Source organism: Myotis yumanensis, unplaced genomic scaffold, assembly GCF_028538775.1.
Source record: "Myotis yumanensis isolate MYYU_CA2020_CCGP unplaced genomic scaffold, mMyoYum1.0.hap1 SCAF_1, whole genome shotgun sequence".
NCBI lineage: Eukaryota > Metazoa > Chordata > Mammalia > Chiroptera > Vespertilionidae > Myotis > Myotis yumanensis.
Window position 1 is genome coordinate 51,064,339 of NW_027223752.1, and position 71,403 is coordinate 51,135,741.

The following is a 71,403-nucleotide window of genomic DNA, read 5'->3' on the forward strand; positions in this document are numbered from 1 at the left end:
GGCTGGCCAAGCCCTCTGGCGACAGAAGTTCCCAGCCTTTCCTTTTTTTCTTTTTTATTCTGGGATTTATTTACCTTCTATAATTGAAACTTTGTAGCCTTGAGAGGAGTTCAGAGCCACCGCGGCAGACAGGAAGCTTGGCTTCCTCCATCATTGGGGCAATCAAGCCTCCTGCTTGCTCCAGCTCCATGGCTGCCGGCCGCCATCTTGGTTGGGTTAATTTGCATATAGTCGCTCTGATTGGCTGATGGGCATGGCTTAAGGCATAGTGAAGGTACAGTCAATTTGCATGTTTGTCTTTTATTAGTGTAGATAAATGTGTCATTTTATTGAAACTGCATTTTTTTCCCCTTCAAAATAACTTTAATACAAAGATGTAAATATCTCTAAGTCAAAAAGGTTCTTCTGACCGACTGGGTGTCATGGAAGAGAACACAGAATGGAAGTGATGACGACAGCTTGACTTCAGATGGAACTGGACTGTTTAAAACTGCATATCCAAGAAAAATCGGCACTGATTTCTAGAAGGAAATTCACTCCTTACAGAAGCTATTTATTGAGCCAATATGGCTGGTTAACATTTTCACTAGTATAGTCACCCAGTGCAGGACGCGGCCCTCAGCCGACACCAGCACAGCCGGGCGGCCCAGGCACTGCCGAGGCTGTCCCCACTCCGGGCCTGGAGGACCATTTGATACATCTCCCAGGTCTGGTCCATGTCTTCCCATACTGCAACTGTCCAGCATTATACAAGGTACCCTGCTGCTTCCTCACTTCAACTACCCTTCAAGGTAACTAGAAAAACTTGTTAAAAAAACAAAGGGGGAAAAAAGGCATCAGGTTATCTCATCCAGGCTGCACGCTCCACGCCCCCGACTGGAGGCATGCCCGGTGGGGAGATGGGTGGGGGCACAGTTGGCTGTCCTCCAGGGGGGACAGATGGAAGTGGGTAGCTAGCTGGAGGCAGGCCCAGGCCTGGAGGAGGGTGAGGTGGAACAGCATGGGTGGGGGGCAAGCGTGGGGGTGGGGGCGGGAAGTTGGGGTGGTAGGTGGGTGGAGGTGGAGGGTACCCGGGAGTTGGGGGTGGGATGGCAGGTGGGGGGAAGGAGGCTGGGAGAGGGGGCACCAGTGGTTGGGTTGGGTTGGGGGGGTAGACATGGTGGTAGGGCATGTAGGCTGGAGGCCCGTAGGCAGGGGGCAGGGCGCTGTAGGAGGGGCACTGGGTCTTCATCATGAACTGCAGGCTCTGGTAGCCCTCTCCAGACATGTAGAAGCTGGTGGTGGACATCCCGGTTATGTAGCTGGAGGGTGGCGGTGGCCAGTGTGGCAGCGGTGGTGGCTGGTGCACAGGGTGGGCCGGAGGAGGAACCTGGACTTTGGGGAGATCCCTGGCATCCACAGGGCCTGGTGGCTCAGCCTCACCTAAGGCAGTCGCGAGGGGAGGCTTCCGGTCTGGTGGTGGGTGGGCCGGAGGCAATGGAGGGTGAGTGGTCTCTATTTTGGGAATTTTAGGTGGTGGTGATTCTGCTGCTTTGTTCTCTTCTTTGGGAGAAACAACCGTGGCTCGCTTCACCTGGCGGGGGGGACTAGGCTGTGGGGACGGTTTCTTGGGCTGCTGGACTTGCTGTGGCGGTGGCAGCAGCTGGGTTGATGGCTGCGGGTCCTTCTGTGGGGGCTGCGGTGGTTCAGGGCCTGGAGCCGACTGTGATGGTGGCACTGGTGGCACTTGTGGTGTGGGGTTGAGCGAGGGGGCTGATGCAGCTGATGAGGCATGTGATGAGGCATCTGTTGTTTTCCTTGTGAGTAAAGATCCAGGATTTGGTGGCAGATATCTTCCAGAACATCCACAGGGACATCTTGCACAAACTGCTCCCACCATCTCCGATACATGGGTTTGGAGGTCCATTCTTGTATTTCAAATTTGCACAAATGTCCCGCGAGATACATTACTGCCACTGCTATGATCTCTGGTTCCCACTCTTGTGACAGGGTCGTGCAGAGACTGTCATTTACAAATGTCCATGCCATTTGAACCAACTTTTGAATTTTGTTTTTATCACCTTTGAGTTGCTTTGCATATTTGAGTAGGAACTGGTATGGGTGTTCTACCTGTAAATCAAACTTTATAATCTGTAGTAGGATTCTCTCCAGAACCATTACTTCTTTCTTTGGGTCATCTCCAAACTGGCCAAATTGTACATCATTTAATAAACTACGAGCTGTTTTGATGATATCTTTACATTTTTGGGGTGTTTCTTCTACTTTCCCAGCCAGAAAGAGACAACAAGCTCCTGTTACATATCTTGGAAATTGATTAAAGGAATGAAACATATAGAAGCGATGAAAATAAATTATTCCAGTTGCCAGGGTATCATAGTGTAGTCCCAAACGTGTGCCCACATCAAAGATGAACCGAGCCCCCTCTCGGCGGTACCGGGCCTCAGTGGCTGGGTCAAATCCTTCTAGCTGAGAGGGTGTATGAGCCAAGTCTTTCTTATCCCAGTACCAACATGGTTTTGTGTGGTCCAGGTTTGCTGAGGTTACTGAAGGGCTTGAATTTTCTTTATTCTCCTTCACTTATTGAAGTAGACTTGTTCTTTAGAATCCCCTCGCCTCCGGTAAGCCCCTCAGCGACATCTCTCCTTGCTGACCGCAACAATCTTGGATGTGGGATCCTTTTTGGGGTCCAACCCCAGCAGGTCCAGGGGTCCCCAAAGGTGTGGACGGAGTCGGCGAAGAAGGAATGACACAAAGACAGCGTTCAGTTGATCAGCAGCCTAGCCAGGATCTCTAGCCAGGATCTCCAGCCACGTTCTGTTTTTTATTGTCTTGTTACATCTGTATTTATACCAGTTGATTTTAATCCTGTCAATTTCTATTCCAAAGGTTAGGGCATTTCTTATCTCCATTCCAGGGAGTAAAGATTATATAGTTTAAGGTGATTGTTCATAGTTAAAGTGGTTAACTACCTGCCTGGCATTTAGTTAAGGGGTTTTATTCCCTCCCTAACTTCAGGGAAAAATCCCTACCTGGGGAAACAACCTTTCTGGGAGAGGTGACCTTGGTTAAAACACATAGCGCCAACAAGGTGAGCAAACATATTAAGAACAGTATGCCATATACGCTAGGTCCCTTGAAACATATGCTGTGCAGATGTTTCTTCCCTGCAGTGACTGTGTCAAGCAGCAAGGATGGACCGGCTTCCGGCAAATTCCCCCTTTTTTATTTTTTAAATGATAGCGCATGTAAATCAGCGGCCACCTCTCGGATTGGGTTGTTTAAGACTCGGAAGAAGACTGACAAGCAATGATAGCGAGCATAGCTATAAACATAGTGGATGGAGTGCACACTGAGCCTTTCTCCTGTAGAAGGTTGGTGGCCTCTTCAGTCAAGGATTTCAGCTGTCCTCAAGTCGGTGGTTTGGTTGTCCTTATTGATCTGGCTAGCGGGTGGCGTCATTGGCGTCATTGGCGACAGGCTTCCCGAAGCATCAGCGCGTTGAAGGGCTGCATCAAAGGGTCCATCAGGGCCTCAGGGCCGGGCTTGATGGTGGTGTTGGTGTCTGGGGAGGAGTCAGCTATGCCCTCTGGGTTGTCTGATATGGATGATACTGGGGAGGAGGATGAGGCGGAGGTGGAGGGTAGTAGAGAGAAAAAGAAGAGAAAGCGAAAGAACTACATGGCATGGAAGTGTTTAGAAAAAAGAGGGAGAAGAAAGGGAAGAAGGCAGCATCCTGATGCAGCCCTTTCCTTCAGCTGCCCCTTTCCCTGTGGTCCAAGGTAGAAATGGGAAACAAGCCTTGTTGCAGTGAGAGGGCAGCTGCTGTCAGCCAGTCTCTGTCTTTAGATGGATACATATTACTTATTGCTGGAGGAGTCTGGGTTTAGTCCCAATGCTATTGCCCCCCCCCCCCCATTTTTAAAAAAGATATTTTTATTGATTTCAGAGAGGAAGGGAGAGGGAAAGAGAGATAGAAACATCAATGAGAGAGAATTATTGGTTGGCTGCCTCCTGCATGCCCCCTACTGGGGATTGAGCCCACAACCCGGGCATGTGCTCCTGACTGGAATCAAACCTGGGACCCTTCAGTCCACAGACTGATGCTCTCTCTACTGAGCCAAACCGACTAGGGCTCCCCCCATTTTTATAGCTAACCTGAAAAACCTTGTTTCTATAAATCAATAGAGTCTCAACAATGACAACTGGGTTAAGTCCTGCTTAAATTCTGTTGAAAGAAAAGATTAGGGCATCTTTTAAATTACAAAAGAATTTGTTGTCCATACTCATTCACTTTCTCAAATGACTGCAAAGATTTTAAATTGGCATTTATTGGGAACCCTGAGCATTTTTAGATCCTCTAGCATTGTACATGTGAAAGGTTTAGGATGGATGACAAGAGACCCTTTATTCTGTGAAAGGGAGGCAGGAATGGAATCCTTTATAGATCTCCTAAAGTCAAACACTGGCCCAGCCACCTCTCCTTTATGGCCAGGCCAAGCCCGGCCTCCCTGTGGAGTGAGGTTGTTCAGTGGTTCCTGCCTTGGGTGGGGGTGTTGGGAGCTTCTGGGTCTAGGGTAGCTGTGATAGAAATGATTGTGTTCTGAGCCGTCCAAAATGGCAGCCAGCACTCTCATGGGACAATTGGGCACTTGAAATGTGACTAGTACATCTGAGGAACTAAATTTTTAATTTTATTTAATTTTAAATAATTAAATATAAATAGCCAACATAGCGAGTAGCTACCATATTGGACAGTGCAGAGCAGGGAATCTCAGTAATCCTGGACTGGGTTTTCCACTTGACCAAGGGACAGGGCTGTTGGGTTTTCTCTCAAGGGGAAGAGGAGATGGGACTCTAGTCTTTTCTGAAGTTAGGTCAAAGTATTTCCTCACCCCTAATCCCCAATCTGCATCCCATTACAGAGGACCCAAAGGAAAATCCTGAGGCATCTGAGAGCAAAATCTTAAAGCAACGTGAAGAATTCCTGGGGCGGGAAGGCAGAAATGGGGGCAATCCAGATCCACGCTCTCCTGTGACCTGCACCACTCCGAGCATCCATTTCCCAGGGTTTTAATGAATCCTTTTGGTCCGGCTGTCAGTCTTGGAGGGAAACACCCAAGAAGGAGACCCTGGGCGGGATTTATTGCCTAAGGAGAAACAAGCAAACTGGGCCTGCAGGTCTGGACAAAAGCAGTCCAGGGCGCTCTGGGTCTGTGAATGGTAAAGAGAGCACAGAGTGGCTTCCCACATGGGGTGGTTATGAGGATGAAACTCAGAGATGAAGGGGTCTGTGATGGTTAATTATGTGTCAACCTGGCAGACTAAGTGGTGCTCAGACAGCTGGTAAAACATTGTTTCTGGGTATGTCTGTGGGAGTGTTTCTGGAAGAGATTCTCATTTGAACCCATAGAGTGAGTGAAGCTCACCCTCACCAATGCAATGGGCATCATCCAATCCTCAGAAGGTCCAGACAGAACAGAAAGGTGGAGAAAGGGTAAATTTACTTTCTCTGATTAAGCTGGAACATTTATCTTCTGTCCTAAGACTTCGGCATTCCTGGTTCTTGAGCCTTGGCCTTGAAACCAGACTTAAACCACTGGCTCCCCTTGATCTCAGGTTTTTAGTGTGTCTGATGGCAGCTGACACCACGACATCGAGGTTCCGGTAGGTCCCCCCAGCATTCCTGTGGTAGTGGCCGGAGAACACAGCTTTGATACCTGCTTTGGGGAACTTGTCTGACATCTCCTTCGGCACGGGCTTGGTGAGGTTGAAGTAGTCATCGTCCTCATCGATGCTTTGGAGGAAGAGGGGGATGTGCTGGAAGACGATGGCACGCTGGCACTTCTGCTGCCCCGCCACGCTCAGCTGCTGGTCCAGCCACTGGTCCTGGGCCTGCTTCAGGGCAGGGCACCTGGAGGCATCATACAGAAACTGGGAGTTGAGGACGAGGAACAGGACGTCCCCGACCCAGAAGCTGAAATAGTCGTCTCCCCAAGTCTCCTGGAACTCTGCGATGGTCTTGGGCGTGGGGCCGTTGCCCATGTTGTGGTTGCCACTGACCAGGACCAGGGGGATGTCGCTGTCCACGTTCCTGAGCACCCGCTGCAGGTCCTTCGTCTGCTCCTTCCGCCAGGGCATCCCTGGCATGGCATGAATGCGGTCCCCACACAGAACAAAGAATCTGGGCTTGGGGTTCAGCTTGTTGATGGCCTGAATGGCTTGCTCAGTGAGACGAATCTCCTGTCCCCACTCATCTTCACCAATGTCACAGTCCCCAGTGGACCAGGACTTCATCAGTCCAAATTGTGGGTCTGCGCCCTGGATGAAGTAGAATGGGCTTTTCCGGTCCCTTTCCTGTTCTTTGGGAAACGCGTCCAGGGTCCTGCCCTGGGCTCTGTGGAAAACACCCCCGCCTCCGCTGTGGGCATGGTGAGCGAGTTCCTGGTCCCACCTGAGCACACTGCGTGGGAGCCCATCAAATTTCTTAATAGTATTACTCCTTCAGGAATGCCGTGTCATAAATTCAAATTGAAAGTAGGTGCAATCATCATGCTACTGAGAAATCTTAATAGTAAATAGGGTCTTTGTAATGGTAGGAGATTTATTACCAAAAGATTGCGACCTGCCCTAGCCTGTTTGGCTCACTGGATAGAGCGTCCGCCTGGGGACTGAAGGGTCCTAGGTTTGATTCTGGTCAAGGGCATGTACGTTGGTTGCAGGCACATCCCCAGTAGGGGGTGTGCGGGAGGCAGCTGATCAATGCTTCTCTCTCATCGATGTTTCTAACTCTCTATCCCTCTCCCTTCCTCTCTGTAAAAAAGCAATAATATATATATATACATATATATATATATATTTTTTAAAAAGATTGCAACCTAACATACTCAAAGCTGAAGTATTAACAGGATCTGCAGAAGGAGAGGTTGTTCTGATTCCAAGAATTGATTTGCCCCATCTGACACTGGCCTCCCATTTAAATTAATTCAAAGATAGTTTCCTATGATGCTGGCATTTGTGATGACTATTAATAAATCACAAGGACAAACTCCAGACAGAGTAGCAATATTCCTACCTGAACCCATTTTCAGACATGGTCAGTTACATATTGCTTTCTCTCGAGTTCATGTGACGTTAAAGTTGTAAATAGTTCATCACAAGGGAAATTAGGCACAAATCTGTGCTCCAGTCCACTAATAATAATAATAAAAAAAACTGGCTGGAGATTCAGAATGGTTTACCGATAGAAATCTTAAGAAAGAAAAGAACTGTGCATCTCAAAACAAAGTGCGACTAAATGACTAGTCTGTTACTCATTTTTCAGGAAACTGCAACACTGATGGTGGCTATTAATCTCAAGAGTTGCTGCCAGAAGTTTATTATTAAGCCCTGCGGACTGCAAAAGGCCCTCTTCAGAGGACAGCTGCCCATTTCTTTGAGAAATTAGTTTTTCTGCATCTCTATGATTTTCCAAATATATGCTTTCTTAGAGTTGGGTTTTGGTTCTGAATCATTTCCTAGCCAGAACCCAAGTACAGTGGGGCCTTGACTTATGAGTGTCCCGACTAACGAGTTTTTTGAGATACGAGCCGTCTCTCGGCCGATTTTTTGCTTTGAGTTGCGAGCTAAAATTTGGGTTACGAGCCAGCTTCAGATACCCCACCGCTAGTTGGCGCAGCGAACGTCACAGTGAACGCCACAACATCAGCCCAGCATCACGTGTCTCACTCGTTCACTGTTGATTTGACATACGAGTTATTTGAGTTACGAGCTCCATCACGGAACGAATTAAACTCGTAAGTCAAGACCCCACTGTATGGAGGTTGCTGAACCCAGGTTTGGTCTGCAGTTCCTGCACCATACAACAGATCCATCAGTCCATTATATGAGTCCCCGATGTCCGTGAACCTCATAGGATTTGTGAGTTCTGAGTGCTGCAAGCCAGGAGTCAGGCACAGTAATGTTAGAGGTCTCCTTTGTTGAGGTGTTTTGTTCTTGTTGTTTTGTTTTAAATATATATATATACATATATACTTATTTTTATATATATGTATATATACATATATATGTATATATATATATTTAATTCAGAGAGGAAGGGAGAGAGAGAGAGAGAGAATCATCAATCAGCTGCCTCCTGCACACCTCCCACTGGGGATCTAGCCTGCAACTTGGGCACATGACCAGAATGGAACCCGGGACCCTTCCGTCCACAGGCTGATGCTCTAGCCACTGAGTCAAACCAGCTAGGGTTGTTGAGGCATTTAATAGCCAGAGTTTTGTTCTTGATCTTTTGTTATGCTGCATAATTTGCCTAGAGCTTTTATTGATGTAAATGAAAGTATTTAAAAACAGAAAAAATAAGGGGAGATGTGGGCTACAGTGTTTGCACTGGTCCCACGTGGCTAAGTGATATAAGCTGTGGGAGGTGCGGCACGTAAACAAAGCTCGATCAGGTGCATGTGATAGAGTAGATTGGAAACCCAGGAGAAGGTTGTAACCATCTTGACCACGCCCTTACTTTGCCTCGTGGAATCTGGCTATAAAATAAAGACTTGGCTTCCAGGACGTGGCACTGTCTCTCTCCATCAGAGGGGGCAGCATCCCACCCAGACCCAGCTAACTCTTGTCTTTTCTTAATCCTTCATTGCCCCCTCTCAGGCTCACCAAACCTGGTTGTGCTGGCGCGGCACACATTGGGCCATGGGGAGCCACGTGGTGACTGTTAGTGAGTACTGCCTGTGGCCTGTCTCCCAACAGGAATTTGACAAGCACTTCTTGGAGCCCAGCCAGGTGAGCAAAACTCCCTCTTCAGGGCAACAAAACAGAACAGCCTTGTTGCAGAAGGCCTTCCAGGGTCCGGACAGAACCTTCGCACCCGGCGGAACTGAAAAGAGGAAGCTGAAACACCTTCCAGACCAGGGGTGGGCAAACTTTTTGACTCGAGGGTCACAATGGGTTCTTAAACTGGACCGGAGGGCCGGAACAAAAGCATGGATGGAGTGTTTGTGTGAACTAATATAAATTCAAAGTAAACATCATTACACAAAAGGGTACGGTCTTTTTTTTTTTTTTAGTTTTATTCATTTCAAACGCGCGGAATGCGGCCCGCGGGCCGTAGTTTGCCCACGGCTGTTCCAGACCCACAAGAGGAGCCTCCATCCAAGAGTAAGAAAGCAGCCTCCAGGGGTCAGCACCGGTTGCACAAGGACCTGCGTGTGAGTTTGTGAACAAATGGTACTAGCGCGGTCAGTATTACAGCACCAAGATGATAACTGATGTCCTCAGCCCAGATACTTGTGTATGTTGGACAGATGAAGGCCAGGTCCTGGAAGGCGTCAGGGGGGACATGCTGGAGACCCTCATCCCCAAGATCTATTGGGTTCATGAAGCAATTCATGAGTCGGAAGCATCCCATCTAGCAACTACCCAGGATACTCTCAAGGGGTTGTACAAAATAGATTTTTATTGATTTCAGAGAGAAAGGGAGAGGGAGGGAGAGACGGAAACATTAATGATGAATCATTTATGGGCTACCTCCTGCGCCCCCCCCCCCCCGCCCCCCCCCCCCTGCAATTGAGCCTGCAATCCGGGCACGTGCCCTGAATGGGAATCCAATCATGACCTCCTGGTTCCTAGGTCGACGCTCAACCACTGAGCTATGCCAGCCAGGCCAAAATAGATTTTTATAGGAAGAAAGAGGGCAGAACTGAGAAGAATGGATTATTCTAGTCAGGGATATCTTCCTTAGGGGAAGGCAGGGGGTTTTAGCAGGGAGATTACCTCACTAATGTGGATCAGGAAATTCCAAACTGATCAGTTTAAAATTCCACTTTTGGGAGAGGCTGAAATTGCATTTAGGTTAGATGTTAAAGCTAGGTTTGGTATGATAGGCCTTTAGCAGAAATGACGCCATATTGGGCCTGCGATTTCCTCTTTAACAATGTGGAAAATGACATTCATAGATTTTCTGTGATAAATCATCCCTGTATTTTTAGCCTAAACTCAATTTGGAAATAATGTATTTGAAACATATTTTATTTTTTAGAAAAGTTTTAAATGTATAAAAAAATTGTGAAGCTGGTACAGAGTTCCTCTATACCCCACAACCAGTTGCCCCTATCATTAACATGTTATTATTAGTATGCTTCAGAGAAGAAGTGACTTTCACGAATTTATCCAGCGAACAATCCTTGAGGCTAAGAATGAGGCTCTGTCTAAGGGCCCACAGTTGTGACCGGACAGGGACTGGGCTGGAGCGGGTCTGTCTGGGGCCAGCCTGCAGGCGAGACTTCACAACCAGAGTCCAGGTGGTTTTGAGAGTATGTTTATTAAAGCTTGTAAGAAATAAGGCAAACTCCCCAAATCAGAGGCCCTGGTAGGACACAAAGCATATTCAGAAGCCGGACAGCAAGGCAAAAAGCAAACATCTTTATTCCTGCAGGATGTGCACGCGCACAGGGTCTGGTCTGCTAGGGCTTTGATGTCTGCACCAGGCACGTGATCTGTTCCTCACTCTTGATTGGAAGAGCTTAGGCTCCCAGTCTTGCGTGATTGGCTAATTTAAAGGAAACGGGTTGACCTCTGCCATGGTGGCCCCCAGGGGAGCTGCAAGTCACACTACCCAAAATGGCGTTGCCTAAACTCCCTTCTTTGACAGAAAAGATTGTTTATTCTCACAAGCTGGAGACAGTGACACATGGCAGGGCCTAGCACTGAAGAAGCAACAGGAGAGAGACTGGTGGGCTGCTTTGGCTCTCCAGCCGCTTCTGGGAAAGGAGTGAGCCAGGAGGGGCTGCGGTCAGCGCACTGGAGAGTCAGAGCAAAGGGGGCCCGGGCACAGGTTCAGGGGTTTGGTCCAGGATGAGCTGCCACTGCCCATTGCTCCTCTGTTTGTAAGTCTGGTGGGAGCCCTTAGTGCAGTGGTTCTCAACCTTCTGGCCCTTTACATACAGTTCCTCATGTTGTGACCCAACCATAAAATTATTTTTGTTGCTACTTCATAACTGTAATGTTGCTACTGCTATGAATCGTAATGTAAATATCTGATATGCAGGATGGTCTTAGGCGACCCCTGTGAAAGGGTCGTTCGACTGCCAAAGGGGTCGCGACCCACAGGTTGAGAACCACTGCCTTAGAGTCTAGGACAGTGGTCGGCAAACAGCGGCCCCTTGAGTGTGGCTCTCCCACAAAATACCATGTGCGGGCGTGCACGTACAGTGCGATTGAAACTTCTTGGCCACACTCAAGCGGCCAAAGAGCCACATGTGGCTCGCGAGCCGCAGTTTGCCGACCACTGGTCTAGGAGATTCAGGCCAGTGGGGAAGGAAGAGGGGAAGAGAAAGGCATGGGCATGCTCCTGGGAAGGAGAGAGGGTTTTATTAAAAACAATTTTTAACCCTCACCCAAGGCTATTTTTCTATTGATTGTTACAGAGAGTGGAAGAGAGCGGGAAAGACAGAAAGATGGCTGTGCATCAATTGGTTGCCTCCTGCATGGGCCCCAACCAGGGCCCAGGCGAGCTACCTTCCCTTGACCGGAATCGAACCCGGGACCCTTTGGTCCGTAGGCCGATGCTCTATCCACTGAGCCAAACCAGGGTTATTTACATTTTTATTTATTGATTTTTAGAGAGAAACACTGATTCTTTATGCATTCATTGGCTGCTTCTTGCAGATGATCTGACAAGGGATGGAACCCACAACCTTGGCAAATCTGGACGACACTACAGGCCAGGGCTGTCTGCAGCTTTAAAGGCCGGGAGTGTAGGGGCGTCTTAGGGAAGGACCTCAGGAGAATAATCATCAGCTTCTGCAGGTGCATCCCTCAGAGTCGTGGTCTTATTGCCAGTGGAAGTGGTGTTCTTGCCGTGTTGTGAGGAAAAACAAATTTCCAGAGACCCACCAGAGGGGATGAGGCTTGGTGACAAAATTTATTCGCGAAGTAAAATAAGTTCCCCAATGTCCCATCTCTGTCCGTCTCACCATGGAAAAGCCGGGCCCGAAATGTGCAGAGGTCCCGTGCATTGGGTGAGCATTGGGTGAGCGTTGGGTGAGCTTAGCTCGTGCTCCTGCTGTGGTCTGTGGCTTTGCTGTTGTCCCGCCTGGAGTGTGGAGTCTGCACCGCCATCAGCCACGCAGCTACTAAGGCAACGGAGAGAGAACATGCAGGTCGTGCAGGTCGGTAGCAAGAGAGTTTGTTCACCTAGATTTATAGGATTGGGAGGCACCAGAAGTTTATTCTAAATAACTCCTAGTCAGTTTCCCAAATTTCCCGGGCTTGCATTGGCTCCACCTCCCCCGCCCCCATCTTCCCCGCCCCTCGTTAGACTGACAGGCCTCTCCTGCCCAGCACCGCCCCCTGCGCCATTTTTACTTTATTGCGCATGTCCTTCCCTTCGCCTGCCTCCCCTCCCCCGCATCCAGTACTGGAGGGGAAGGGCGGAGAGCTAATCCCTTTGGAGGGACAAAGCTGCGGTTCCCTGGGGTGTGAACCTGTAGCTTCCAGGTGAAAGTCTCCCCTTGGCTCCCTCCTGGGAGCGCGCCCCTGCCTTCCCCGCCCAGGCAGTTACCATTAGCTTCCTCACTCCAAGCTCCAACTGGCTTCCTTTACCTCTCTAACTTGTTTCCTAAGCCCATTTCTTTTGTACTTATTTATCCCTTTTATTTGACATGGTTTTTATTTTCCACTAACCGCTGGCAAACGCTAGCTGTGTGTCCAGCCTCCCTTCTGGTCTACCCATTGCATGCCCTGCCCCTGTCCCAGGGCTGCACCGCTAGGGCAGGATGGAACAGTGACCTCCCACTCCACAGAGGCCGGCTTCTCACACTGTACAGACTGGTAACTGCCTGGGGAAGGGAATGGGCCCCTGGGTCAGTCTTCGTGTGAGTCAGTGGGGCCCATGGACTCGCAAACAGCATCTTGGCGAAGCTCCACCAGCCCATTCTCTCTCCACAGCTGAACCACAGCCTGGCTCTGCTCTGTCCCAGCCCAGGAGGTGGCCCACCCTTCCAGCCTGTGGCCCCAGCACCACCATCACCCGTTTGCCCTGGACCTTGGGGATGAGGGTCTCCAGCATGTCTCCCCTGACGCCTTCCAGGACCTGGCCTTCATCTGTCCAACATACACAAGTATCTGGGCTGAGGACATGTTCGGTTATCATCTTGGTGCTGTAATACTGACCGCGCTAGTACAGTTTGTCCACAGACCGCACACGCAGGTCCCTGTGCAGCAGGTGCTGACCCCTGGAGGCTGCTTTCTTACTCTTGGGTGGAGGCTCTTGTGGGTCTGGAAGGTGTTTCAGCTTCCTCTCTTCAGCTCCCCACCGGATGGGAGGGTCGGACCCTGGAAGGCCTTCTGCAACAAGGCTGTTCTGTTTTGTGCCCTGATGAGGGAGTTTTGCTCACCTGGCTGGGCCCAAGAAGTACTTGTCCAATTCCTGCTGGGAGACAGGCCATAGGCCAGGGGTGGGCAAACTTTTTGACTCGAGGGCCACAATGGGTTCTTAAACTGGACCGGAGGGCCGGAACAAAAGCATGGATGGAGTGTTTGTGTGAACTAATATAAATTCAAAGTAAACATCATTACATAAAAGGGTACGGTCTTTTTTTTTTTTTAGTTTTATTCAATTCAAACGGGCCGGATCCGGCCCGCGGTCCGTAGTTTGCCCACGGCTGCCATAGGCAGTACTCACTAACAGTCATCACATGGCTCCCCTTGGCCAAATGAATCATGGACCAGACATTGTCGGGGTCCAGGCCTTCCACCTTCCCATAGAGCAGTGATTCTCAACCTTGGCTGCACATAGAATCACCTGGGAATCTTTTAAAAATCCTGATTTCTGGCCTCACCCTCTGGAAATTCTATTTCTTTGTTACTAATGTTGTGGCCTCACCCCATAACAAAGAAACAGAATTTCCGGAGGATGAGGCCCAGAAATCAGGATTTTAAAAAGATTCCCAGCCCTAACCGGTTTGGCTCAGTGGATGGAGCATCGGCCTGCAGACTCAAGGGTCCCAGGTTCGATTCCGGTCAAGGGAAGGTAGCTCGCCTGGGCCCTGGTTGGGGCCCATGCAGGAAGCAACCACTTGTTGCACAGCCATCTTTCTGTCTTTCCCGCTCTCTTCCACTCTCTGTAAAAATCAATAGAAAAATAGCCTTGGATGAGGGTTAAAAATTGTTTTTTAATAAAACCCTCTCTCCTTTCCAGGAGCATGCCCCACGATCTTCACCTACACATTTCCTTTGGCCAATGCCCGTTCCCAGGTGTGACTGAAAAGTAATCACCTTCCCACACCACCCAGACCTTACTGGGCATGCCTCTATTGTCCAGTCCCTTCCACCAGCAATCTATTGGGAACAGACTTGGAAAATGTTAATGTTAGGGTCACCGAAGGAGGTACACAGAAGGCTGGAAGGGGTAAAGAATTATGAACTTATTAGGTCATCTGGAAACCAGATAGGCTGAGCCCCAAAAGGGCATCAGCACCCAGCTATGGGAGTCAGAGATTTTAAAGGACTCCAGGCTGGCTTTTTTCCGCAGGGAATTCTCTGGGCGAGTCCGGATCCTGGGCAAGTCTGGAGGGGGAAAGTTACTGTTCTTACTTAGCAAATGGAATGTGGTCTAAGCAAAAGGGAATGTTGGTTGTGAAATGATCTAAAGATCACTTTCCCAGGAGAGGGGACATTGATTGGATTATTTGATCAGAACTAACAGTTAACTGTAGCTTTCTGGCAAAGCTGTATAAATGGCATGCCTACATTATCTAGACTCCCTTTTATTCCTTTCTGTTAGTTAATAATCATGTTATTGTAACAGTATCAGTTCCCAGGCCTCCTGCCCCATTGCTGTAGGCTCTGCCTTTCTGGGCGTGACCTTCAGCTCTGGGTACATTAGGACACTTTTTAGAGCTCTGGACCAGTCCAGGCGTCAGAGCAACCAGAGGTCTGACTAGCACTCCTGGAGCAGCCAGCACTCAATGCCTGGCCTGGGAAGCCTTGTGGTGTCTGGGGATCCAGTCTTGCTCTTCCTCCCAAAGTCATACAATGCAATGGCCTAGACCCGTGGTTGGCAAACTGCGACTCACGAGCCACATGCGGCTCTTTGGCCCCTTGAGTGTGGCTCTTCCTAAGCCTTAGGAGTACCCTAATTAAGTTAATAACAATGTACCTACCTATATAGTTTAAGTTTAAAAAATTTGGCTCTCAAAAGAAATTTCAATCGTTGTACTGTTGATATTTGGCTCTGTTGACTAATGAGTTTGCTGACCACTGGCCTAGACCACCTTTCCTCAGAGACCAGGCCCAGCTCAGCCTGGATGCAGAAGGAGGGGAAGTTCCTCCCTCAGAAGATGCTGGGTGTGGGGATGTGGGCAGGTTATTGAGGGACTTCTTGATCCAGGAATTAGCAATGGCCTGTGATTAGATTTCCATGCGACCACAAGGCCAAACTTTGGGGTTTTCTCTCTAACAGGGTTGTAAGCTGGGAGAGGGGATGGGACTCAAGTCCCTTCCCTCCTGCAGTTAGGTCCATCTCCCAGGCTCCCTTTCAGAGAGGACTCCAAAGGAGGAACTTAAGCAACCCCGAAAATTCTGGAGGCGGAAAGGCAGAGGGAGGGTGGTTCGGTTTTCAGATCTGGGTGTGAATCCCAGATACACCTGGTCCGGCTGTGGGATCTTGGGCAAGCGCTGCAGCACTCGGAGACTCATGCCCTGGGTGATAAATGGCTCCTTTTGCGTAACCAGTTTTGGAGGGAAATGATTCAACAGGGAGGCAGTAGGTAGTAGCAATTCCCCAGGAGAGACTAGTCACAGCCCACGGAGCCGGGACAAAGGCAAGGCCAAGGGCGGGCCAACAGGGCGCCTGGGTGGGTTGCTGGTCCCGGCTTCGGTGAGAATGGCACGCAGCAGCTTGGGGGTGTCCGCGGGGCCGGCCGAGCAGCCGGGGCCGCTGGGCTGGCGGTGGGCGGGCACACCCGGCACCTGGGCGGGGCGGGCGGGGAAGGGCCGGGCCGGCCAGGCTGGGCGGAGCGCGGAGCGGCTGCGGGAGCGCGGCCCCGGGAGGGGAGGTAGGCCGAGTGCGCGGGGCGCCGAGCCGCTCGGGCGGGCAGGGCTCGGTGAGCGGACGGTACCGCTGGCGGAACGCAGGCGGCGCCCAGGGCAGCCGGGCGAGCGCGGGGCTTCGGCGGGGCCCGGCCGGAGGCGGGACAGGAAGGCACCGGCGGCGCCGCAGCCTCGCGCCGCGCGGGGCGGGGACTCTGCCCGCGGTCCCCCTGGGTGTGCCCCCAGCCCCACGCCCTGCGGAGGACGCGGGTCAGCACGCTCCGCCGTTGTGGGCTCATCCCATGTCTATGACATAGACCCTCTCCCAGGGCCGGGACCCCCCCCACCCCCAAGGCCCCATTACCTCCAGTCCTTCCAGCCCCGCCGCGCTGACCCGCGGGCCCTGACCGGTCCCTCCTCTGCCGGCCCGTCTCCCGGCAGCGAGCGCCCCGGCCAGGACCCCCGGAGGGGACACTCGTTAGCACGTCCTCCCCCTGCCATCCCGCCCAGCTCCCCCCCAGGCCTGCGACCCCAGCCCCCGCTGGCCCTTTGTCCCCGGCCCGGCCCCGCGCTGACCGCAGGCTCCGCCTTCGCTCCTGACCCGCCGCGTCTCCCCGCAGGCCACGCGCCGCCACCGGGATGCAGCCCGCAGGCTGGGCGGCCGTCAGGGAGGCGGCGGCCCGCGACACGCTGGCGGCGGACCTGCGATGCAGCCTGTTCACCTCGGCCCTGCAGAGCTACCGGCGGGACTCGGCGCTGCGGCCTTTCCCCGCGTCCTACGCCCGCCACGACTGCAAGGACTTCGAGGCCCTGGTGAGTGTGCTTCCCCAGCCCCCGGCGCGGCCCGCTGTTTCCCAGGCCACGTGTCCTGTGGCCCCGGTGAGTAAACACGACTCCCCCTAGGCTTCATTTCCAGCAATGAGCTAAGAACACTCCCAAGGCACTTGGGGGCCGCTTCCTCTTGTTCATGACAAGTGGCTTCCAGGAGTGAAGAGGGATTCAGCAGTTAGGCCTCCACACGATTTCCTAGTGTGGCCAGCAAATGGGTATTGATCTGAATCCCCGGACTCGGCCAAATAGGAAGTTACTCATCCCTTTGCAAATACACACACCCCAAAAGTAACCAGAGCGCCCCCATACCTTGATCTTCAGATGAGGTAACATATGGGCAGCGCTCTTATAAAGTGCAACATACAGTACACATGTGAACTGTTGTTTCTTTGATGATTCACAAGGCACTTAATTTCTTGCAGAGTTCACTTTAGGGTCAGCATTCCAGATACCAGTTGTTTTTGTCATTCAAATGTTTGGAATTGCCTAGAAAAATAATAATTTTCCAAAATTGATTCTATAAGAAATAGAAAATTGAAATGGTCTATAAATCATTAAAGACACTGAATTAGTAAATTCACTCAAAGAAAATTCCAGGCCTAGCAGGTTTCCTTGGTGAGTTCTACCAATCACTGAGGTAATAAGTAATTCCAGTAATTTGTGTGCAAATTCTTCCAGAATATTGAAAAAGAGGCTAGTATAACCTTGATCCTACATCTGATAAGAATGATACAAGAAAAGAACATTATAAGCCAGTGTCACTCATGAGTATAATTGTAGAAATCCTCTATAAAATATTAGGATTCTGAATCCAGCAATGTATAAAAAACAATTCCTCATTAACAGGTTGGGTTTATTCCAGGGATGCAAAATGAGTTCAACATTTGAACATCAATTAATGTTATGAACCACATTAACAGATTTAAGGAGGTGTTTAGAATTTTGTCTGATGAGGTGGTCAGGGTTGGGTTCCATCTTTGCTTTCACTTTTGGGATGTAATAGGACACAGGCCCAGCCTCCTGCCTCCCACATGGTCCATTGAAATCTAGGCTAGGGATGTGTTGAGGGCATCGCAGGCCTAGGCCATCGTACACAGATGTTTCAGGTTCAGGGAGGTCAGAGAAAGATAAGCCAACTGACTTTCCCCACAGTTTGTTCTGCAAATTGAGATGTTCAGTTTTGTGAGTCTGTGATATCAGAGCCTTGGGGGTGACATACCTTTATTTTGTCAATAGATTTTAATGGAGCCCTTGCTGTGGGCCAGGTGCCTAGGGTGCAGGTTAACAGTGTGCTCAGCTGTACTGTGGGGAAGCCCTATGCAGGCAGACCTCGGAGATTTTGCAGGTTCAGTTCCAGGGCACTGTAATAAAGTGAGGAAGCCCAGAGCAGGGACCCTAGTCCTTGGCACTGAGCTGGGGTCAGGGGACACCAACAAAGAGCAGTAGCTGAGACCATGCTGGATCCCTAGGGGACATGGAAGATTTCAGGGAGCAGAGAGGAGGAAAGTGCTGTTCTAGGAGGAGTAGCAGGACGGGCAGAATCCAGGAGCTCACCGGGAAGAACAAGTCTGCATTTTAGTGTGGCCGTTGTGGGGAGCAGGAAAAGGTGAGGCCAGCCAGAGCATGCAGGGCTTGGCATGTCCTGCCAAGATGTATAGATTTTATCTTTTTTACTGATTTTTAGAGAGAGGACGGGACAAAGATAGATAGATAGATAGATAGAAACATTGATGAGAGAGAGGAACATCATCAATGGCTGCCTCCTGGACACCCCTACTGGGGATTGAGCCCACAACATGGACATGTGCCCTGACCAGGAATCGAACCCAAGACCTCTTGGTTCCTGGGTCGACACTCAACCACTGAGCCACACCAGCTGGGCCAGGATGCATTTCTGAAAGAGCCTTGTGGTGGTAGGGTGAGAGAGGGATCTGTTCAGGAGAAGAGATAGGAGTCTGAGGGACCACACCCACCGAGATGGTGCCCCACGGTGCACTTCATTAACTTTTACCAAGAAACATCCAAGTTGATTAGCATGCTCAGCACCTTCTCTTCCTGCTGGAAGGGCTTACTGGCAAACAGAATCAGATCTGTTTGATGAATATGGGATACATGCAAAGGGAGCTTTGGAAGTGTTTCGATTTGTTTATGCTTTAAATTTTTTTAATTATGCAAGTAATATATTCTTGTTATAAAACATTCAAATGATATCAATCAAGTAAAAGTGCCCTTGATAGAGCTCACACTATCTCACGTCCCTCCTGATAGGTATCAGTGCTCTCAGTTTGGGGCACACCCTTGCTTCCATACCCATAATTTCTTAGGAGAGTTTCAGAGAGCCCCAAATAGTCACCTCTGGAGGGACAGACTGTCCCATTCATGGGGCTCATTGTGCCGCTGGAGAAACACAGGCAGATTCTTACCAACCCATTCTGTTGCCATATTCCTTATTGCGCACCATTGTTAAGGAAACTGGTCCAGGCCAGACAGAGTCTTGGCCGTCTGTAGGCATGGCTTTGAGGAGCAGTTACCCAAGAGAAGGCCGCTCCCCAGGCAGGACCTGGTACGACCTCTGAGAGCATGCACATGTTCTTAGATAAACACACTTCAGGTTTCCTTTTGCCACAGTTTACATGAGTTACAGAAGAAAATTTGGAGAATTTGGCATCTGGACCTGTATCTGAGTCAGTGATTAACTTTGAAAGAAAAGGGAATGAGGTCTGGATTCGTTCTTCTGGGTCATTTTGTGGTTACCTGAAGAAGGAAGGTGTGGGCTGTTAAAAAATCTTGTATTTTGCTGTAGCGGATTTGGCTCAGTAGATGGAGCATCAGCCTGTGGACTGAAGGTCCAGGGTTTGATTCTGGTCAAGGGCACGTATCTCCAGTTAAGGCTCCACCCCAGGCCCTCTGATCGGGGCACGTGTGGGAGGCAATTAATCGATGTGAGTGACATCAATGTTTCTTTCTCTCTGCTCTCCCCCTCCCTTCCACGCTCTCTCTCTTAAAAACAAACAAACAAACAAACAAAAAAACCATGGAAAAATATCCATTGGAGGATTAAGAACAACAAAATAAAGCATCTCCGTATTTTAAAAAAGTCTATAATTTTTATTTGTTTAACTAAAAGCACTTGGAAGTAATGTGAAACAGTTTGTCATATTTAACCATTTTAAATTAATTTTCTCCATACTACAAGGTGTCATTGCACACCTATAGCACATGTTGCAGTTTCAAAAAATTAGAGCTCTGGCTTGAATTACTTTATTGATTATTGCTTTCCTGAGAATGCTCGCTGCTAAACCAAACTTGCATGGCTCTGGCCCTATCTCTCACACTCCCTAAAGCCCCAAATCATCTCTCAGGTGGCTTGTTTTGATGATATTTTTATTCTGAGGCAGCACTTCAGTTTTACACCGGGAGGTCTTTGTATTCCCAGTGCCTGGCCTGGGAGGTGCTTATCAGATGTTTGAGGAATCAAATTGTGTGTGCGCGATTGCCCAGGTGGAGGGTTTCTGCTCTTGTTCCTTGAACAAGGGTTGGCTGAGCCCTTATTGGTCAGAGAATCGGTAGCATTCTTGGGATGCCCTGTAGCCCTGACCATTGACCCTCAAACTTCATGTTTGTTTTTTTTCCCCTAGGAACTCCATGCCCTGGTTCTCCATTAGCCTGCAGATCCTTTCTGGGGGTGGGAGGTGGGTCGTAATGGTTCCTTTATATATATGAAGGATGTGAGAGAAATACATCGATTGGTTGCCTTCTGCACATGCCCTGACCAGGGCCTGAGCCGGGGAGGAGCCTGTAACCAAGGTACATGCCCTTGGCCAGAATCGAACCCGGGACCTTTTGGTCCACAAGCTGATGCATTATCCACTGAGCCAAACTGGCTAGTGCGGCTCCTTTATATTAATTCCAGGCCCTTCCCACTTGAAAGTGGGGTTGAGGACCAGTAGCAGCATCACCTGGGAGCTTGTTAGAAATGCAGAATGCCAGGTCCCCCTCTCAGACCTACCCAATTAGGATCTGATTTTTTTAATTGGCATTTAAAAAAATCAATTTCTCTAATTGATTTTAGAAAGAGAGAGGAAGAGAGAGCGGGCGAGAGAGGAACATCGCTTTGTTGTTCCATTTATTTATTCATTCACTGGTTGCTTTTTATATATGCCCTGACTGGGGATCGAACCCACAACCTTGGCATAAGGGGGTGACACTCTAACCAACTGGGCTACCTGGCCATGGCAGGATCTGCAGTTTTAACAAGTCTGAGAAGCATTTGCATCTAGCCTGCCCTATTCCCATCCACCATTTGGGGGTGGGTGTGGAAGGCTGTACTGGCTCTCCTGGTTCTGGACTCTGGTTTGCTCTCTCTAGAGAAGCTGACTCCCCAGTGTCTGGGTTAAAGACATGAATAAACTCCACTCTGTCCTAACCTCAGGGCAGGCCTGCCCCCTCTCCCCTCCTTGCCAACCCCTATGTTGTCCAAGTCAAACTCTCCCTTGTTCTTTAAGACACAGCTGGAACCTCATCTTACTCTGTGCCTTTACCCCCAGCAGTTAGGAGTTCTTCCTCTGCTTCCTTCACAATATTATACATTTGCTTTAATAAATAATACTATGATAAACATCCTTCCACATAATCATTATTTATATCTATAGTTATTTCCTTTTTCTTCTTTATATATCTAGTTATTTTCTTGAGGTAAATTCTGAAAGGTGAAGTTGCTGCCTCAAAGGCTAACAGAACTTTCTAAGGAAGGCTTTTGATGCTTATTTCCAGGTTAGAAATGGAATTGACATTGACCGAGGGAGATTATTCTTTACAAGGCTCTCAACCTTGGCTCACATTGGAATCACCTGGAAAGCTTTAACAAATACATTGGGGCCTTGATTTACGAGTTTAATTCGTTCCGTGACGGAGCTCGTAACTCAAATTACTCGTATGTCAAATCAACAGTGAACGAGTGAGACACGTGATGCTGGGCTGATGTTGTGGCGTTCACTGTGACGTTCGCTGCGCCAACTAGCGGTGGGGTATCTGAAGCTGGCTTGTAACCCGAATTTTAGCTCGCAACTCAAAGCAAAAAAATCGGCCAAGAGATGGCTCATATCTCGAAAAACTCATTTGTTGGGACACTCGTAAGTCAAGGCCCCACTGTACTGCTGTCTGGGCCCCACCCTTAGAAATTCTGTTTTAATTGATCTGAGGTGGAGCCTAGGCAGTGGGACTTGTTTATATTTGCAGAAAATGTCTAGTTTAAAATTTTTTCTATTAATTGATTTGATCATTTTCTTTTAAAAAAATATATATTTTATTGATTTTTTATAGAGAGGAAGGGAGAGGGATAGAGAGAACCATCGATGAGAGAGAAACATCGATCAGCTGCCTCCTGCACACTCCCTACTGGGGATGTGCCCGCAACCAAGGTACATGCCCTTGACCAGAATCGAACCTGGGACCCTTGAGTCTACAGGCCGACGCTCTATCCACTGAGCCAAACCGGTTAGGGCGATTTGATCATTTTCATGAGCACCCACCTACTGGTAGTGAGGCAATGATAACAATTAGATTTAGTCCAATCAATAAGTATCAATTTAGGTTCATACTTGGTATTTCAAGTTAAAGTTCTCAGTCTCTCAGGTTAGCTTTTTATTTCCCTGTTCTCCAAAGATGATATCTGAAGAGGGAAGTGGAATATACAGATATGACAAGATATGGATACAGGCATAGGTATGATGTGATGTGACTGGCGGTGAGTGTGTGGCTAGGAATGGTGATGTGGAGGAACCAGGGGTGGGATTTATCTTTCCAGTAGAAACCACCTCCTCCCTTCCCAACCATCCCGGAAATGTATGCCGTTCCTCTGCAGATTGGTGAGCAGTAGAAAGGGACATTTGATTAATAATAATAGTATAGACCCTAACACTTATTCAGTGCTGATAGCTCCTACCACTCGCTGGGCACTGTTCTGAGCGGTTTCTATGTGGAGCTCATTTCATCTTCCTATCAGGTAATCAGTATATGTGCTGGGAGCAGACCACCCTCCAGCTCCCAGGTGTTGCTGGCGTGTAGCCAGGGTGGGGACTCCTCTAAAGGATCCCCATGATGACCTCTTTTGTGAAGAGTTCTCCTGTAAAGTAGACTCTCACCCCAGGCTGTTTTAGTGACTCTGGATTGTCATACCTTAGGTTTGGGCAAAGCCAGGTGCACCTGTATGTAACTGCAGTGTCTGCCTTTCCAGCCTCATCTTGGCATCCTGTCGGCTCCATCTGTCCCTCCCACCCACTGTTACAGTTGTCACTTTGGTCCTGAGGCCAGTGACCTTGGCTGTACCTTTGGTTCATTTGCTTCCAGCACCTCCACCCACATCTAGTAATTATGACCTCCGGCATCTTCCTAGACAAGGATTTTTTTTTTTTTTTTAAATTCTCACCCGAGGACATGAGAGGGAGAGCAAGATATCGGTTGCCTTCTGTATGTGCTCGGACCGGGGACTGAATCCACAACCCAGGTATGTGTTCTGACCGGGAATCAAACCAGCAGCCTTTTGGGGCACAGGACAATGTTCAACCAACTGAACCACAAGAATTTTTTGCAGATGTTCTCTGTTTCCTGCTGCCAGCCGTTCTAGGACAGCAGTGCTTATCATCCAAGCCTGGTGATAAGAAGCACCTGTGGCAGCTTCTGTACACAGATTCCTGGGCCTCCTCCCCAGGAGAATGTGATCTGGGTGGTTGCAAAGTGTCCGCTGGGATGGACTGTCACCACCCAACTCAAAGCCAGGAGGTTGAATTGTCTCCTTCCAGGGTCATCAGTCCTCTCTCTTCTCTGCTTCCCCTGCTGGTTCCTGCCCTTGGTCTCTGTCACGCAAACCACCTCTTTCCTGAGAGACTTCCTTTCTTAAACCTTGGACTGCCCAGCACTGCCCAGCACTCAGGCTCCCTGAGCCACTTCTTCACCGGAATCCTTCCTTGTTCCCCAGAGTAGAGGCTGCAGACAGACATATGTTCTGTGGAATGACAGGTTGTTCTCTAGGCTTTTAGAAATTGGGAAGTTAAAAAAATGCAGCTTGCTCATTTCTTTAAAAAATAAAAAAAATATCTGAGACTCCACTGCCTGGGTGGAGGTCACTCCTGGGCAGACACCAGCTGGAACTGGAGTTCGGTGGCTGGGCCCTGTGCTAGGCCAGGGGTCACTGTTCAACACAGCCCTCACCGCTTTCTTAGACTCTCCCCTTACTCATTTTCATCACCCCTCTGGCTCTGGGGTATTTGAGCCTGGGCCACATTTTGGGACTAGGGCACTGTTCACATCACTGCCTCTCTGCTAAGCTCTTTCCACGGGGAGTGCTCTCTCTCTCTCTGCTTCTCAAAATCCGCCTCTTTACACCACGTCCCAATTCTATCCTACTTGACCCATATACCCTTCCCTCTGCCTTCTTCCCCACCCCCCAGAAATGCCTGCCTTCCTCCTGAACACTTACTCTCTTCAATCCGGTTATTCGTAAATGCCTTCCACTGCCATGAACAGTAGTTTGTAATGCTTGTCTCGTACTTCACCTGACATACATCTTCCTCCTTACCTACAGGGCCTAGGCACAGCTGGCAGCTGTCTTGATTTATTATGTGGGGGTGGGAGACTCCAGAAACATAGGTGATTGGCTTCCCAAGCAGCTTCTTAAAGCTCTGTGGGAATTGCTCCTTTGGGCTAAGATATTTAGTCCATTATAAATGGAATCACAGAGAACAGACCTTAGAGTAGGGCTGCCTGGTTTCATGGCCCTGCCACTGAAGAGCTGCAAGGCCCTAGGCAAGGTGCTTGACCTCTCCAAGCCCCAGGTTCCTCCCCTTTCTGATAGGTTGTTGTGAGGATAAAATGAGATGACGTGTGCACAGCATTTAGCCCAGTGCCTGGCATGTGATAAGGCCTCCATAAATATTAGCTTTCACCATGTTGCTCTGATCTCCGTGCCAGGTTCTAGCTGACTGCTGGGGCTCCAGAATACATACGATGGAGCTGGCCCTCAGGAAGCATTTGGGATAACAAGTGTGGAGAGAGTCAAGTACCAACTTGAGGGCTGTGTTGAACAGTGACCCCTGACCTAGCATAGAGCACAGGGGAGCCTTGAGGTTGGGAGTGGTCAGGGTCAGGGTCAGTGACTTTAGGCTGGCCTTGAAGACTGAGCAGACTCTCATGCTGGGCAGCTGCAGAAGCAAGAGAAGGAAAGACATAGGGCACTTGAGGAATGGTGTAGGGGACAGGTGAGAAGCATGTTTCAGGAGGTACTGTTAGGCAGAGAAGCCAGAACAGATTCCCAAGGGCCCTGTGAAGGACAGAGTTGCTAGACTAGCAAAAAGAAATATAGGCCACCTATTTACATTTGAATTTCAGAGAAGCAACACATAATTTGTAAAGTGTGAAGTATGCTGTAATTATTGCACGGGTTATACTTATAGTAAACGCTTTATTTTGTTATTTATCTGAAATTCACATTCAACTGGGCAGGCTGTATTTTACGGGACAGCCCTATTTGTGTTCCTGGTCCCTAAAAGGCACTGCTAACATGCAGACAGGTTTTGGTCACAAGAAGAAAAAGAGGAGGATAGCCAAGATGGCGGCATAGGTAAACACCGGAGACTGCTGCCGCAAACAACTACTTCAAAAATACAACTAAAAGACGGAACAGACATCACCCAGAACCACAGGAAGGCTGGCTGAGGAGAGACTCTTCAACTAGAAGGAAAGAGAACAGCTTACCGAAGCTCAGAAGAGGCGCAGTGTGGAAAATATAAAGGTACCGAGGTGCGCGCGCAAAGCGGGCTGGTGGCTGAGGGCGCGGTTGTCGTTTTCAATCAGGAGGGACTCTCAGACTCTGGGCTCCAGATCCGGGCAAGTCTCTAGGGACCCAGACTCAGACGGGAGAAGCAGGATTGTCCGGCATCAGTTGGAATCTGAGGGCAGCTTTCTCTCCGAGGTTTGCAGCGGTGGCCGGGGTTCTGAGAAGCAGAGCCTCTGGGAACGGGACTGAGAGCAGCCATAACTGCTCCCTCCACCCGCCCTGTTGATCCCACCCTGCCCAAGCCCTGCGCAGAGCCATTTGCTGGATCGCCTCAGGCAAAGGCTAGATTAGCACCTCCCCAGAGGACAGAAGTTTTCCACACAGCTGATTCTCACAGCCAGTCAGCCTGGTGGTCAAATCCCTCTAGTATTAACTACAACAATCAAGGCTTAACTACAACAAGACTGCGCACAAAGACCACTAGGGGGTGTACCAAGAAAGCGTAAAAAATGCGGAGACAAAGAAACAGGACAAAACTATCAAGGGAGGATATTGAGTTCAGAACCACACTTTTGAGGTCTCTCAAGAGGCTTCTAGAGTCTGTCAATAAACTTGATGAGATGTACAGGAAATCTAATGAGACCCTCGATGGTGTGATAAAGGACCATATAGAAAGTAAGCATACACTGACTGAAATAAAGAATATTATACAGACTCCCAACAGCAGAACAGAGGAGGGCAAGAATCAAGTCAAAGATTTGAAATGCGAAGAAGTGAGAAACACCCAACCAGAAAAGCAAAATGAAAAAAGAACCCAAAAATACGAAGATAGTGTAAGGAGCCTCTGGGACAGCTTCAAATGTACAAACATCAGAATTATAGGGGTACCAGAAGATGAGAGAGAGCAAGATATTGAAAACCTATTTGAAGAAATAATGACAGAAAACTTCCCCCACCTGGTGAAAGAAATAGACTTACAGGTCCAGGAAGCGCAGAGAACCCCAAACAAAAGGAATCCAAAGAGGACCACACCAAGACACATCATCATTAAAATGCCAAGAGCAAAAGACAAAGAGAGAATCTTAAAAGCAGCAAGGGAAAGAAACTCAGTTACCTACAAGGGAATTCCCATACGACTGTCAGCTGATTTCTCAACAGAAACTTTGCAGGCCAGAAGGGAGTGGCAAGAAATATTCAAAGTGATGAATAGCAAGAACCTACAACCAAGAATACTTTATCCAGCAAAGCTATCATTCAGAATTGAAGGTCAGATAAAGAGCTTCACAGATAAGGAAAAGCTAAAGGAGTTCATCACCACTAAACCAGTATTATACGAAATGCTGAAAGGTATCCTTTAAGAAGAGGAAGAAGAAAAAGGTAAAGATACAAATAGTGAACAACAAACATGCATCTATCAACAAGTGAATCTAAGAATCAAGTGAATAAATAATCTGATGTACAGAATGAACTGGTGATTATAATGAATCAGGGATATAGAAAGGGAATGGACAGACTATTCTTGCGGGGGAAAGGGGAATGGGAGATGCGGGAAGAGACTGGACAAAAATCGTGCACCTATGGATGAGGACAGTGGGTGGGGAGTGAGGGAGGAGGGTGGGGCGGGAACTGGGAGGAGGGGAGTTATGGGGGGGAAAAAAGAGGAACAAATGTAATCTGAACAATAAAGATTTTAAAAAATTAAAAAAAGAAAAAAAAGAAAAAGAATCCTGTTAACTCGTTGGAGCAGATGTATTTTTCAGAGTAGCCTGAAAAGTGAAATAGGACTTGAGGAAGGCCAGTTGAGGGTTAAACAGTGGGGGGCAAAGAGAGGAGCCCAGCAGGACACACAGGGCAGGCAGCAGTGGGAGGGCCTAGCCCTGGAAGAGGGCTGTCCCCGAGGGCGAGGGCGAGGGCGAGGGCGCTCAGGTGAGGCTGGGTTTATCTCAAAGCTGGGAGCAGTCTCTTCCCCTTCCCCAGACTGACCTGGCTTAGCTGACCATCGTTTTGTAGGGCTCTCTGTACCCAGGTCTGGACTGTTGGCAAGGGCTGCGGCTCACAGGTGGAATTTGAGAACAGGAGTGATGGGGACGGTGATTATGGGAGAGCAGACTCAGTTTTGGCTTTGGGATAACAAGTGTGGACCAGGAGTAGAAAAGCAGGACAGGTGAGGTCACAGGATGCTGGGAGGTGTCCTTTGGACTGGGCAGGCAGCAGCACCATTTGGAACACAGCGTCAGGTACCCTTAGTGCAGTGGTTCTCAACCTTCTGGCCCTTTAAATACAGTTCCTCATGTTGTGACCCAACCATAAAATTATTTTCGTTGCTACTTCATAACTGTAATGTTGCTACTGTTATGAATCGTAATGTAAATATCTGATATGCAGGATGGTCTTAGGCGACCCCTGTGAAAGGGTCGTTCGACCCCCAAAGGGTCTCGACCCATAGGTCGAGAACTGCTGCCTTAGTGGCTCTGTATTGCCTACAGAACAAAGCCCAGAGACCTCCGGGGGGTGTCCAAGGCCTTCGAAGGCTGACCTCACCTTCTGACTCCTGTTCCTCTCTCTTCTTTCCCCACACTCTAGGCGCCCGCCACACCAACCACCTGCAGTTAATTATGACAACCACATGGCAGTCCCACTAACATTAGAGTACCTAATGCCTCCCTTTGCTCTAAGCCAGCAGTTCTCAACCTGTGGGTGGCGACCCCTTTGGCGGTTGAACGACCCTTTCAAAGGGGTCGCCTAAGACCATCCTGCATATCAGATATTTACATTACGATTCATAACAGTAGCAACATTACAGTTATGAAGTAGCAACGAAAATAATTTTATGGTTGGGTCACAACACAAGGAACTGTATTTAAAGGGCCAGAAGGCTGAGAACCACTGCTCTAAGCACTATACTTGTTTAACCTGATTAACTGACACAGAGATCCCGGGAAATGGCTACTAATATTATCCCAATTATGTATTTGAGGAAACCAAGACACAGGAGATCAAGCCACTCACCCAGGTCACACAGCTCGTGGTGGGTACGAGAACCCAGATTTGGACCCAGGCTACTCTGCCTGGGAGGAGAGCCTTCACAAGGAACCACGTCCCCATCCACTGCCCTGACCTCACGCTGCACTACCCAGGCCACACAGCACCTCCTCTGCCAATGCCTTGCCTGACCACCCCCTTGTCCCTCAGCCGCTACCCAACACAAGTCCCACTCGGTCTCCTTAGTAGCTTGTATGCATCTTTGTTATGACAATGGAGGTTTAAGTCACAATTACTTACCTTTCTTCCTCCCCACTGAATAGCACCAACACTCGTGAAGCATTTACACACCCACGTGCTTTTTTTAAAAAAAAAAATTTTTATTGATTTCAGAGAGGGAGAGAGAGATAGAAACATAAATGATAAGAATCACTGATCGGCTGCCTCCTGCACACCCCATACTGGGGATCGGGCCACAACCCAGGCATGTGGCCTTGAACCCGGATTTGAACCCGGGACCCTTCAGTCTGCAGGCTGACACTCTATCCACTGAGCCAGACCAGCTAGGGCCCATGTGCTTGTTAAAAACTACTGCTCATGAGACATGTACAGGTAGTTTTATTAGAAGTCTGAAGCTATTAATTGAATCTTTGGAAGAGAGAGGAATAAAGCAGCCCTGAAATGTTTCTCATTTTCAAGTACAGAGTTAAAAAAAAATCATCAGTGGTTGTAAATGGAAAAACCACACTGATATTCATGAAGCACCAGCTACATCCCCAGTAAAAGTGTGTTTGGGAGTGTTGTCAGGGAGAAATATAAGAAAAAAGAAAAGAAAAGAAATGAACATATATAAACCAGGCTCTGATATTCTGCTACTTTCTTTAATCTTCTTGTCAACCTGATATGGAGATAGTGGGCTTCCCATGTTAAAGAGGAGATTGAGGTCAGACAGGTCCAGTGCTTTGTTTAAAGACACCCTGGGGAAGGGGGCTGGAGGGTGGGGAAGTGGCGTGAAGGAGGCAGCCGATGGATGTATCTCTCTTCTCCCTTCCTCTCTAAAAATCAGTAAACTATTCTAAAAAAAAAAAAAAGGCAGGGGAGCAGAGATTCAAACCCAGATCTGTCTGCTTTTCCCCCTGTGTCCAGGAAAGTGGAGGATTAGAAAAATACATGACTGTCCCTGGCCTCTAGGAATCCTGGCCATACTGGGGAGAAAGGAGAGGAGTTGAGTGCTGTTGGGGTTTAGAGAAAGGGGTGCCTGGGTTGGTAGAAGCAGGGGAAGGGGCATTCCAGGGGACTGAGTGAGCAAACTTTGGAGGTGGTGCAATCCAAGGCATGTTCACAGATGGAACCTGTGTACGGTGATGTTTTAAAAAACCATGCTAGAGAGATTTGGCTTCTAGTCATCATTTCTGAGCAAAAGCTACAGTCACCTTGTAGCTATCTGTTCGTCCAGATCCCCAGTCCCTTAACAGAAAACCTGGCACCAAATGGGTTTCAGAATTCAGATGCTACCCAATTTTACAAAGGCAATAATGTGGTGTAACGATACAACTAAACTGGCATCTATAGCGGGCCACACGGGCACCAGCCTAAATCGGAAGGCTCTAGGACGGGTTGCAACTTACAGCAGGGGTTCTGTTTCTACGGAAGTCCTTGAAGCAGTCCACACACAGTTCCAGGATCCAGGCTTTGTCCTGAGGGTGACAGCTCATGTGTAAAAAGAGGTTCATGTCTGGTGGGTGTAGGAACTGCTTTGACCTAATGAAGCCCCATGTTTTACAGAGACCGGTCTCTCTTGTAAGAACGCCATAGACAGCCAAAACCGGTTTGGCTCAGTGGATAGAGCGTCGGCCTGCGGACTGAAAGGTCCCAGGTTCGATTCCGGTCAAGGGCATGTACCTGGGTTGCGGGCATATCCCCAGTAGGAGATGTGCAGGAGGCAGCTGATCGATGTTTCTCTCTCATCGATGTTTCTGACTCTCTATCCCTCTCCCTTCCTCTCTGTAAAAAATCAATAAAATATATTAAAAAAAAAAAAAGACATAGACATAGCTGGCAGAGCCTCGCAAAAAGTCACCACTTTCAGGGAAACCTCAAACCATGGGTTCCCCACTTGCAGTTTCTCCCAGTGTAGGTGCAGCTTACTATTCTGTCATTTTTACCATAAGCAGCCTTGCCTGGTTTTGTATGTAGTTGCCATACTTCCTTTATCCAGCCTCCAGGGAAACAGGCTGACAGGAAATTAACTGCAGGTCATTTTCTCATGCTTTACTAACCCTTTACCCACCCGCGTATATATCATGTATTTGATAACACCTCCAGCGAGGTGGCATCTCAGGATCAGAATTAATATTCCTACAGCAAAATGTAACATGAAGTGGGATAAATAAAGATTGAACGATCCTCACATCAGTTGAGGTCAGGTTTTGTACGAAACAAGTTACGAAACCTTGCAGTGTTTGGAGCACTTGGAGTTGGATGTTCTTTGGAAAGGGGATCACAGATCTGTACATGTCTCTCTTAGGAAATTCATGACCTGGAAGAAGTGAAGGTTGCTGTCTTACCGCTAGAGGGCTCCTGCTTCTCATTTTGTCTAGGATCCTTGCTAATGGAGGTTTTCCTCACTTCAGCTTGCAGATGCCAGCAAGTTACCCAACCTGAAAGAGCTTCTCCAGTCCTCTGAAGATAAAGACAAACGGGCCTGGGACCTGCTGAGCTGGATTTTATCCTCAAAGGTCCTGACAGTCCACAGTACAGGGAAGTCAGAGGTGAGACTTTGATTTGTAGGATCACAGGTTCCTAGGACCTCCTTGTGCACCAAATAACCCAGGCAGCTTATTGCAAATGCAGATTCCTGCACCTTGCCCCCAGAGATTCTGATTCTGTGTCTGAAGTGGGGCCCACGAACTTGCACACTGGCAGTGCAAAGCTGTGTTCTTCCTCCTACTAGCTGTGTGACCTTGAACAGGTTTCTTGGTACATTTCAGTACCCCAGTTTCCTCATCTATAAAATGGGGCTACGAATAGTATACTTCCATGAGGGAAATGGCTGTGAGAATTGAATGAATTTTCACACTTAGAACAATGTGTAAGGGCACATGCTAAGGGCTCTATGCATGTTGGGTATCACAAGCAGCCCAGGTAATTCTGATAAGGGTAGGCCCTTGACCACACCTTAAGAAACATGGGCCTAATCCAGGTGTTAGGAAACAGAGAGGCAGAGCCTGAAGTATTGGAAAACCTCATGCTCTGGGTTTAAATTCCACTTCCACCATGCCTGGCCGGTGTGGCTCAGTGGTTGAGCGTTGACCCATGCTCCAAAGAGGTTGCTGATTCAATTCCCGGTCAGGGCACATGCCTGGGTTGTGGGCTCAATCCCTAGAAGGAGGTGTGCACGAGGCAGCCAATTGATGATTCTCAGCATTGATGTTTCTTTCTCTCTCTCCCTCTCCCTTCTTCTCTCTCTAAAAATTAATTTAAAAAAACTGAACTCCACTTCTACCCATAATTGGGTCTTCCTTCCCCCATTTGTAAATTGAGAATATTAATAGGTACCTCAGAGGGGAGCTATAACGGAATGTGTGTCACTCCCAGGATAGTTTTTGGCATAGACCAGACATTCCATAATTTGGTGTCCCTTGCCTGACCAGATCTCCCAGGACACGCTGGGATAGCAAGGACCAGAGTGTGGGATGGCAGATCCGCAATCTGGTGCTCTTTCCTCTGAGAGGCAGCAGGGGCTTATCGGTACTGTTCTTCACTTAATTAATCCATTTTAACTTAAGAGCATTCAGTTTTACAAGCTCCTGCTAAAGACGGAAATCCTTAAGTGGCATAGAATTTGATGTCTTGGATTCTGGTGTCTGGGGACATCCATCTGTGTTGGGAGGGAAAATAACATAAGGAGCCCCGGAGAGGGAGTCAGTGGGAGATATTCGGGGCCAGGCTGGACTGTTAACTCTTAGGTGATCTCTGGGTTTTACTTTTGTCATCTGTTAAATTGAGATTTATTCATTCCTCATATGGGCATCAGGCACCTACTAGATATTGCTGCAGGTAAAGTAGATACGATAATAGCTCCTTGACTTTGGATTATGGACAAGTTGACTTCCATTAAAATATGGAGTGTTGGCATCCAGGATTATCAGCTTTTTATTGACCCAAGCAAGGACATTAGCCTACCATGTACCATCATTTTATAAAAGGATGTTTTAACACAAAAGAGGATGGTCCTGACCTTAGAATAGAGAAGAGTTCTTCCAAAGAAAGGGTCATGGCAACCTTACAGCAGTGTGTGTGTGTATAAAATATGTATTAAATATATGTAAATATATATCTATTACATTGACCTAAATTTTCTCTTTGAAAAATTTTATTGCCCTAACTGGTTTGGCTTAGTGGATAGAGCGTCGGCCTGAAGACTGAAGGGTCCCAGGTTCGATTCCGGTCAAGGGCATGTACCTTGGTTGCGGGCACATCCCCAGTCGGGGGTGTGCAGGAGGCAGCTGATCGATGTTTCTCTCTCATCAGTGTTTCTGACTCTCTATCCCTATCCCTTCCTCTCTGTAACAAATCAATAAAATATATTTTTAAAAAAATTTTATTGACTGATTTTGAAAAGAGAGAAAGGGAGAGAGAGAGAAAGAGAGAGAGAGAGAGAAAAAGAGAGACATTGATTTGTTGTTCCACTTATTTATGCATTCATTGGTTTATTTTTTTAAAAATATTTTTATTGATTTCAGAGAGGAAGGAGAGAGAAATAGAAACATCAATGATGAGAGAGAATCATTGATCAGCTGCCTTCTGCACACCTCCGACTGGGGATCAAGCCCACAACCTGGGCATTTGTCCTGACCAGGAATTGAACCATGACTTTCTGGTTCATGGGTTGACACTCAGCCACTGAGCCATGCCGGGTGGATGGTTTATTCTTATATGTGCCCTGTCTGGGGATTGAATCTGCAACCTTGGTGTCTCAGGATGATGCTCTAACCAGCTGAGCTACCAGCCAGGGCCGCCCTAATTTTTCTTATTTAATCACAACCCAGAGAAAACTTCTCCTTCTCCATAGACTGTGACTTACTTGTTTGGAAATCACTGAAATGATGTGGTTTCTGCCCTAAAGAGGATCATTGCCCCCTTAGGAAATAGCTCACCTTTTTATATCAAGTAGGTTTTTTTTTTGCCTCATAACAAACCATCCCCCAAAAACCTAGTGGCTTAAAACAACACTGATTATTTCTCATGATTCTGTGGGTTGGTTGGGTGGTCCTTCTGGGTGGGGCTGGCTTACCTGGGGCTGGGTGATCTGGGGTAGCCTCACTTATATGCCTGGGGCTTCAGCTGGGATGGCTGCTGTGGTTGGGCCTTCCTCTATGAGGCACTCATCCTCCTATAGCAGTGATGGCGAACCTATGACACGCGTGTCAGAAGTGACATGTGAACTCATTTTTTTGGTTGATTTTTCTTTGTTAAATGTCATTTAAATATATAAAATAAATATCAAAAATATAAATCTTTGTTTTACTATGGTTGCAAATATCAAAACATTTCTATATGTGACACGGCACCAGAGTTAAGTTAGGGTTTTTCAAAATGCTGACACACCAAGCTCAAAAGGTTCGCCATCCCTGTCCTATAGGCTAGCAGGGCTTGTTCACATGGCAATGAAGGGTAAAGGTTCCAGCAGCAGACAAGGAGGGGCAAGTCCTTTTCAAGCCTCTGTCTGCCGTAGGTCCATTGGCAAGTCGCATGGCCAAGTCCAAATTAAAGGGGAGTGAAATCATTTCCATCTCTTGATGGAATCTTGGTGGGATTCCACCTGCAAAGTCACATTGCAGAGGGGTGGGAGGAAAAATATGTGGCCATTTTTGCCATTTATCACACCTTTCTACCTCCTGAGATGATTGTAAAGATGGAATATAGGAAATAGATGTGAAAGTTATAAAAATTAAGAGTGATCTTTAGTTAGAAGGAACAATGCATGCTTCTCAGCCTATTGTAGGGAAAAACATCAGAGGAGGCAGTCTTGAGCTGTAAGCTCTGGGCTTGTTTATAACTTGATGTCTTTATTCTCATGAAACCAGTTGTTCTCATGAACAGAGTCCATTAGACTTTAAGCCCAAGGCTTTAGGAGGCCATGTTGGCAGCACATTTTACCAGCTTCCCAAATAAAATTTCGACTCCCTTCATGTTTTCAAGTTTGAAAAGATCCAAAAGCTGACTGGTGCCCCTCACACTCCTGTCCCTGTGCCGGACTTCCTATTTGAAATCGAGTACTCGGACCCAGCGAATGCCAAATTTTATGAGACCAAAGGAGAACGAGACCTAATCTACGCCTTCCATGGGAGCCGCCTAGAAAACTTCCATTCCATCATCCACAATGGCCTGCACTGCCACCTGAACAAGGTGGGGCCTAAGCCTGCTGACATTTGGGGGGGTTGGTGGGTCAGAGCGGGTAAAGGGTGGGAAGGGGTAGGTTCCCTAAGTCCTTGCCACTCAAAGTGTGGGCCACAGACCAGCAGCAGCTGGGCGCCTGTGAAAATGCAGAATCCTGGGCCCACCTGGACCTTCTGAATCAGAACCTGCATATTAACAAGATCTCCAGGTGATCCCTATACTGATGACAGTTTGAGAAGCATCTCTGGGAGTCAGGTCCAGACAGCAGCATGCTTTTAAAGCTCACCAGGTGATCCAGTGTGTGGTCAACCCTCACCACTCAGCATGGTTCCTGGACCAGTGGCACCACATCACCTGGAGCTTGTTGGACAAGTAGAATCTCAGGGCCCACCCCAGGCCAGCTCCCCAGGTGATCTCTTTGTATTTTGAAGTTTGAGAAACACTGCTCTAGGGGTCACTCCAACACAGTCTGCCCTTGGAGAAATTGGGGGATGTGCCAGGGAGAGGTCCTTTCCCTCCCTCCTTGAGTTTGCTTCCTCTCCTTAGTGTCCTTCCTTTTTAAAGAGTCAAAATAGTGTCAACAACCCCTTCTCCACTGGCACATTTTAAAAATATATATATTTTTATTGATTTCAGAGAGGAAGGGAGAGAGAGAGAGAGAGAGAAACTCAATGATAAAAGAGAACTATTGATTGGCTGCCTCCTGCATGACCCACACTGGGGATTGAGCCCCAACCCAGGCATGGTTTGTAGGTCGACACTCAACCACTGAGGGCACATTTTTTTTAAAAAAGCTTTTTAAAATTGATTTTTACAGAGAGAAACATTGATGTGAGAGCACAGCATCGATTGGCTGCCTCCTATTGGGGATTGAGCCCGCAACCCGGGCATGTGCATGTGCCCTACTGGGAATGAAACTGGCAACCTCTCAGTGCACGGGATGATGGCCAACGAACTGGGCCATACCAGCGAGGGCTCCGCTGGCACTTTTTTTGCCTCTCTGTGAAGTGTAGGGGAGAGTACAGACAGGAGCCAAAAAGACCACCTTAGCAGCTCTGCAGCCTGTGCAGATTGTTTTAAACTCTCTGAGCCTCAGTGTCCTCATCTGTACAATAGGGCACCATTACCCACCTTCTGGTGAGCTGAGAGGATTGAAACAGCTCATGCATGCAAAGGGTCTTCCTGTACTAAGCACCAAGGACACTGCTTTTCTAGGAATTTGGGTAGTAGCAGTGCTACAGCCTTTCCTCCGGTCATGCAGCACCTGCCATGCCTGAGGGGCTGGCTCCCTGAGCCGCAGGCTGACCTGTGGCTGATGCATCCTGGAGCGGGAGAGTCTTCCCAGCAGCGCTGCAGCAGATTAGCAATTAGTGCAGTTAGGTTTTGCTGAGGATGACGAGCTTGTTTACACTGGCTTTCAGCTGGTTATTTCGGCCAGGCTACTGGAATCCCGGGCCTCCCTCCACAGCAGAGCCAGCCTGAAGTTGCCTGCAGATTACAGTCTTGTACACCAGACCTTCACTTCAGTCCCCCAGGGATTTTGCTATTTAGCAGCATCTCATCAGAATCCTTTGCTAAAGTGTCTGCTTTTGCCTCTTCTGTCTGGATTTTCAGTGGGACGTCTGCCAGTTGAAGCTGTGGAATTGTTCTCATGGTAGAGATACCCCAAGTTTCCCACTCTTCTGCTCACTGCAGCCATGCTTGCGGTTCTCGAGTCTAGAAGGTGTATATATACAGGCAGAGGGGAGAATGGACATGAGGTCAGATCAGAGGACATTCAGAATCCTTGGAGAGGTCTGTGCAGGATTTTAAGACACGGGAACTCTGCCTAACCCAGCACGGGGCTTTCCAAAGGCCAAGCAAAGGCTTGTTTCACATCCCTTAAGCGTCACTGAATTGGCTTAGAATTGTGGAAGTCTGGTGCCACCAGACAAGACATTTCTCAATTCCCAAGCATAGGATGTTCAGTGTGCTGTTAGAGTCCACTCATTGTCTTGTGATACTGATGCTGTGGCCCCAGAATAGCAGCTGCCCTGGGTAGCAGCTACCTAGATGTCGCATTGAGAAGGATTCTGAGCCAGTGTGAATGAATACCATCATTGATATTTTTATGTTGGCCATCATGGTTGATTATTGATGTCTACCATGGGCAAGGATTTGTTTGCTATGCCTTCTGTAGGCTCAACTGGAGGTATTTAACCTGAGATCCTTGTCTCTCACCTGGCATGCTTCCTCATGGAGGGCACCAAGTTAGCACCTACCACCAGGGAGCTGCCTTCTAGATTTTTGGACATTTTCTAGGTCAACACCAATACAAAGAGTAAAACTTACCCTGACCCTCCTATAGGCTTCTTCATTCAGTTATAGTTTCTGGTCTGAGAGATTCATTTCCTTTCTAAGTAGTGACTCAGATTGCTTCCCCTTAAGGTGCGATCCCCCTCCTAGAACATACGAGTATTATTTTGCTTCTGCCAGCCCATCACTGTAACCATGCTCATGCATTTCATGTAGCAGGAATTACTGCATATACTACCACACAAGATTCTGTGCTGAAGTGCCCACCCCTCTCATGTGCCAGAAGTCCTGATTGATGCTTTATATACATTATCTCATTGAATCTTCATCCACGACCTTATGAAGGAGACACTATTATCACCATTTTGTAAATGCAGAAACTGAGACCCAGAGAGTTTGTTTGTTTTAAATTCTTTATTGTTTAAAGTATTACTATGTATCCTTTTCCCTCCATTGACCTCTCTCCGGCCACTCCCACCCCCCAGCCAGAGAGTTTTTATAACTTGCCAGCTTGTTGGAGATATAGGCAGAATTTAAACTTGGGTCTGTTTGGACTCTTTTTTTTTTTTTTTTAATTAATACCCTGTTAATTAAAAAATATATTTTTTATTGATTTCAGAGCGGAAGGAAGAGGGAGAGAGAGAGAGAGAGAGAGAGAAACATCTATGATGAGAAAGAATCATCAATTGGCTGCCTCCTGCATGCGCCACACTGGGGATTGAGCCCGCAACCTGGGTATGTGTACTGACCGGAATTGAACTGTGACCTCCTGGTTCATAGGTTGACACTCAACCACTGAGCCACACCCACCAGGCTGGACTTTTATTTATTTATTTTTTAAATATATTTTATTGCTTTTTTACAGAGAGGAAGGGAGAGGGATAGAGAGTTAGAAACATCGATGAGAGAGAAACATCGATCAGCTGCCTCTTGCACACTCCCCACTGGGGATGTGCCCACAACCAAGGTACATGCCCTTGACTGGAATCGAACCTGGGACCCTTGAGTCCGCAGCCCGAGGCTCTATCCACTGAGCCAAACCGGTTAGGGCTGGACTTTTAATACTTATGTTTTTCTCACTCATCCTTGACCACAGGAACTACTATGTGCCAGGCTAATCAGGTGTATCCACAGTCACCTGGTCATCAGATAGGAATGTGTTTAGCGATAGCCCCATAATGATGTCATAGGATTATTTGAGTTTATGCTTTTCACTGGGAAAAAAAAGGCTTGAAAATGTTGTGTTTATAATTCTGTTGAAGAAAGACTTGTGTTGCCTTGCTGTTCCATTTTATACTTACCCAGCCTTGTTTCTTTTCTGGTGGCTCTGCCATTCTAGACATCCTTGTTCGGGGAAGGGACCTACCTCACCAGTGACTTGAGCCTGGCCCTCATTTATAGCCCCCATGGCTATGGGTGGCAGCGTAGCCTCCTTGGCCCCATCCTCAGCTGCGTGGCTGTGTGTGAGGTCATAGACCATCCAGATGTCAAGTGCCAAACCAAGAAGAAAGGTGAGTGAGCCCTTGGCCCAGAACTAGGCTGCAGCCTCAGGGTGCGTAGGCTCTTGCTGTTTGCCCAACGGTTGGGTGGAGTACCCACTGCGTGCTAAGGGATGGGCTGAGTCCAGAGCAGTGTAGGACAGGGGCCTGCCTTCAGGCAGTGAGCAGTCTCCTTATGGTATTGAACACACAGTAGAAAAGATGTCACTTACTATAAGGTGGTAGGTAGAGAGTCCCAGGTGAGGGGATCCACCGGGCAGATCAGACGACGGAGCCGTCGGTGGGTTCAGATGCTCAGAGAAAGCTTTGGGAGGAAGTGAGATGTGATAGCTGAACGTGGGTGTGTGAGGCCAGAATGTGGGCTCCTGGGGGCAGGACGTGGGACTCAGTCAGGCTTGGACACCTGGTATCAGTAGGGAGCCTGGTTCATACTTGACATTCAGAAAATATTTGCCACATTGAAGCTAAATACGTGTGTTTAGACCTGTCCCTCCAGGATGCTCTTGTGTGTGCTGGAGCCCTTGGAGGATGTGAGAGGCAACTGAGGCCACAGACAGTAAACCCCAGGCTTCCAGGAAGCAGACGACTCGCTGGCCGCCTCGGTCTACTTCCCTAATACGTCCCTTAGATTACTTGCCCGGCACCCCCTGCTGTTTTGCCTGCAAAGGCAGAAGAGTCACAGAACTGTCATTCTGGTCTCCAGAACTGGCCTGTTGGTTCCAAAGAGAAAAGGAAAATTGAGAAAACTGTTCCTGGCCTCTAATGTAAAACAACTGGAACCGAGAAACGGGCCCAGGTCTGACGCCAACCTCTTAAACCAGACAGCATGAATATTTGCATTTATAATTCTTAGGAAGTTTGCAAACCGTGACATTAAACATCAAAACAAAACCTTGCAACGTCTGCTGTCACACAGCTTTGGCTTTTTTTAAATTGCTAAGGCTTTTCGTGGCATTAAAAGTTTTGTTTCTGTTTGTTTGTTTAAACAAGACTTGGTACAAAGAGTAGAAGATGTGTTCTAAGAAGCTCGAATCCAGAATGGCTAATTTAAAATGCCTGCTAAGAGACAGGTCTCTGATCAAGTCCTGTTCCTCGTCCCAGATTATTTTTTTGTTTTGAACATCAATCTGCTGCTTTCCTCTGCTTTCCTTGTTCAGCCAAGTTTCCCCCACCTCGTATCTCTTTTATTTTCCTATTCCTTTTTCTCTTTATCCTATTTGTTTTTCTGTTGATTCTCCTGTGTGTTTTTAAAAATATATTTGTATTGATTTCAGAGAAGAAGGGAGGGGGGAAAGAGATAGAAACATCAATGACGAGAGAGAATCATTGATCGGCTGCCTCCTGAATGCCCCACACTGGGCATCGAGCCCACAACCCAGGCGTGTGCTCTGACCAGGAATCGAACCATGGCCTCCTGGTTCATAGGTTGACGCTCAACCACACTGGCCCAGCTGATTCTCCTGTTTTTTACTGTGCTTCCCACACACGCACGCACGCACACGCACACACACACACACACACACCTATTCCTCAGCCTGCTGGGGCTTCTCCACCCCAAAGACCAGGAGGCTTGACCCATTTATAGTCATAATTTGCTGCTTTTGTTATTGTATCCCTTACCCCACCCCCAGTAAAGTTGTGCTTTACTTTCCTTATTCAGATTCCAAGGAGATAGATCGCAGGAGAGCGAGAATCAAGCACAGTGAAGGGGGAGATATCCCTCCAAAGTACTTTGTGGTCACCAACAACCAGCTCCTGCGAGTGAAGTACCTGCTGGTGTACTCACAGAAGCAGGCCAAGCGGTAAGAGGGACGGTCCTTGCCCGTGCCCCAGGAGGACAACTGAAGGCTGCATTAAAAGTGTTGGGTTCTTTGTTACCAGCGCCCTCTTTCCTCCAGCTTTAGGCCTCAGCTGTGTATAAAGTATATAAAGCACTTTGCTAGACAGGGTGAGGAGTGAGGATAAGGTTATATAAGATGTGGTCCTGGCTTGTCTGGCATGGCTCAGTGGTTGAGCGTCAACCTATGAACCAGGAGATCACAGTTCAATTCTTGGTCAGGGCGCATGCCCGGGTTTCGGGCTCGATCCCCAATGGGGGGCATGCAGGAGGCAGCTGATCAATGATTCTCTCATCATTGATATTTCTCTCTCTCTCACCCTTTCTCTCTGAAATCAATAAAAAATATATATTTTTTAAAAGATGTGGTCCTGGCCCTTTGAGGACTATATATTCTAGTGAATGAGACAAAGAGATTCGTAAACACAAGTGACATGAGGGACTGAATGAAGCCAAATTGGCTGCCCTAGACCGTGGGGCCCCTTAGCCCTAGGCTCATGGTTTCACTCTGAAACCCATTGATTAGATTAAGCTGAGAGGCAGGGTGGTGGCTGGACACTGGCTGGGATTGGGTGCTGCCCAGCTCGGTCACTTTCCATGGTGGCTGTTGAACCACCATCTTCTGGACCTGAGATGCTTCATCTTCATCTTTATTTTTAAAAAAAATACATTTTTATTGATTTCAGAGAGGAAGGGGAAGGGAGAGAGAGATTGAAACATCAATGATGAGAGAGAATCATTGATTGGCTGCCTCCTGCACACCCCCTACTGGGGATCGAGCCCACAACCCAGGCATGACCTCCTGGTTCATAGGTCGATGCTCAACCACTAAGCCATGAGGGCCGGGCCATCTTCATCTTTAAAGTGAACGTGTTGAACCCAATGGCAGATGAGGCCTTCTGACTCCTAAAAGCCATGGTAGATGCCTCATCCCATCTCAGCAATGTGGTTGTGGTGGTGGGGGCGGGGGGGGGGGGGTGTACAGGGTTCTCCAGGGTCGAGGTCACTTTGAGATCTTGCTGCATTGTTGGGCTCTAGCTTTTCATGGGGATGGGCAGCAGGTGAGCAAGTAAGACAGGAAAGGGGATCACTTAATACTTCCCACTCCTGTTGTACATACCCGTGGGTTCCATGCTTCAGGATTTCATAAACCAGGAAAAAACCCTCTTCTCCTCAAATTTGGGGAATTTGTATAGCATTCCTGAGTCTGGTGGACATTATCCTTTGGTTTAAAATCATCTGGCTCTTTGTATTTGAAAATTCCATTCCTTCCCACTGCTCCCTGGAATGTTTCTTTAGTGCACACTTGGACAGTTTAGATCACCTCCCAGCGGGCCAAGGAGGATTCCCCAGCACAGACTGATATCTGTAGGTGTCTAAAAGTGAAACGACGTTTGCTAAATAGCCTGCCACCTGCTGCCATCTGGGCAGACACCTTGAGTGAGGTCATTCTTTTAGATACCAAAGTCCTGCTTAAGGAAAGGCAGGACATAGAAGGTTCAAGAGGAGCAGCTATAAAAGGGAAGCTCAGGATGAGCTCACTGCAGAGCTGTCTTTGTACATTTAGAACATGTTCTGGTGAAAGGCGTGTCAGTGCCAGGGCAAACAGCCTCGGATTTCTCGAGCAAAGGAGAACGCACGAAGCTTCATTTCATGGCTCACTCAGAGGATGAAATTCATCATTTCATCTTTGAGCCAGGAGTTGTTGCATACACTTAAAAAAAATGTTTTTCTCATTTTGCCAACATCACTCTTTTTTCCCTTTTAAGCAGGGCTTCCAGCCAGCTGTCCTGGTTTTCCAGCCATTGGTTTACGGTCATGATATTCCTGTACCTGCTGCTGCTGCTCATAGTGAGTGTCATCAACTCCTCCACTTTCCAACACTTTTGGAATCGTGCGAAGAGATAATCTTTCTGGGCCGGAGTGGGGACCACCTCCACCATGTGCCTTGTTTTGTACCTCCCGTGGCCCGCATCCAGCCAGGTTGAGCCTGCGGGCCAGTTGGGGACCACAGGACAATTTTCATATGCCATAAATGTATCGATTGCCTTTCATGATGCTCCAGCCACACTCCGGCAAGGGGGACCACCGGGCCCTCACTCATAGGTTTTGGGGAGCCCTCCTGTCTGCTCCTGCCTAATCAGCCCTAGGGAGTTGGCTTTTCCATCAGGGCCAAAGGAAAAAGTCCTGCTGCATTTAAAAACAAAGTGTCCAAGCTGTCAGTGGTATGTTTACAATCGCTCCTGGCGGACGTTGGCCCTTTCTCTAATGCCTTCTGGAAGGCGGAAAATGCGTAGTGGGGACGATAAATCACTAGGCGGTTGCCTTGTTTTGACTTGAGACGCTCAAGAGGAATAGTCATGTTTCTCATAAAAATCGGTGGGGATCGGTTTTTGAATTCCATCCACCTTTGTAAGTACAAAACATTTTCAGTTTTCTCAAATCAACAAACAGCATTCTGCTGCAGCTGTAACCCCGTGCCCGACCATGGATGAGAAAGGAAGGAGTCAGAGTTCTGATTAAAAAATACAAACCTAACACTGAGCAACTCAAGTGTCTTTTTCTAAAAATTAACTAACTGCTAATTATAGCTGCAGGCCTGCCTCCTATCTCGCTCTCATGAAGCTGCCTTGATTGTGGCCTGCCAGGCACAAGTGCCATGCCGGAGGCCCTCTGCCACTGTCAGCCTTCAAGACAGAGGCCTGCCTCAGTGTGTCACAGATACGCGTGGACTGAGCCTGCCTCAGAGGGGTCACAGGTCTTTGGGACTCAAACTGGGCAGCCCCTGGCTGCCCAGAGAGCCTTGGTTCTACTTGCCGTATTCTTTGCCCCTCCTCCCTGCCCTGCTTCAGCCGTAATGGAGCCCTGTCTTATTGGTGGGGATTGTGGGGAGAGGTTTCTGTAAGGAATGGGGAAAGTAATTTTCTATAATTTGTGAAGTGAAAAAGCCACTATCATGGTTTTTACATTGAATATTGGAACATTTCAAAAATAATAAAGGTATTTTCCTAATTATCAGGTTGCCTTTGTGACAGCTTTCAGCCTCAGCCTGCCTGCCTTGTATGCCCTTTTACTCAAAATCTTACCCTCTTTTTCCTTCCTTGTTTGAAGTGGCTATTTGCTGGAAAACATATATCATCAGGATATATCATCTGGTAGGTGTTGATATACTGAATATGAGCACCTACTGTGTGCCAGGCACTAGAAATAGGACAGGACCAAGGCCAAAAGTCCCTGTCCTCATCGAGCTGACAGTCTGGCAAGATGGGCAGGTGGACACTCTCAGCAGTGAGGTTGACATCATATGGTGTTATTATAAAGGAGTTTTGGGAAATACTGACAAAACGTCTTAACCTGGCCTAGAAATGTGGAAGTGACACTAGTAGCACTGCAATGTGCCTTATGTATGATTTATTTAATTCTCACGACTGATAAAAAATTGAAGTCCCAGAGAGTTTAATAGCTTGCCTAAGGTTACTTGGCTAGGAAGTGGCAGAGCTGGGAGTTGAACTAGGCAGACTGGTTTCAGACTGTGCGTCTCATAACCACCATGCTACATATAGCCCCCTCACCCCACCTCTGGCTCCCAGAAAAGGTGATGTTCCACTGAAACCTGAAAGAGCTATTGGTATTTGGCTAAGCGGTGGAAGAAGAGTATTTTAGGCAGTGGGAACAGCACACGCAAAGACCTAGAGTTCTTAATGGAGAAGCCAGAAGCTGGAGGGTCATAGGCAGAGGCCGTGGTGAGAAATGGGGCTGGGGAGGTGGGCAGGAGCCAGATCATGAAAGACTTTACAAGCTGTGGGCTGGGGACGCCATTAGGAGGTTTGTAGCAGAGCTTTTAAGTGGGAGATCAGATTTGGTTTTGAGAAAAGTCACTCTGGCGGGTGGTTGGAGAATGGATTTGGGATTATTTTGAGGATTAAAAAAACTGATAATTTATAGTAGTGCCCAGCACAGAGTAAAACCTGGTATGTTTCAGCTGCTATTATCATCATCATCATCGTCATCATCATCACCACTATTATTTATTTTCAATGGCTCAGTAGAGGGGATGAGCATGCAAAGGAGATAGCAGGAATATCCAGGAAAATAGGAGGAAACCAAGGCAACAGTTTCATAGAAGCCAAAAAGGAGGGCTTGATGAGTAGTGTCAAATGCTGCTGCGTAGTCAAGATTATACCTGAGAAGTATCTGTTGGATTTACTGAATTGGAGCTCACTGATGAATTTGGCAGGAGTTCAGTGTAAGGCAAGCATGTCAAACTCAAAAGGCTAACATGGGCCAAATAAACAAGGTTTAGTTTATGTGGGCCGCAAAAAAACAAAAGCTTCAATTTTCATAGAAACGTAGGTTTATTTCGATAGAGACATGCGAATACAAAGGGCTGAAATAAATGAGTAATCATTTAAATAAAATAGTAGAACATTTTAATAAAAATTAATATTTTTTCTTGAACATTAACTTACCAGACACTGAATAACTGCACAAATTAATAAGCATAATGCAAATAAACCTATTTTTCTTGTTCTCCAAAAGCAAAATATTTCCTGTTGTGCACACCAAATAAGTCAGTACAAGACTAATGATGTGACAATCGGCTACTAAAATATTCGCTGCTTGTATTAGTGGAGAGAAATGGTGCGCCTGCGTGTAAGCCGCATAAGGAAAATGAATGCAACACGATTATAGTAATCAGTCATTAGTGAACGCTGTGGTTTGTTATTAATAATTATGTGTAACAGGATATTGTAAAAATTAAGTTACAAAATTTTTTTTAAAAAATATATTTTATTGATTTTTTACAGAGAGGAAGGGAGAAGAATAGAGAGTTAGAAACATCAATCAGCTGCCTCCTGCACACCCTCCACTGGGGATGTGCCTGCAACCAAGGTACATGCCCTTGACTAGAATCGAACCTGGGACCCTTGAGTCCACAGGCCAACGCTCTATCCACTGAGCCAAACCGGTTAGGGCAGTTACAAAATTTTTATTAAAATGTTTCTTACATACCATCATATTGGCTGGGCCACAAAAATATTCATTGTGGGCCACATGTGGCCTGCGGGCCGAGAGTTTGACATGCTTGGAAGGGATTTGGACAAAGTCCGACAGCACAAACGTGAAATGTTGTGCATGGTTTCCAGGGGTTCTCAGATAGTGTTTATTTAAAACCTAGCCCTTTTTTCCTGAAGCTTCCCTCCCACCCCCCGCCCCACCCCCCAAAAAAGAGGCAATGCATTTTATCTGACGTGAAACAGACACTGAGGATGAGTGAAGAATAGTCCTGCCCTCGATGTGCTCTCAGACTAGTAGGGGGCCATTGGAAAGATAGCTTTTGATATGGGGAGAGAAATCCCTGGAATCTAGAGGATTGGAGTGGGCAGGAGGAAGACTAGAGCAGGGCCACGTGATTTTCACAGGCTCTAAGAACTTTTGCCTTCATGGGCCCTCTCCTCAATAAAAAATATTTAAAATTATATTTTATGATTGCATTGGTATTATATAGTAAAATGTTCTCTTCCACTTAAAAGCTCATTCCCCCTCCCCCTTCTGATTGTAAAAGAAATTAAGACATTTTTGTAATGTGGGTCTTAGGCATTGTACTCACAATACCTAATGGGTGAGCCAGCCCTGGACTTAGGGTAATGAGGGATAGTGTGAGATCTCTGGGTACTCAGGAGTGGAGAGGTAGGAAGGAGACAAGCCTTAAGAACTCAGTTCTGTTTAGCACTGACCCTGTATCTAAGGCAGATCCCACAGGCCAGCCAGCTCCAGGAAAAGGCACATTTGTGTGTTGGGAGTTGGGAGTTGAGGAGGCTCACGCTGCAGATACCTTTTCATGGAGGAGGAAGAAACAGTGTCCTTGCTGACACTCCTCGCCCCCCCCCCCCCCCCCCCTTTCCTGGGTCAAGAGCTTCCCCAGGCAGCTGATGGCAGAGAAGACCAGATGGTGGTTCAGTTGAAACCACCTCACATTGGGGCTCCAGCTGCCTTGGTCTTGTGAAAACAACCCCATCGACCCTCTGTCACTAAGTCACTGTCAGGGAGGACAGCTTTGGGCGGAGTGGCAGGTGAATCTTCCACAAGTGAGGTACCTGCTTCTGGGAAGTGCTAAGAATCCTATGAGCTGTCAGTTTCCACCACAAAGGGCAGTGGTTTTGTTCTGTGGGCTTTTGGATAAGTGTCCGTGTAAGTGAGAGAGACCAGAAGTAGGGTTGTGGTTCACTGTTGTTTCTTATTAATTCATTTTATTAAACCCCAATTGCCTATAAAACCAGGAGTGGATGAGGAATTTGTGATTTAAAGAGCCCAATTCAGATATTTTTCTTTAGAACATGGCCCCAGGCATCTGAACCCATTCCTGCTGCTAAGCCCAGGAGGTTTGTGTTGGCTTAGAATCAGCAGCACTTACCCTCCCAGTTGCCATGGTGACTCTTGGGTGGGGGTGGGGGGGCGGGGTGTAGGACTGGATTCAGTTCTTCACATACACAAAATCCCAGGACCTACCCCTCCCTAAATCCCCTCCATAGCCCCCACCCATCTCCCCAGTCTGCTCATCTCCACCCTGCCCCACCTCCTGAGTTTTCCATCTCTTGGCCTTTGTTTGTTTTTGCTTTTGTCAGTCTCTTTCCTCTGGATGGGTTTCTGTTTGTTTCCGAACTGTCTGGGGCTCTGCACCATGGAGACAGTGTCCTGGGCTGCCCCTAGCCCTGATCTGCTTAGAATAAGCCCCTCTCATTTGCATGCCTCTCCAGTCTGATGTGAGGAACATCCCAAACAAGTCACCACATTCCGAATAAAGATAGAAACCACTCACTCCTGCTGGCACTCTCGTCCACCTGGTGAGGGTTTTTAGAAAATGTTTGGTGTCCTATTGCAGTGTCCATATCGTGCAGCCCTGAGAAGTGGAAGCAGCATTTATTGAACACCTACTGTGTACCAGCTGGTGGGCGAGGCTTGGTTTGGAGATGCTTCACTGCAAGCTGCTGAAGGGCAATGCCCAGGTTGTCTTTGCATGCCCAAGTATCTAGGATATGGTGGGTACTCAAGAAAAGTTTGTTGGGTGGATAAATGGATGAAAGGGTGCAAAAAACTTCCCTGCCATAATAGAAGGCAATGATTGAACATCAGTAATGGGATTGAAGTTAGACTTGAAAGCAAATGCCTTGGCAGGGCAGTGTGGGTGGCTGAAGGTTTTAGAGAGGACTGTAAACATCTGCTGTTTGATTGCAGGGAGTCCCATGTGCTTTCTGTCACCAGAAGTACCTTTGGGAATCGTGGAGGGTGGGCAGGACAGAGCCTTTGTTTCACTGACAAGGCTCAGTCTTAAAATGCAAATGGTCCTGAGAGAGGTTAAACTATTGATTTCATGCTTCTTCAAGACTGATGACAGCCTTTCCTAAGAACAGGTTGTAGTAATGAGTGTGGGAGAGAGAGTAAGAAACACTGGAGATTCAAAGGTAAGAGGATTTTTGACCTTGCAACGGGGTGAGAGAGGAAAGGAAGGCTGGGGTCACTGGAGTCAAACTCTCAATACCAGGAGATGCAAAATGGGCTCCCTTCCCAGGCTGAGCCTGTTAGCTCTGCTGTGTCCCATAGGCAGAGGGCACCTGGGATGCGGGGAGTGAGACCATGGGAAGTCTTTCCTGATGCCCACACTGTTAGCAGGAGCTCTGGGTTCAGCTCCAATTACCTTTATTTTTTAAAAAAAATTTTTTGAAATATATTTTTTATTGATTTCAGAAGAGGGAGAGGGAGAGAGAGTTGGAAACATCAATGATGAGAGAGAATCATTGATCAGCTGCCTCCTACACGCCCCACATTGGGGATCAAGCCCACAGACCGGGCATGTGCCCTTGACTGGAATCAAACCCAGGACCCTTCAGTCCGCAGGCTGACACTCTATCCACTGAGCCAAACCAGCTAGGGCTCCAGTTACCTTAATAGCCCCATCACTGTAGACCCAGCAGAGGCACACAGGGCACTGAATGTGGGGCAGGGAGGGCGGCCCCTCCATGGCACCCCGGCACCCCGCCCCTTCGCTGCCTGCTCAGAGCTCAGACCATCAGCCTGCTCTGATTAAATTGACTTCTTTGAGCCTCACATCGAGGAGCAGCCAAGTCCCCCTGATTGTCTGAGATGTTCCCGACATCAGAGAATAAACAGTCTCCCCTGTCCAGCCAGCTGTGACGAGCAGCATTCCTATCGCCCCACCCAACTGGGTGGGGCTGCAGGCCTGTGTCCACCTCCAGCAGAGGCCTGGGGGACATGGGGATGGGAGGAAGGGAGAGAGGTCCTTGTCTGCCTCCAGACTGCATAGGACATTCCTTTCCCCGAGTCCCCATTTCTCCCCAGTGCCAGGCATCTCAGCCTCAAGCCACTCCCAACACAAGCTCTGTAATGATGACTGTGACTTAAGAGGAGGCCCACACCAGGCCACTGTCCCTGGGGTCAAACCCCTTCCCCCTTGCCCAGGAGCTGCCTAGGGAATTTGAGACTCCGACATCATTCCAGCTAGATCTGAAGTGATCACACCCAAATGGCTCATTTCATAGAGGTGGACACCCTGAGTCAGCAGCAGAAGCAGGACTAGCCCAGGCCTTCCATTGCTGTCCACTGCCTTGGGGTGCTGTGGATGGCGTGCTGCCATGACGTTTGGGGCTCTAAGTGAGAGGGCGGCCCATGTTTTTGCAGAGGAGCCGAGGTGTTTTCATCCTGCGCCTGTTTTGGAGATCAGGCTTGAGGCCGGGCCATTTCCTGAGGAAGCGAGGCTTCTGGAAAAGCGCTGTTCATCAGCTCCTCCTAAATCATCCTGTCAGGGCTAGAGCTGGGGCAGCAGGGCCTGAGTTCTACACTGTCCAGAGACCAGTGCCCAGTCTGAGCTTGGCCAAGCCAGGGGGCGGATGGGACAGAGAGCAGAGAGCTTGGGGATGAGCATGCAAAGGGCATCAGAGGTGTCCAGGGCAGCTCCTAACATTTGCAAGACCCAGGAGCCCCCTTCACCAAACCCCCCCACCCCCCACCCCACACCATCTGCTTCTCTGCCCTAGCACTCTGGCCTGGGACTGCGGGGGAGGAGAGAGCAGCCTTTCTCAGCCAGTCTGCGAAGGGAATTCCTCTAGGAGTCCCTCTGGCAGCAGACAGCCAGGGTGGGTGGTGGGGAAGGCAGACAGTGAGTGTGGGAGCCCAGGGCGGCCCCGGGGTCTCTGTGGACAGGTGTCTCTCTCGTCTGTCTCCGGGCTCCAGCTTTGTCTCTGTCTAGCTGCGTGTATCACTGTGGATTGTGTGTAGGCGGCTGCATTTCTCATTGCAGCTGGGTTCCTCGGTGGGAAAGTGTGTACTTATGTGTTTGCCTGCATGTGTTTGTATCCACATCTGTGTAGCTCATGTGTAAGGGACAGTGTGTGTCTCTATGTCTTTGCATAGATGAGTGGGTCTACTCCTGCTTATTTGTGCCATGGGAGTGTGCATGTGAGCATTTAGGTTACTTTTTTAAAAAAATACGTTTTTATTGATTTCAGGAAGAGGAAGGGGAGAGGAAGAGAGAGAAACATCAATGATGAAAGAGAATCAATTGGCTGCCTCCTGCATGCCCCCCACTGGGGACCAAGCCTGTAACTCGGGCAAGTGCTCTGACCAGGAATTGAACCGTGACCTCCTGGTTCATGGGTCAGTGCTCAACTATTGAACCACACCGGCTGGGCCATTTAGTTTATTTTGGTGTAAACATGTACTTGTCTTTCTAGCTGTAAGTTTAGGCATGTGTGTCTCTGGAAACATGAGCATATATTTATTAAAATGTTGGTGAGTCCCAGAAAGCATGTATGCCTGTCTATTTACATTTGTGCAGAAGCATTCATTCACTCACTCATCAATTCATTCATAAAGTGATTTGCTCATTTGATAACAGCCATCTTTAGAGTGCTCTCTCTGTGACTGGGCCCACACTGGGCCTACAGTGGGAATTTAAAGAGGTGTCCAGGGCAGCTCCTAACATTTGCAAGACACAGTGAAAGAGTACAAATGAAGGCTTGTATTCTCATGTCTAAATATTTAAATGTTATTAAGCCAAAGCAACAAACTACTAAGGAACATAATCCTAATAACCCAGAAGGCTGGGTTTGATTTTGAATTCTCAGCTCCTCCGAGTTCTGTGCTGGAACTCAGCAACACAGAGAGAGAGTGGCCTTGGCCTCTCTCTCCCCTTCCTGGCTGTCCCATATCTTGAGGGGCCTTGCATACATGTGTTACTCCTCACATGTGTCCAAACTACATGCATGCACTCCACAAACAACTGCCCCTTGGTCATCTTTTAGGCCTACGGGTGCCCACATCATTGGCAAAATCTGCCCAAATGGCTCCAGGTAGGAAGCAATGGTGCCCCGTGTACATGGTTTATAATCCAAGAGGAGGGCAGGGTGGAGTGTGGCCGCCTAAAGGGTGGGCTGAGGGTCAGGGCCCTTTTTCCTGTTTCCTTATGGAACTTGCAATCTGGGAAGGAACCACACATCAAATAGAGAGATGAGAACAACACAATCTATGGCTGTAATCGCCTGTGTGTGTAACTTTGCCCGAGTACCCACCTGTCTGCATGTCTGCCTGCGTGGATATCGATATGTGTCTATGTGTGTGTTTCTCTGTTTGTTCATTGTCTGTCTTACCTTCTAGAAGGTAGAGTCCACAGCTTTTCTCCCACCCTCCCTTCTCCTGGGTGGAGTTAGGACTAGGAGACCGGCTGGGGTGGTGGGAGGGGCACTGATCTGAGTCTGAGCAACTGTTCTATGCTCAGCTCTGTGATCTGGCCTCAGTTTCCTCATCTGTAGACGAAGGGGCTGGATTACCATGTCTTTAACTTGCAGGCCTTGCTTGGTTTACAGGAGTATGATCCCGTGAGTTAATTACTTCCTAAAAGTGAAATTGGGGGATGCCTAATTATAGAATCCCAGCTCTGCCATGTATGAGCTTGTCTCTGTAGAGTTGCTTAATCTCCCTCAGACATGTGAGGATTAAATAAGATCATGTGTGTAATGTGCTGAGCACCATGCCAGGCTCACAGATGTTCAATAAGTATTAGTTTCTGTCTTTAGCTAGGGTCTTTCCAGCTTTCATACCTTACAAATTCTGGGTTCAATAGACATGTTGACGAATTAAAGTCATTGGAACCGATGTTTAGGGAGTTCTGGCCTTATGTTTGTTGTGGGGCGGGGATAGTTAGGTGAAAAAATCAAGCCCTTTTTTCAGTGTCATGTGTGAGCCTCTCTCTTCACCCCATACTTCAATGGGAACCCTTGACATTTTTTCAGTCTCGTGTAAAGCACGTGAACACAGGTTCAATGCCCTCCTCTGACCTGATTCTGCCCCTGAGCCCCTCCCTGGTGCCGCAGGATGCTGAGCTAAGTGGGATCAGGCCACAGACCAGAGCTGGGTCAGCTGAGGCCTCGGGCTTCCCAACATGTCTGAGCCTGCCTGACCAGCCCTAATACAGGGCAGATCCAGCTACACAGAGGGCACCTGTCTCCCATAGTTGGTCTTCTTGGGAGGGCTTCACTCTGCTGCCGGCATAGATGGCCTTAGAACCCTGGAGCACCAGGGAGACTGAGGAGACCTCTATGCCCCCTCTACCCTCAAGGCCTATGGAATGGCCTGGTTCCAGCAGGAACAACATGAAGAGAGTGAGTAAGGGCAGATGACAGCACCTCTCAGTCAGGGCTGGCGGGGGTGACCATCTTGGGTATCCCCTAGAACCTGTGAAAACTGGCGGCTCTTGGGCTGTCCTGAAATATCTGTGACCCGGAGGGAATGAGGGAGAGGTCTAGGGGCCTAGCCAGGGTTGCTGAGTTGAGAAATGACGTGAGTATGAGCTCAAGGTGGCTGATGCCCTGAGCGAGGCAGGAGAGGGTCTGCCTTGGGGTCATGCTGGCCATCCTGCTGACCTCCCCCGACCCTCCCCACATGGGTGACTGAGAATTGGTCTGATGATCTCCCAGCTCCAGGGATTACTGGGGAGGTAGGAGCAACTTAAACTGCAAAAGGCCCTTTGGGGGGCCATTGTGATCTCTCCCCTCCCCCCACCATCTCTAGGCTGTTCTACTTGGGGCCAGAACTGGGAATTTTCCTCTTGAAAAAAAATTCAAAGCAAGGGAGCAAGTAGTGGATTAAGGCCAAAATAATGTGTTTAAGGAAATTTCTGCTTCATGCTGGCTAGGACAGGGAATGTCTGGTCAAAGGGCTGCTGACGGCCAGGGTCTCTGTAAGTAAACAGGCCGCCTCTGATGGCCTCCCTGAGCTCATTTCCCTCAGCACTGAGTGAGGAAGATGATGTCACCAAGCAGGGCCTCCTGGTCATGGAGTTTGTCAGTGAGCAGGACGGAGGCTCAGTGATTGCCGGCAGCCTGGGTGCTGTTGCCTAGTTATTGCAAACAGCTGTTTCCCACACAAGTGGCTCTGACACCCTCCTACATATACTCCTCTATGATGGGACTCCTGCCACACCATGACCCCATAGCCAAGGGTGTTCCTGGGGAAGCTTGGGATTAACTGTGAAGTTGCCAGCTCCCATGCAAGACCTCTTCCCCAACCAGAGAGCTAGGCCTCTTGCAAAGAATGGCCCCTGGAGGTACAGGCCCAGGTCCTGCCCCAGGTGCGGAGCGGGCAGTGGCAACGTGCATCACAGCCAGTCTCCTGGGTCCAGGCAGCCAGGACCAGTTGGGGAGTTTCCATGAGCAGAGGAACCAGGTCAGGGGAAGTTGGGAGGTGGGGTGGGGAAGAAGCCACAAAGCCTTCTCTGTGCCTCCTGCACAGGCTCTTCCTGAGCACTGCGGTCACCAGGTGAGACTTTTATGGGGTTTGAAAGCCCTGAGGCAGATTGCGGAGGAGCAGCTGCCAGCGTTGGGCCAGACTCTGCAGCCTCCCCCTATTTACCTTGTACCACCCCCACTTCACGTCCTGGCTGGACAATGGGGAGCCTCCAATTAGACAGGCGGGCCCAGAAGCTTCTAGGTGATGGGCCTTAGCCTTTCACTTCTTTGTGTCTCCCCAAATCCTTGGCTGACTTTACAGGGGGCTTATCAGTCATACAGACCCACCCCACACGGCAACCGGACCATTCAGTGTCTGCCCGACCTACTCCAGGCTGAGCAAAAACCTCTGCCTGACCGGCAGGCTCACAAAAGACTCACTGACTTCTTCATATGCCGCTGACTGATCCATAGGCCAACCCACTAATTTAGTCTACTTGTTAAAAAAAAATAGCAATTGAATGCCTTGTTTGTGCCAGGTCGTATGCTGGGTGCAGGAGATATAGCAATGAACAAGACAGACAAGATCCCTACTCTTAAGGAGCTGACAGTAAGCAAACCAAAAGACCACAGAGTGTGATTATACATTATGAAGGAAGTAAACAGGATTATATATTATGAAGGAAATAAACGAGTGTGGTTATATATTGTGAAGGATAGAATGGTCAGGGAATGGTCAGGAAAGACCTCCCTGACATTTAATTTGAAAACTGGAGGATGAGAATGAGGGGGAAAAAACAACATATAAAGAGCCTGTGCAGCCCTAACTGGTTTGGCTCAGTGGATAGAGCGTCGGCCTGCGGACTGAAGAGTCGCAGGTTCGATTCCAGTCAAGGGCATGTACCTTGGTTGCGGGCACATCCCCAGTAGGGGGTGTGCAGGAGGCAGCTTATCGGTGTTTCTCTCTCATCCATGTTTCTAACTCTCTATCCCTCTCCCTTCCTCTCTGTAAAAAATCAATAAAATATATTTTAAAAAAATAAATAAAGAGCCTGTGGAAAGCTTTCCAGATAGAAGCAAAAGCAATGCCAAGGCCTTGAGTTGGGAAAGAGCTTGGCATAATCTTGGAATAATCAGAGGACCAATGTGACTGGGACAGAGTGAACGAGGGGAAGGTGGCACGCAGAGGAGGTTGGAGGGATGGGCAGGAGCAGACCAGACAGGGCCTTGTAAGCCACAGTAAGTGTGAGAGGGAGACCCTGAGTGCTCTAAGGAAAAGTATGACACGTTTAAGAAGAAATAGGTAGCCTGAATAGCCCTATAACGACTAAAGAAATTGAATTTATAGTAAAAAAATCTTCCTATAAAAAAAATTCCATGCCTAAAATGCCTGCTGGATTCTACCTAACATTAAGGGAGAAAGGATTTATCTGCATATAAGTGTTATTCAAGGCCAACTAGTTTAGTCTGATCCAGGTTTGGGAATCCCTTAATGCAGAGGGCCATCTTAAGTTGCAGATTTTCCACTGCTTGGGTGGGGCAGAGGTCATCCTCCTCAGCACCTGAGTTATTCAAGGGTCAACCGTATATGAAAATCAATTGTATATGAACAATGGATACTTGGAAATTGGCATTACAAAAACAATGCCATTAACAATATCATCAATAATATGAAACACTTGGGAATAGATTTGACAAAAGCTCTGTAAGAGTTGTACATGGAAAACTATAAAAGAGTACTAAGAGCAATGAAGGGAGACTTAAATAAATGAAGAAAGGTGATGTTTTCAAAATGGGAATTCTCCCCAAATTGATATATAGATTCAAAATAATTCCAATCAAAATCTCAACAAGCTTTTTTTTTTTTTTAGAAATCAATCAGCTGATTCTAAAATGTATATGGAAATACAAAGGACCTTGAATAGCAAAACAATTTTTTAAAGAATTATACAGTTGGAGGCCTTTCCCTACCTGATTTCAGGACTTATTATAAAGCTACAGGAATCAAGACAGCATGGTATTGATGTAAACATAAGCACATAGATTAATGAAACAGAAAAGACAGTCCAAAAATAAAGCTGCACACATATTGCCAATTTATTTTTTTCTTTCTTTAAATATATTTTTATTGATTTCAGAGTGGAAGGGAGGGGAGAGAGAGATAGAAACATCAATGATGAGAGAGAATCATTGATCAGCTGCCTCCTGCATGCCCCCTACTGGGGATTGAGCCCACAACCTGGGCATGTGCCCTGACCAGGAATCGAACCCTGACCTCCTGGTTCATAGGTCAATGCTCAACCACTGAGCCACACCGGCTGGGCTTGCCAAGTGAGTTTTGAGGAAAGTGCCAAGGCATCCTTCGGGAAAAGATAAGCTTTTCAACATATGGCACTGGAGCTACTAGATATCTGTGTGGAGAAAAAAAATGAACATTTGCCCTTATGTCACACTATACACAAAAATTAATTCAAAATGAATCACAAACCTAAATGTAAGAGCAAAAACTATAAAACTTCTAGAAGAAAACAGGAAAACATCTTTTTTTTTGGATTGGGCAAAGAGTTCTTAGATATGACACAAGAAGTGCTAATAAAAGAAAACATCAATAAACTAGACTTCATTAAATTTAAAACTTTTGTTCTCTAAAATATCATTAGGAAAATGAAAAGACATTACCAGTGGGAGAGAATATTTGCAAAACATATATCCAACAAAGGAGTTGTATCTAAAATATATACTTTAAAAACCTATTTATGTACGTAGAATATATAAAGAACAAATAATTTGTATTGAGGATATATTTTTAAAGTATATGCAGCTCAATAAGAACACCAAAAAAAAAAAAAACATTAAAAAATGAGCAAAAAGTTTGAACAGCTACTTCTCCAAAGGAGATATGCAAATAAGCACATGAAAAAAATGTTCCTTGGTTATTAGAGAAATGGAAAGTAAAACACAATGAGATATTACTACACACCCACTAGAAAAGTTAAAATTAAAAGACTGACCATACTAAGTGTGGGCAAGCATGTGAACAAATATAACCCTTCTACACTACTGTTGGGAATGTTAATATAAACACTTTGGAAAACGGTTTGGCAATTTCTCAAAAAGTTAAACATACACCTCCCATATGACCCACTTATTCCTCTGCTAGGTATTTACCCAAGAGAAATGGCAGCATAAGTCCACACAAACACCTATACAGGAAGACTTACAGTATATAAATCTTTACATATAATAGCTATAAACTGGAAACAACTGTCCATCTTCAGGTGAATGGTTAAACAAATTGTGGTACATCCATACAATGGAATACTACTCAGCAATACAATAAACTAATTATTGATAGAGTGAATAACATGGATGAATCTCAAAATTATTAAGCCACATAAAAAAGAGTACAAACTATATTCTCCATTTATATAAAGTTCTGGAAATGCAAACTAGTCTATAGTGACAGAAAGCCGATCAGTGGTTGCCTGGGGATGAGAGGTTGGGAGGGAGGGTTGATTTCACAGGAGCATGAGGAAATGGTTTGGGGTGATAGGTATGTTCCTTATTTTAATTGAACTGATGATTTCACAGGTGTATACATATGTCAAAACTTATTTAATTATACACTTTAGTGTGTCAACTATACCTCAATAAAGTTGTTCAAAAAACTGAAACCTAATCTAATTTTTTTTCTTATTAAAATATATTTTATTGATTTTTTGCAGAGAGGAAGGGAGAGGTATAGAGAGTTAGAAACATCGATGAGAGAGAAGCATCGATCAGCCGCCTCCTGCACACTCCCCACTGGGGATGTGCCTGCAACCAAGGTACATGCCCTTGACTGGAATCGAACCCGGGACCCTCCAGTCCCCAGGCCGACGCTGTATCCAGTGAGCCAAACCGGCCAGGGCTGATCTAATTTTTTAAACTCTGGCTGCCATGAGAAGGGACTGTGGTGGGTAAGAGCAGAAGTTGGGGGTCATTAGGAGAATGTCTCAGTCATCTGGATGAGAGAGACTGTGGCTGTGGTGGCAGTGGAAATGAAGTGGAGAGATTTAAGAAATATTTTGAGACGTACACAACAAAACTCACTAGCAGTTGTATATAAGGCATGAGGGAAATGGAAAAATCTAGGATGGCTATCACATTTCCAACTTGAGCTAGGAGTGGCTGGGGGTGCCTGGCCAGGAAGATTTGTGGGTGGTGTGGGTGTGGAACAAAGGCTTCTTTCCATCTACCTGTGATGATGGCTAGGCTCTGTGAGAAGAGTCTGGAGGGAGACAAAATTTGGAAGGTATCCTATATAATAAAGAGGTAATATGTAAATTGACCATCACACCCTCACACAAGATGGCTGCCCCCATGTGGTCAAAGATGGCTACCCCCAAAGATGGCTACCACAAGATGGCTGGCAGGGGAGGGAAGTTGGGGCAACCAGGCCGGCAAGGGAGGGCAGTTGGGGGCAACCAGACCGGCAGGGAAGGGCAGTTGGGGGTGATCAGGCTGGCAGGCAGGTGAGCAGTTGGGAGCCAGCAGTGCTGGATTGTGAGAGGGATGTCCAACTGCTGGTTTAGGCCCCCGAGGGGTCCCAGATTGAAGAGGGTGCAGGCTGAGCTGAGGGACACCTCTCCCCAATGCACAAATTTTGTGCACCGAGCCTCTAGTTAGCAAACAAGTGGCATTTAAAAAAATTTTTTTATTGATTTCAGAAAGGAATGGAGAAGGGGAGAGAGAGAGGAACATCAGTGATGAGAGAGAATCATTGATCAGCTGCCTCTTGCATGCTCCCTACTAGGGATCAAGCCCACAACCTGTACATGTGCCCCTACTGGAATCAAACCCAAGACCCTTCAGTTTGCAGGCCAATGCTCTATCCACTGAGCAAACCCAGCTAGGGCAATAAATGACATTTTAAGGTCAAATGAATGGGTGAGATCACATAGGGAGAGAGAATAGACAAAGAAGAGGTCTGAGAACTGAGCTTGGGGTATTCCATCACTTAGAGGTCCCCTGAAGGAGCCAGTAAAGCTCATCAGAAAGGAACAACTGAATAAGTGCCCAACTGTATTCATTTCCTATGGCTGCTGTAACAAATTACCACAAATTGGGGGGCTTAAAACAGACAGAAATGTACTCTCTCGCAGTCTGGAGACCAGAAGTTCAAAATCAGATCACTGAGCTGAAATCAAGGTGTCAGTAGAGCTGCACTCTAGGGGACAGTCTGTTCCTTGACTTCCAGCTCCTGGCAACTGTTGACATTCCTTGGCTTGTAGCCACATCACTTTTATCTCCATCTCCATGGTCACATTACTTTTCCCTTTACTGTCCATGTCAAATCTCCCTCTGCTTCACCCTTAATTTTTATTGATTTCAGAGAGGAAGAGAGAGGGAGAAGGAGATAGAAACATCAATTATAAGAGAGAATCACCCCTACTGGGGATTGAGGCTGCAACCCGGGCTTATGCCCTTGACTGGAATCGAACCCCTTCAGTCTGCAGGCCAATGCTCTATCCACTGAGCCAAACCACCTAGGGCAGCCTCACCCTTATAAGGACATTTGTCATAACCCCGATAATCCAGAATGATCTCCTCATCTTGAGATCCTTAACTTAATTACATTCATAAAGACCTATCCCCCCTCCTCCCCAATAAGGTCACATTCACAAGTTTTGGGGATTAGGATATAGACATATATTTTGGGGAGGGGGCACAATTCAACCCACTACACTAACTGACTGATAGATTAAAGGATGACTAATTGAGTAATGCAAGATGGCAGGACTTCTTGTGCCTGGTAAGAGGGACTGAGAAGGTCAGATATAAATTGCAGGAGCCTATTTGATTCCAGTTAAGGGCACATGCCCGTGTTGCAGGCTGGATCCCCAGTAGGGGGCGTGCAGGAGACAGCTGATCAATGATTCTCATCATTGATGTTTCTATCTCTCCCTCTCTCTTCGTCTCTGAAGTCAATAAAAATATGTTTAAAAAATAAATAAATGTCAGGAGCCTAGTGTGGAGGTAAAGGACATAGGCTGCTGCTGGCTTGAGCATGTGTGTGGGAGAGTCTCATGGAGAGGGAAGTGCTGCAGACAGGACTCTCCCAGCCCTCCCAGTCCTGACTCAGCACCTGGCAGGGGCCGTCTACACAGCAGCCAAAGTGATCTTTGGAATGCAGATCTGTTCATATCTTTTCAGTGAGTGACCCTTAAACAGCTTCCAACAGCTTTTGAGCCAAAGACGGATATCCTCACCTGGCCTACGAAGTCTGGGACTGGCCCTGGCCCATCTCTGCAGTCTTGTCTCACACCTGATATGTGCCTCTAGATACACTTGCTGCCTCTCAGGCTACCTTCCCCCTGCCCTGGGGCCATGGTCTGTTGTTCTCTCTACCTGGAAGGCTCTCTTATTTAACCTGCTTTGAAGAGTTAGCATCCACTAATGCTTTAGCTCTCAACCCAGATGTCTGTTTGTTTTTGAGAGAATTTTTCCTTGGGTCCCTGGTCAGTCATAAAAATATATAATATAATTTCTCATGGCTCCCTTTCCTTATCTTTCGCAGCACTATCAAAGTTTACGATTGGGTACATATTTGTAATTGTGTTTTAATGATGTTTATCTCCACCACTAGACCATAAGTACCATAAGGGTAGGGTTTGTATGACTCACCACTCTGTCCCAAGTGCCTTGTTCAGTGCTTGGCACTCAGAAGGAGTATGTGGTGGCTTTACAGCTTGTCTGTAAAAACATGTCCTTCCATCCTGAGAGTTTAATTGATCTCCCTTTAAATATGGGCTGGTCTAATGCATGTAGTTAACAGGATGTGGCAGAAATGATGCTAAGTCATAACAGGTAATTTGGCTTCCTCCTGGCCTGCTCTCTTTTGGGATGCTCCCTTTCAGAGCCCAGATGCCACACTGTGAGGATGCCCTGGCAACATAGGGAGGCCACATGTAGGTGTTCCAGCCAAAAGCCCCGCTGAAAACCTAGCCTACAGCCAGCATCAGCTGCCAGACATGCACTGAGGACGGCTTTGAGATGCTTCCAGCCTCAGCTGCCTTCTGACTGCAACCATATGAGAGACCCTGAGCAAGAATTACCTAGCTGAGCCCAGTTACTCCTACAACTGTGAGAGACAAAAATAAATTTGTCATTATTATATAAGCCACTAAGTTTTGGTATGATATGTTATGTAACAGTAGATAGCTAGAACAGAGCCCAATAAATATTTATTGAATGAATAAATGTGGAGAGCTCTGGTTGAAGGAATATTGCCTGTGCTTCAGCTCTGTGCAAGTTTTAGTTGACAACTCTCAGTTTCTCCTTCCCCAGGGGGTCCTGAAGATCCTGAAAACTTCAGTTTAGAAATTCAAAGGTCTGTACTCCTCATACCCACGCAAGGGGAGAGAGGCTTGTGGAACATGGTGAGGCCATCAAAAGTTAGATCTGGCAAGAACCTCAGAAAACATTCACGTCACTGGGGGTTCTTAAACTCCCACATGGTTTCAAGGTAGCAAAAACATACATTTTTCTCTGTGCGTTTGTGTGTTTCCTCGAAGAGAGGATCTCCAAGATTTAATTTTTTAAAAATCGTATTTGTTGCCCTAGCCGGTTTGGCTCAGTGGATAGAGCATCGGCCTGCAGACCGAAGGGTCCCAGATTCGATTCCTGTCAAGGTCACATACCTCAGTTGCAGACTCCTCCCTGGCCCAGTCCTGGTCAGGGCTCGTGCAGGAGGCAACCAATTGATGCGTTTCTCTCCCATTGATATTTCTCTTTGTCTTTCCCTCTCTCTTCCACTCTCTCTAAAAAATCAATGGAAAAATATCCTCGGGTGAGTATTAAAAATAATAATAAAGTATCTCATTAAAAAAATAAAATAATAAAACATTTTATTTGTTGATTTTAGAGAGAGGGAGGAAAAGAAACATTGATTTGTTGTTTCACCCATGCATTCATTGGGTGACTTCTGCATGTGCCATAACCCCAGTGCATTGGGATGAGGCTCCAGCCAACTGAGCCACCTGGCCTAGGCCTCCAGAATCTAATTTTTATCAGATTCTTAAAAGATATGTGTCCCCAAAGTGGTAAGAACAACTTATTTAGTCCAACTCTCTCAATTTCTATGTTAAGAAACTGAGAACATTTTGTTTTCTGGTAATAAGGTGACTAGTTACCCTAAATAAGCTTCCTTCTGAAAACAGTTCTGGATAAAAGAAATCTTTCAAGAAATACACTGATGAGCTGGCAAGAAAGTGAGGAATATTCAGGCCAAACCACTGAAGACTTCAGAGAGGTAAGCTGAGCAATGAAATTGACTTTTGCCTTGAGCACATTTTTATTTTATTTATTTATTTACTAAAAAACATATAACATGAGATGTACCCTCAACAAATTGTTAACTGTGCAGTACAATATTGTTAACTACAAGCACAGTGTTGTATAGAAGATATCTAGAACTTTTTTTATCTTGTACATCTGAAACTTTATTATTATTTTTTAACCCAATAAACTTGAACTTGAAAATTTATGGTCCTGTGAGGATGGGATTATTTGAGAGAAACCAGTGGTATGCTAATAATTGGCTCTCCAACAAGGCAAAGCACCCTGTTTTAAGTGTTTGCCGATTTCCATGATGTAAATACTCCACCGTGACCAATTTTAAGGTATTAATTGTATTAGGAATTGGCATGCAAAATTCCTGGATATTTGGTTCTTCTGAGCTGGTAAGAGCCAGTTCTAGCACTCTGCTGAGAGAAACTCAGGGGCCCTCTCAGGTGGAAAGGCTAATAAATCCTTCCCCACATAAGATTGGGACGTTAGTGAATGAATGGACTAGATATAAGCATTACTACCTCCCAACAGACTGAAAAGAAAAACGTCTGCCTGAATTTCCCTATTCTCAGAAGAAAATAAAATATCCCCTGAAAATACATCATAAGAAGCCTTACATGTGGATCTGAAGCCAAATTCATATTACATAGGTGGTCTAAAATATTTAAGTCAAGCATTAATTTAAAGAGTGCTCAGTCTGGTAATGCTGGAAGTATCTGGCAACTCAAATACAAAGCCTCCTGGAAAAACTCACCTTTACCCTAAACCTCAAGAATCTCCAGAGAAGTTATGAAGAAATGAGTAGGTTCTAGTTGAAAATCACAAAACATCAAGAGAAACAACACATTGTGGAAACAAATCAGCATGGACTCTAGATGTTGAAATTATCAGATGAATAATATAAAATAACTATTTAAAATACTTACAGCCCAGTCTGCGTAGTTCAGTGGTTGAGCATTGACCTGTGAATCAGGAGGTCATGGTTTGATCCTTGGTCAGGGCGCTTGCAGGAGTTGTGGGCTTGATCCCCAATGTGGGGCATGCAGGAGGCAGCCAATCAATGATTCTCTCTCATCATTGATGTCTCTATCTCCCTCTCCCTCCCTCTCTCTTAAATCAATAAAAATATGTTCATAAATAAATAAATAAAATGCTTACAAAAGAGAAGCTTGAAAATTTGAGCAGGGAACAAGAGACTCTGAAGAAGAATCAAGTGTATTTGAACAAGAAAGAAGTAGTATGTCCCTCTTGAAATTCAAAGTATCATCCTATCTAATAATAGACAAACATGGTAATTGACCGTACCTTCGCTACACCTCCCATTGGCTAATCAGCACAATATGCAAATTAACTGCCAACAAAGATGGCGGCTTATTTGCATACTGCAGGCAGGGCGGGAAAGTGCCATCCTGCCTGTCCCGCCACCATCCAGGCCTGCTATCTGGGACCCAGGGGGGGGCGGCATCCCATGTGCGACCTGACCCGGGGCGGCCGGCTGGGGCAGCGAAGGCTTGAAGGTGGCTCCGGCCAAAGCGAAGGCCTGGGTCCCGGGTGCCAGAGGAAAACCAGTGCCGGCAGCCAGGGGAAGGGAAGGCCTATTGCACGAATCTTTTCGTGCAACAGGCCTCTAGTAACTAAATATTCAAATTCAATGGTTGTATTTGATAGAAGATTAGACACAATGACTATATCAGACACAATAAGATTAGAACTGGAAGATAGAACTGAAGTTCTCTAAAATATAAATAAAGATAAATAAAAATATGGAAAATATGAGAGTAATTAAAAGACATGGAGGGTAAAGTGAGAAGGTCCAAGATATATATATATATATATATATATATATATATATATATATCCAGAGAGTCCAGAAGGAAAGAGATCATGGGACAGAAGTAATATTTGAGTTGGTGGCTGAGACTCATCCAGAAATCCTTCAATCCATACATTCAAGAATTTTAATAAATTCCCCCAAAATAAGTTTAAAAATCTACAAGTAGATACATCATAATGAAAATGCAGGTTACCAAAGACAGAGAAAGTATTAAGGACAGGCCCTGGTTGGTGGTTAGAGCATCAGCCCAAACACCAAAGGGTTTCAGGTTCAATTCCCAGTCAAGGGCATGTACCTGGGTTGTAGGTTCCATCCCTGGCCCCAGTCGGGGCACATGTGGGAGACAATCAATGTGTCTCTCTCACATTAATGTTTCTCTCTCTCCCTTCCCCTCTTCCTCTCCCCTTCCCTTCCTCCCTTCCAATCTCTAAAAGTCAATGGAAAAAATATCCTCGGGTGAGGATTAACTAAAAAAATTAAAAGTATTAAGGACAGATTATTTTCAAAGTAGTGACAATTACACTGAAATAGCTGATTTCTTACTTAATAGCTGAATGTCAGTTGGAATTATATCTTCAGTGTGCCAAGAGAAAATGACTATCAACCAAGAATTCTAAAACCAGTGAAAAGCTATTTTAAGAATAATAAGAAAAAATAATGACATGATGAGATGAACAAAAACTGTATTTGCCACCAGTAGGCAGAAAGAAAGTGATCCCAGATGGAAGAAATGAAAGACAAGAAGGAATGTAAAGCAAAGAAAGTGAGTAAGTATATGAGTAAATTGAAACAGATATTGTATAATCATTAATAACAATGTCTTGTAGGCTTTAAAAACACAAGGTAAAATTCAAATACATAAAGGAAACAATATAAAAGCTAGGAGAGGGGAGATTCGAATTAGCTCTAAGGTCCTTGTTTTATTTAAGAAAAAAATTAAAGATATAGACTTAGACAAATAAAATATGTATATTAAAATTTCTAGTGTAACCACTAAAAATAGCAAAAAATGCATAATTTTCAAACTAGTGAAGGTGAAAAAATCTAATAAGAAAAAATAATTGAGAAAGCAAGAAAGAATAGAAAAACAAATCTAGAAAAGTTTTGGGAAAATACAAAATAATAGGGTAGAAATACATACATATATACTAGTACATACATACACACATAAATACATACATGTTATGTGTGCGTATGTATCAGTATTTTAATCTATGTAAATGGACTAAATGCTTCAGTTAAAAGGATTGGTGGCCATACTAATGAATGCATTGACCTCCATTTTTTCAGGGATATGTTAATGGCTCTACCCTCCCCCTCTGTGGGGTGAGTTTCAAAGCTCCCTGGGTGATCCAAAAGTGCAGCATTTGAACCTCACAAGGACCTTGAAAGACAGGCACTGCCGTTATCCCCATGGTACAGGCAGGGACATTGGGGCGCAGAGAGGTAAAGCCACTTGGCCAAGGTCAGAGGATCAGTGGAAGGGGTGGGACTGGAGTCCGAGATGGTACAAGCAGGCGGCCCCCTGCTTGCCATGGGCCCAGGCTTCACATGGCCAGCCAGGGAGCTAGTCTCCTCCAGCTGTGAAGACATTTCTGTCACCCCCTTTTTTCCCCTGAAGCACCGGGCTGGGCTCTTCCAAACCCAGAACGTGGTGGGTCACCCCCACTCACCCAGCTCCTGGTTCCTCTCACTGGAAACGCGTGACCTTTGGTGAGGGGGAGGATGCATATTTGAGGTGAAATGTTGTATAACAGCCAGGAATGGAAAATATTAAAAGCCCATGGGCGCCAGCAAGGTTCGCGCCAGGGCCAGAAAGTTCAGAAAAGAAGAGGAAGGCTCGCTGTGGTGGCCTTCCCACCCGCCAGGCTTCAGGATGAGCCAGGGGCCCACGCCCTGTATCCTAGGCTGCCTCCATCTTCAGGGTCAAAGCAACCCCTCACCCCCCCGGGTCAGAGGAAAGTCTTGGTGTGGTGACTCCAAGGAGAAAGCCCCATGGGCGTGTTAGGTTTAGTTTATCCTAACCTGGGTATGGGGTGGTGGGCATAGGGGGGTGGGGCCATTGAAGAAGGAATATCTTACTGGGAGAACACAAGGCTCTGCCAGCCCCGTCCACACACAGGTTCTGAATGGTCCGGGTGCTGGGATGCTGAGAGTGACACATGGTCCCTGTCCTCTAGGGGTTTCACTGTAGTGACGACAGGGCAGGTGGGAAAACAGACAATGTCAGTAGAATAAATGCCCTTTCGAAGGAGTGCACAGGCCACAAGGCTTGTAGGAGACAGAAGAGGGTCAGTTAGTTCAGCCCAGGGCTACAAGGAAGGGTTCCTGGAGGAGGCGGTACGTGGCTGAGTCTTGCTGCAAGTAGGTATTGTGAGAATGTGCACAAAGCCGGTGTGTGGATACATGCCCTTAGGAAGTATCTCTGTGTGTTTGGAAAAAGAGACAGAGAGACACAGGCAAATGGACTCCTTCTCCTCAGGGGGGCCCTGCCCTCACTCCCTTTCCTACTGCTCCTCACAAACACACTAAGGTGCAGACACACTTGTAGTCACAAATACACATGAGCACATGCATGTGTATAGGGTGTCCCAAAATTCACGCAAGATTGGAATTTTGCGTGAGCATTAACAACAACAACAACAAAAATAAAAGCCTAATTTTACTTGGTTTATTGAATCAGATTCTAATATCTGTTGCCCTTTGATTTCAATCCCTTCAATTTGATAAGCATTACCAAGTACCAATTATGGCCCAGGAGCAGGGACAATGAAGACCAATGAAGACCATGGCTTTGTGTATGTGCCAGCAAAGCTGTGGAGGCCATTTACCCGATGTGCTATTCCATACATAACCCTATACTGTATACTTTATGAATCAATAAAAAATTTACAATTTTTAATTATAAACCTGTGTTTTCTATCAAAATTACTTCTTGCGTGAATTTTGGGACACCCTAAACAAGGTAAGAGAGCTGTTTCTGTAAGAGAGGTTTCAGTAGGAACTGGGGGTAGAAGATAAGGCCCCTGGTGGCTGGGAGTCTGCAGGGAGGGGTTGCAGAAGCTGGGATAACTGCTCTGCTGAAAACGGACAAGTGTCTGGAGGGAGGTGTGAGGAGCGGTGGAAGAGGAAGGAGCTTTAGAGCCCATCTCATCCTCTCATTTCACTGTGGAAGAAACGGAGGTCCAGAGCGGGCAAGTGAAATGCCTGAAGTTACACTGCACTTGGGAATCAGGGCTGAGTGTGGGCATAATACACCACAACACACCCAATCAGGCTGGCACACACTACGCGGCTGCTCGCACTGAGCACAGAATGAGGCCCCCAGACACGCCACAGTTGCAGGCGCTGTCCCCCTGGGTTGCCGTCATGTACACTTCAGGCTGCTTCAATCCCTCATTAAGCTGGAGCAGCTGGGCCATGCCTGCCCACCCACTGGCCCCTCCACTCCAGCATTCATGAATCATGTGGCCCCTGGTGGGAAGTCCAGCATCTGGGAACCTGGGTCATGCTGTCTATGGGTCTGCTCTGAGCATTCCCTGGAGACGCCCAGCAGCAGAGCAAGAGCTTCCCCACAGAACTGACTCAGAGCTGCCCGGATGTCAGGGCTGGGCCTGCATCCTCAAGGGAGGATGTCTCAGTGTCTCAGGGCAGAGCCAGAAGCCTTACCAGACCCAGAAGTGGGACTGCAATCCCCTGGCTCAGTGGTCGGCAAACTGTGGCTTGGCAAACCGAGGCTCGCAAGCCACATGTGGCTCTTTGGCCCCTTGAGTGTGGCTCTTCCACAAAATACTGACTTCTGCGCACGGGCCACGAAGTTTCAATCGCACTGTACGTGCACGCCCACACGTGGTATTTTGTGGAAGAGCCACATTCAAGAGGCCAAAGAGCTGCATGTGGCTCGCGAGCCACGGTTTGCCGACCACGGCCCTAGCTTCATCTCAGTGAGATGCCAGGGAGTCTGTCTCCTGGGGTGCAGAGAGGAGCCTAAATGTGGAACAGAAGACCTGGGCTCCACCTTGGCTATGCCCCTCCCTCCATGAATGGCCTTAGAAAAGCTTTTTTCTATCTGTGAGGTCTATGAATTTATGATGTTGAGCCAGGTACACAGTCCTCGCCCTTCAGGAGCTCAAGTGAGGGAAGATAGAGCTCTTCAACTCAGGCAGGAACCAGCTGGGAAATGGGGAGGCTGGGGCTGGGCAGTTCAGAGGGAGGAGATAAGTGCAGGCTACAGTGCTTAGGGTATGTGTGTGTGCATGTTCAGGTATGAGGATAAACCCTCATATTTATGTTGGCAACCCTCGTGGTACCACCACACCCCAAATCCCCTTCTAGCTGCAATACCCCCCACAGCTCCCTAGCTGGGGAAGCAGTACCATCATAGTATTTGGTCAAAGTGGCCACTGATTGGCTCAAGCTGAGCATCTGACCTAATCAGTCCATTTATAGCAGTGGTTCTCAACCTTCCTAATGCCGCGATCCTTTAATACAGTTCCTCATGTTGTGGTGACCCCCAATTTCATTGTTACAAATTGAACATAATTAAAGCATAGTGGTTAATCACAAAAACAATATGTAATTATATATGTGTTTTCCGATGGTCTTAGGCGACCCCTGTGAAAGGGTCATTCGACCCCCAAAGGGGTCTTGACCCCCAGGTTGAGAACCGCTGATCTATAGGCTGGCTGGTGACTGGTGAAGGGCTTCAGGGGAAAGGCTCCATCCAATAGGGATAGGGGTGGGCACTAGTTGAGCCAATCAGGATGATGCCTGCTAGAATAGCTCTCTCAGGAGCAAGAGGCAAGGGGAGCTACCAGGTAGAGTGAAGTAGGCATACCATAGGAGAAATACCAGGCTGCCTGTGAGAGAGGGGCCTGTCCAAGAGTCGCCCAGCCTAGCTCCTGACTTGGCTATCTTTATATCAATCCTTGTTTTTTCCCCCAGAATTGCCTGAGTTATCATTTTGTCCCCTGACCTGCATAACCAGTTAAGGAGCCCCCTCACCTCCCTGGCATCCCGGAAAGCCACCAACTCTGTCCACCATCCTGTGTCACAGGCCACTGTGAGAAGATGAAAAGATCAGAGGACTGGAAATTAGGAGACACAACCTGGGTTTGAGCCCGAATCAAATTCCTAAGCTTCCCCCAAAAGCCAGGTCTTGGCAGAAGTCTCCTGCATCTCACACAGAGTCCTCATCCCTCACTGGTTAGGATCAGGCTGAAAAGAAAATCCACAGCAACTTTAACAAGTGAAAGCAGCCAGAAAGGTAAAGGCAGCTGATGTGTTCCCAGGGCACCTCCCTCTGTCTGATGGAGGCTGATTAGTTGAGTGTAGAGGAGCCTCCCGGGAGATAGTCATTGGAGGGCAGTTCTGGACCCAGGATTGTCTTGACAGTCAGAGCAATCTTCTGCTGCAGTTCTCAGCAGACTCACGTCTGAGTCCTGGGGAGAGCAGAGGGGCTGTGAGTAAAAGCTAAAAAAGGTATTTCCCTGAGAAGTCTGTGTCTTATTTGGGCATAAGCAGTCCTGGGGAACAGGGAAGAGAGGCACTCATTCCTGCTATGCTACAGACTTGTGCATTGAGAATACTCTAGGTTTCTGGCGCCAATGCCTCAAGTAGCCACAGTGTTTTAAAAAAAATAGGGGGGAGGTGGTCAATGGAAAAAGGACAGTCTTTTCAACAAATAGTGCTGGAACAATTGGACATCCACATACAAGAAAGTGAAGCCTGACCCACATTTCGCACTATATGCAGAAAACTAGTTAAAGATGAATCATAGACCTAAAGGTAAAGCTAAAAATATCCTGGAGAAAACATAGGAGAAAATCTTCGTGATCATGGATTAGGCAAAAATTTCTTAGATCCAACACAAAAGCACAACCCATAAAGTAAAAAAAAAAAAAAAAGTAAAATTGAACCTCAGCGAAATAAAAAACTGCTCTTCAAAAGATACTGTTAAGAAAATGGGAAACAAGTTACAAACTGGAAAAAAATATTTTCAAAACATATATCTGATAAAGAATTTGTATCCAAACTATACAAAATTATATCCAGACTATATACAGCTTAATAATAAGAAAACTACTTGCTTACAAAATAGGCAAAATATTTGAACATAATTAATTTCACCTAGAAGAGAGCCGCATGGCAAATAAGAATATAGAAAGATGCTCAGCATCATTGGTCACTATAAAATGCAAATTAAAACCACACCGAGATCACAGTACCCATCCATTAGAAGGGCTAAAAACAAACAATCAAACTGTTGACAATGTCAAGTATGGATGAGGATGCTGAGTGACTGGAACTCATACACTGCTGGTAGGAATAGAAATGGTACGATCACTCTGGAAACCGTTTGGCAGTTTCTTATAAAGTTAACACACAACCCAGCAACCCTATTCCAAGTTATCTACCCAAAATAACTAAAAAATATGTTTACACAAATATTTATAGCTAAGTTGTAATTGTTAAAAACTGGAGGCAAGCCTGACCAGTGTGGCTTAGTTGTTGAGTGTCAACCTATGAATCAGGAGGTCATGGTTCAATTCCCAGTCAGGGTGCATGCCCGGATTGTGGGCTCGATTCCCAGTGAGGGGCGTGCAGGAGGCAGCCAAATGATGTTTCTCTCTCATCATTGATGTTTTTGTCTCCTCCTCTCCCTTCCTCTCTGAAGTCAATAAAAATATATTTAAAAAGCAAACTGTCCTTCAACTGGTGCATGGATAAACTGTGGTATAGCCATCCAATGGAGAACCCCTCGGTTATTAAAAAATGAATGAGTCATTGACACATTCAACAACATGGATAAGTACATTCATTAAGTGAAAAAGGAAGAATTAAAAGGCTCATATCAAAGGATTCCATTAATATGGCATTTTCAAAAAGGCGAACAGATGAGTGGTTGTCAGGAACTAGGAATAGAGGGAGAGGGTTGACTACGAAGGGAACTGATGAGGTGATGGAAACATTTTATATCTTGATTATATGGCGGTTATATGATTGTTGACATTTGTCAAAAGGGTGACTTTTACAGTATGAAAATTATACTTCAATTTTTCACTAGGGTGAGGTGAGATTCAAATTTTTTCTTCCCTTTCTTTGCCTTCCTTGTCACTGCCCAACATCCTGTCCTCAAAGTTATGTTCTCCTGTTGCGGGGAGGGGGGGGAATGCCCTGATCCAGACACTTTGAACATTGTTTTGCTTCTGGAACAAAAGGCCAACCCACTAAGAACAGTCTCTGTGGCCCACATATGTGTCTCCCTCTGTCCATTTTGCCTGACTAAGCCTGCTCACTAAGACCATTCTAACCTCCATTCCTCCTTCCCCGCCTGCTCACCCTGGCCATCTGGAATCCTAAATCCATTATGGCTCAAGCGCTGTGTGGGTGAAACATTCTGCTTGGGAAGAGGGAGGCTCCTCACATTCTTAGCCCATAAAACAGCCGCGTGTCCAGAAACATACAACCAGAGAGGACATCTACTCGCCATCTGCCTCACCCCATTCCCTGAGCAAGGCTGCCCTCTTCAATGCTGCAAGTTCTGGGCTGCCATCATCTTGATGAGAGCTGAAGCCATACCACACCCAGAACCACCTGGGGCCTCTCGGGGGAGTCATGAAAAGAGGCCTGGAATCATGGGAAACAAGTTTGGTAGATTCGTGGGGATGAGTTTGATGAACAACTGGGGCAAACATGTCATATGAGTGTGACTAGAGTGTGAACACTCTTGAGATGACACCCTGATAAATGTATACCCTTAATCCTATACAAAATCATGAATGTGGATGTTTCTGAGAAATATAGGGGGCATCATGGAGACACTATGATGTCCATATATA

The 71,403-nt window shown here is 47.1% G+C and overlaps 1 protein-coding gene and 2 pseudogenes across 3 annotated transcripts; 1 reads left to right on the top strand and 2 right to left on the bottom strand.

Moving 5' to 3' along the window:
- Window positions 1-841: 841 nt before the first annotated feature.
- LOC139001806 (cyclin-K pseudogene) lies at window positions 842-3,468 on the bottom strand (annotated as a pseudogene).
- On the bottom strand, window positions 3,465-7,092 carry LOC139001898 (serine/threonine-protein phosphatase CPPED1 pseudogene; annotated as a pseudogene).
- An 8,933-nt stretch (window positions 7,093-16,025) lies between these two features.
- PARP16 (poly(ADP-ribose) polymerase family member 16) lies at window positions 16,026-43,683 on the top strand. Of its 3 annotated transcripts, none has more exons than XM_070404117.1 (7): window positions 16,033-16,064; window positions 16,659-16,851; window positions 31,258-31,395; window positions 34,829-35,035; window positions 38,661-38,832; window positions 40,481-40,622; window positions 42,430-43,682. In XM_070404117.1, exons 2-7 carry the CDS (start codon window positions 16,678-16,680, stop codon window positions 42,563-42,565), a joined length of 969 nt encoding a protein of 322 aa, XP_070260218.1. In that variant the 5' UTR covers window positions 16,033-16,064; window positions 16,659-16,677; the 3' UTR covers window positions 42,566-43,682. The 3 variants fall into 3 exon arrangements, with proteins under 3 accessions (XP_070260227.1, XP_070260218.1, XP_070260237.1); XM_070404136.1 differs by lacking the exon at window positions 16,033-16,064 and adding an exon at window positions 16,289-16,308; XM_070404126.1 differs by lacking the exon at window positions 34,829-35,035 and having other exon boundaries at window positions 16,026-16,064; window positions 42,430-43,683.
- Window positions 43,684-71,403: the final 27,720 nt, after the last annotated feature.

Bases quoted from the DNA above. Each gene is read 5' to 3' on its own strand.
- PARP16 (XM_070404117.1), top strand. From the start codon at position 16,678: ATGCAGCCCGCAGGCTGGGCGGCCGTCAGGGAGGCGGCGGCCCGCGAC. The intron at 16,852-31,257 runs GTGAGTGTGCTT...TCCTCACTTCAG, and splicing joins GCAAGGACTTCGAGGCCCTG to CTTGCAGATGCCAGCAAGTT. The intron at 38,833-40,480 runs GTGAGTGAGCCC...TTCCTTATTCAG, and splicing joins GTGCCAAACCAAGAAGAAAG to ATTCCAAGGAGATAGATCGC.